General features: G+C 38.4%; 1 protein-coding gene across 2 annotated transcripts; it reads left to right on the forward strand.

The window, feature by feature from the left end:
• The first annotated feature begins 6,117 nt into the window (after nt 1–6,117).
• On the forward strand, nt 6,118–60,005 carry LOC117305042 (serine-rich adhesin for platelets-like). 2 transcript variants are annotated; one of them, XM_033789747.1, is made up of 17 exons: nt 6,118–6,174; nt 14,500–14,570; nt 15,846–16,020; nt 18,199–22,838; nt 23,918–24,061; nt 25,400–25,897; nt 26,819–26,962; nt 29,232–29,408; nt 29,908–30,080; nt 32,460–32,568; nt 34,039–34,230; nt 35,086–35,250; nt 35,649–35,704; nt 37,432–37,501; nt 52,565–52,666; nt 55,077–55,217; nt 57,488–60,005. In XM_033789747.1, exons 1-17 carry the CDS (start codon nt 6,126–6,128, stop codon nt 58,238–58,240), a joined length of 7,659 nt encoding a protein of 2,552 aa, XP_033645638.1. In that variant the 5' UTR covers nt 6,118–6,125; the 3' UTR covers nt 58,241–60,005. The 2 variants fall into 2 exon arrangements, with proteins under 2 accessions (XP_033645638.1, XP_033645637.1); XM_033789746.1 differs by having other exon boundaries at nt 15,846–22,838.
• The last annotated feature ends 943 nt before the right edge of the window (nt 60,006–60,948 follow it).

A 60,948-nucleotide genomic window follows, 5' to 3' on the forward strand; every position in this document is an offset into this window, starting at 1 on the left:
AGGGAAAGCAAGTTGTCTTGTCTGATCTGGAAGATACAAATAATCTTGCTTGGTGATAAAAGTTTCTTCATTAAATGTTTCGCTTTGGCTGTATCTCTTTGCTTATACAACAAGGGTGGAAGGGTAACGTTTTATGAGACGAGTTGAGGTTTTGCACTTTCGAGAAGCCGTGAGTGCCGTATGAGGCATAGGGGTCCAGGCCCCTTTACCCATGTGGCACTGTCCCTGTTTCGCAATGACATTGGTGAACCAATCCCGTGGCACTGCCCCTGTTTCACAATGACATTGGTGAACCAATCCCGTGGTCTACACTAAACAGCCGGAACTCATTGACATTTTCCGTGTTGTGTTACCGAGGAGGAGGTCCCGATGTACACTTTTAAAATTTGACTGGAGCATTGCTACTATTGGTTCCAGCATTTGGGGCACAGGTGTCCCGTTGGCTAAAATAGAAGGACACGGTTTTTCGCGCAAGCAGTGTAAGCCTCATGGAAGGCTTTTGGCCGTCACTCTCAAAACATCAAAGCCTCATCGTGAACAACCTATCCTTGACATTGATTTTGTTTAAGGGGAAGCTGTGTTGAACTTCGGGGACTAAACCTTCCAACGAGTTTAAAGTTACTACGTTGCTTAAAAGGTAGTCGATTAATATTTAGATAACCCTTTGAGATGATGAAATGACTCATTACCTCAACTACCTGTGGCAGATCAAAGGTTTGTTTCAAACAACAGGCCAGTTTGCAGGACGATACGCCCTAAACATACAAACAAAAAAGTACAGCAGCCGGTAACGGTTGTACCGCGCTCAGAGCAAGGGTTATATTCGAGGTTATATTGGTCACGTTGCTTAGCAACCAGTCCCACACAGAAAGCTAAACTGTTGGCCCTCGTGCTAATTTAGAGTTATCAATGTACAACTGATAGGGGTTCCAACACGGGTACCAGCGATTATTGGACCTTGAGCCCTTATGGTAGCAACGGACAACAAAATATTCAACAGCTTGTTTGAGCTATAATGATAACCCAGCACCCAGTGCGTAGTATAGTAGGCCTTTAGTTGCTTCGTTCCGTACACTAAAAGCTGCTATCTTTGGGACTTAGTAAAGCGTTATTCTTAAATCAGAACGGAACATCGTCAGGCTAAAAAGTTATTTTGTTCTTTTATTATAATTATGCCAAACCAAAGATGTGATAAATTGCAAGTCAACACGGAGTGAAGGTGTTCTTGGAGGTATGTTCCCGTTTTGCTTATAAACTCATTACAATCTTTTTCCATCAGAGGTGTTCGGATGGATGGGGGTCAGGGATTATCTATCCTTCACCTTTTTACTGACTGGTGGGCCAAAAAATGTTTAGGCGTAAGTCTTATAAATTTGTTTGCCTGTATCAACCATCAGTAAGGGGGGGCAGATACAAAAATAGGTATCTTAAAAGATGACTTGTCGTTATTATACTCAGTCATTCGAACGATTTTTTACGGCATTTCTCAGTTGATTTTCTGCTACCTATTTCAATAGTGAAATTAAATGGTTTAACCGGCCTCGTGCTCGCTACGGAAATCGAATGACCTTTGAGGCTTTATGAATTCGAATGATGACGTTTGAAGAGCGAACCCTAAGAATGTTTCAAAAGAGAACGCATATAGCATTAAGTTAAGTTTACACTCAGTTCCCCCGCATGGGGGAACAACATCTCCGGGGGTATAGGAGGGAGTATCATACCGGCGCGTCATATGGGCTACTGCACGTCACATCGGTTTAAAGTGAGTTTAACTGTTCGATAAGGCTATGAACACATTCGGTTGGTTGTCATGTGACCAGTATTCTGACAAATCCAAACAGGTGCATTAAATAACAAATCTGTGATTTTTTTAGGGCCTATACTCTTTAGGTCATTGGTTACAGGTAAAGAATAATAACAGCAAAAAACACCCTTTTTGAATAATTAATGTGTGTGCTTCATAATAATAAGCTTTAGGCCTGAAGTATGTTAATTAATTGAGTGAAACATACAGAGCTCAAGCACGTCGGAACTTCAGATAAGTTTTACAGAGTTTTACAGAGTTTTACAGAGCCTGTTTAAAGGCAGTGGACACTATTGGTAAATGTCAAGGACTAGCCTTAACAGTTGTTGTATCTCAACATATGCATAACATAACAAACCTGTGGAAATTTGAGCTCAATCGGTCATCTAAGTTGTGGGATAATAATGGAAGAAGAATACAACCTTGTCACACGAAGTTGTGTGTGTTTAGATGGTTGATTTCGAGACCTCAAGTTCTAAATCTGAGGTCTCGAAATCAAATTCGTGGAAAATTACTTCTTTCTCGAAAACTATGGCACTTCAGATGGAGCCGTTTCTCACAATGTGTTATACCATTCCTCTCCCCTTTACTCGTCACCAAGAAAGGTTTTATGCTAATAAACATTTTGAGTAATCACCAATAGTGTCCACTGCCTTTAAAACGGCCGTGAAAGAACTAGTCGCCACCCTTTTATCTCCTTATTTAAACATGGTATAACAGTTGTGTGTGTCCAAGGATTATCCGGGTACCCGGTCCGGTGGAAAAGAATCTTTTGGAGATTTTGTCTCCGGCAAGGTTTGTTTGTCTCCCTGTCATTTTAGACAAGATGATTAAATGTAGTATTATATTTATATCATTTTGTTTTCCTCTGTGTGACTCTTTCCATCCTTCTAGACAGACATTTCTAAATCCTTTTCATTCAGCATTTGGGGAACAATGTGCAGTGTAGGCTGCCTGCAATGTGCGCAGTATAGTATTATTCCGTGCGTCCGCCCCTGACGTTCTTGAGCTATGCCTTTTAGGCATATGTCTTTCAGTCTTGGCATCAAGTTTATATTAGTTTGTCGACCGGAACTAAAGTTGTGTAAAGGCGTCCGCAACTTTTCGTGCGTCACGAAAATATCGTCATAATACCGAAAATAGTTATTTTTAAGGTAGGCGTAAAGCTGCAACGCTAAATAATTTTTAAAGGCCCACGTTTGTCTTCGACCCAAAGCGAAATGTTCCACTAAAGTCGCGTCGGCGGACGCTCATGCCTCGGACACAATCTCCGTTGGGGACAAAATCTCCGTTAAGCACGGCGGACAGAATAACCCGCCAAAAAGAGACAGGTTCGTGGAGACGCTCCCTATTTTTTATAGACGAACCAAAAGTTGTCTTACGGGGGACACAGGGGACATAAGTAAAATTCACCGGCGGCGGGACAGAATCTCCATCCACTGCGGCAGCAGTGTAGAGCGATACGTCTTTTCCCATTATATAAGAGTGTGCTACGCAGCCCCTGTTTGAATTTATGGCCTATAGCATGAGCGTCAATCGGGGGGGGGGGGAGGGCACGGGGGGACATGTTCCCCCAACTTTTGGAGGGTTGAGAACACATCAATTTTGACCACCTTTATCATGAACCACTTTAAAGGCAGTGGACATTATAACTGGTAATTACTCAAAATAACCATTACTTGGTAACGAGTAATGGGGAGAGGTTAATAGTATAAAACATTGTGAGAAACGGCTCCCTCTGAATTAACGTAGTTTTCGAGATAAAAGTAATTTTTCACGAATTTGATTTCGAAACCTCGGCATTAGATTTTGGGGTCTCGAAATGTTCCCCCAGGGTTTTTGTTAACTCGTGCGTCTTGTATATACGATTGGTTTGCAATCAATAGTGTTCCGGTAATCAAGTGAACCGTTGATATTAAAATAATGATTGAAACATTTAGTGACTCGTGACTCGGACTCAGACGACTCGATCCTATTGACTCGTGGCTCCGCCTCCGCCTCGGACAAGTGACCCCGGGTCTCCCTGTCGTACTCGATCCAAGTGACTTGAGACTCGGACTCGGACTCGACACAGATGACTCGACTAACACTGTCACTAATTGGCCTAAGATTGCACAACAAAGCATATAAAATGCACAGTATTTTTCCGGCCCATAAAAGGGGCATACCAGCTGATTTTGGCTACTTGGGCTACAAAATAGACTAAGATATGGCTTCAAAGGTCTTTAACGGAGAAGAACAGTTGTAAAGAAAATCATAAAATTTAGCCGTGAAAGGCTTCAAGTTCCGAACTATATAGCATGCTCAATCTTTGATAGATTTGATCCCCCACCCACCCTTCAATTTCTTGTCTTGATCACCCCTCCTCAGATCACCCCATCACCCCTCAGACTCCCTAGCCGTAAATGTCATGACTATGCCCCCCCCCCCCATCTTCCAAGACAGATTGACGCCCCTGCCTTGACCCAGAGGCAGGTGAACCACCTCGAGAAGACTCAGAAGCATGGACGTCACTATACATCCTCTCAAGGACTGTGCAACATACGCTGCTTTGTCTATTCTTCAACTGGATTCCCTCCAGTCTCGAAGAAACAAACTATGCCACCAATTTGCAGAGAAGGCAGGCGCTTCTGTCAGATTTTCGAGGTGGTCCCAATATTGCGTCTGAAAACAACTCATCCCATGCAACTGCGTCAAAGAGCCAAGTTTGTTTTGTTTCACTGAAAACTTACAGATTCCAAAAATAGCCCCTTACCCTCTTCACCAAGCAAGCTCTGAACACTTTTAATGTCTTACTATTTTTTCTGGTCGTATTGGTATGTAAATCAAGCTGTATGTACATTTCAGCCAGGCCTTTGTCTTGCTGGGATGTTTTTCATAATTTTCAATATGTATTCTCCAAGCTTTTAATAATTATTGTAATACATTATTTTTAACGATTGTGAATTATGTCACAATATTCAGCGGTATGCTGCGACATTTTTAAGTAAACAAACCATTAGGCCATTAAAACCGGGAAAAACAATTGACAAAAGTACGAAAACAACCTAAAGTCGGTTCCTTGGTTATTTTAACACAAACGGGTTTGAAACTGTGTATACCCTAATAGATTCCAGGGGAGTATTATACAAAATAAATATTCGGCAATGCGATACAACCAAAATTGTTACATTATTTTTATGTCGACCAGAGGCCTGGTTATACACACTGTACAATCGGGCGTCAGTGCATGATTTTGCTGTCTTTTTATATGCACAAACTTGATCCAGAATTTTAGTTTTCCGTTCATGGAGTTTAAAAATGAGAAAAAAAGTAGGGGTACTTTATAGTCCAGCCTGTGTGCAAAGTTTGATGATTCGTTAAAAACAGCCGTGACAATAATAATTAATGAAACAATTATTTTTGTTGGAAGGGGTCATTGCCCATCCGAACATCAAAACACAAGTTTTCCCGAGTCTTGGCATTGACACATGACAGTGATAATAATATTGTTCTAATCGTGGCACTTGGTGGCGGTCTATACGCAACTATGTGGACTTGATTTCAAGTCCACGATCACGGTTATTATTTTCTCTGCATCAGCCATTCAAAACGCCCCACATAGCTATCATCACGCGCCACAAACGGTAGGTAAATCTACAAGAGGGCGCTATTTCCGGTAGACTACTAAAAGAAACGATCACAGACTTGGAACCAAGTCTAGAGCCCATGCTGCATTTCTCTGCGGCGCGTCCGGCCGTACACTAATTTTCCAACCGTGATTTATAAAAGCATAAAGGACAGAGAGCGAACGTGGGCTGGGTGGTGGTTGTCGTCTGGACAGCTGTTGTTGTTCGCGATGGACAATTATTTTCATTTACACACGTGAGCGTAAGTAGAATTGTTTACTTAATTTTTTTGCAGTAGCAAACATCCCATTGGTTATTTTGATCATCGAATAATGAGGTGCAAGGCTGGCTTGATTTTAATGCTGAGCTCGCTGAGAATTCGGTTTTACGCCATGATGCTTGATCATGACACTCTCAGTGTGACACACGCGCAGGTAAACAAACAACAAAGCATGCAGTTACTGTACGGTTCGACATTTGACTCCTGACCAGTAGACTAGTGACAATGCAACAGTGATTGATTGATCCATTATGATCCATTGTTGGGCACTTTGTCAGAAGCTTACAACTTATTTAGGTTAATCCCTTTAGCTCTTTGCAGGTTCATTGAAGCTTATTATGTGAAGAGTACACTGCTTGAGTGGATTCTTCAAGGGGACAACACAATGGGGAAAGTCAACAGTGAACAGTTATTAAAGGCTTTAGTACTCATCATGCTGGTCCATCTAGCAGTCATCTGGCATCAAGCTATGGCCCAAACTGGTAAGTGATTTTCTCTAAATTTGAGTTTCCAGACCAGACCATTATTTTAATAATAAATCTTAGACTGTGACTCGTGAGAGTGTGTCAGTGGAAGATAGGCCTACAGAGAGGGAGTGGAAACAGCCTTGAACAGTACATAAAAAAAAGACAAGATCTAAAAATTAGTAGCTATTTAAAACTGGCAGAGTGGGGGTTGTGCGATAAAGGACCGAGCTGAAGGCATAAAACGGCCGCAAACCTGCAAGGTTTTAAATAGCCGATTGTGACCCATCAACGCACTTCAATATTATCATGGATTAGTTGCACTTTTTGTTAAAAAATAAATAATGTTTGAAAGTCTGTAATTGTACATTGAGTACTTTACTGGTATGTAAACTGTGTCCCACGACCTTGCCAGTTTTAAACGTCCATTTAAGACCTTGTCACAACCCTTTTGTTCCCTTATTAACAAATGTAACAGTTTCAATTCGGAGTCAAACGTAGTGTCGAATACAGAGAACTTCTACTTAAAGTGCTAAGTCACAATTCCTGCTTCATTTTTGTTTAATGTAACCTTGCCTTAGCTGAGGAGTACAAAAACAACTACTGCAAAGTAGATTAAACCAAAATTTGGAAACAACTCTTTAAACTTTGTTTAATTTTGGCTGGTAACCTGTTTCTGCTTAGCAATACTATTATGTGCTTAGCAAGTTTGTGTTTTAACAGGCTAGATACAATCGGGCCTAGATGTGTGCAATCCAGATCTTCTAATAATTATACATTATTTGAAAACGCCTTCCATCATAGACATCACAAAGCGCTGTACAAGTTATTAACACAACATTACATTTACATGCAACATCTATAAAAATCATTCAGCCTTTTGTGTGTTGACAGGGAACAATTTTGTTCAGCAATTTTGTATAACAAAATATATTAACTGGAAAATTTTGCGCACAATGAATGCAGCCATTGAATAGCAAATGATGATTTTTGAGTAGCAACTCAGATATTTGTGGAGCATTGTGGAGCATCTTGCTCTGCTATATAATGGAGTTTGTTCACAGGTTCATCTTGTCCCTGTTCTTGACTGTGCTAGCTAGGGCCACCGTGTGTTCAAATTATTTTATTGTTATGAAAATTTAAAATGATATTTTAAATGTTTTTTTATAAAATAAAAATTGAAAGTAATGCGCAAATTCATATGGAAAACTAGCGCAACGATCTTTTCCCTGTTCTTGACTGTGCTAGCTAGGGCCACCGTGTGTTCAAATTTCTGTTTTTTTTTTTCAATGATAATTTTAAGTTATATTTTAAATGTTTTTTTTAAATAAAAATTGAAAGTAGTGCGCAAATTCATATGGAAAATTAGCGCAACGACATCCTCATTGTAGCCTTCAACACGTGAAACTTCATCGAGCAAACAGAGCTCTTTTGCCAAACTGTTTGCTGTTTAATCTACATGGTTATGCCATGGGCCTCAAATTCAGGGGACATAACTACAGCAGGGCTTGTAGCTCAAATTGTTTACAAAACCAGAATTAAGCTAACAAGACAAAAAACAGTTGGCACACTGGATACTATTTGAACAAGCACTAAAACATCTGCTACATAAGAGACCTCATTTGTCTTTATGGGTATACACTCCAGACTCAATCATGCATTGAGAGTTATAAACCATACTCAAATTCAACATTTTAACACCATGTATTATAATTGGCTCAACACCAAAATCACTGGCCTCTGGCCTGTGGTCCAGTGTCTCGACCCCTTTCAGTTTAAACTTTCAACTTTTCAGCCAGTTAATAAAAAGTAAAACTGAGTTGGATGAATCTCAGATCCCATGGGCAGATTCCTGAGTCTAAAAGTAAAACCCTAGCCCTCTGGATACTATTACAACTACACAGGGTTACTATTACATTTTACAACTACACATCTTGATACATTGTAGATGTTAGTTTTGCATCACATCGATATATTATTAACTCAGTACTTTCCTGAGTTCTGTGAAGAAACAAATAAATCACAGGCATATATCACTTGATTTGGATTCCAATTTTGAACCCAAGCCATTTGCATTGCTTGAGCGGTGACTGCTTTATATTCTGACATCCCTATGTTCCGACACCCCTATGTTCTGACACCCCTATGTTCCGACACCCCTATGTTCCGACAACTCAACCTATAATAACACCCCTATGTTCCGACACCCATTTATTCCGACAACCAAAACACCCCTATGTTCCGACACCCCTATGTTCCGACAACCTGCACCAATATTTTGTGTTAGCAATTTTCCAAGAAAAACGGTGCGAGTATAATATTTATATGAAAAGTGTTATTCTGCAACTTTGGTTTAGTAAGAAGGGCTGAGTAAATGGGGGGGGGGGGGAAGCTAAATGAACGCACCCATAAAGGCAATTAAGCAATCATTCACAAAATAAAATGAATGACTGTCACACAATGTAATAGTTACCCCTTCTAAAGGGTACTTTTAATTTTCAAAAATCTTCACGATATATCGTCATATCGGCGAGGTTTACCTGACGATATATCGCCAGTCAAAATGTTCAATATCGTCCAGGGTTAATGTAATTTAAGACTAGTCAGGGCTTTGAATGTTTATGAACAAATCCATTTAGACTGAAGGGTTTGTTGCTCAGCCAGTTCACTGGACCTGCATTCTAATATAAGACAGAATCAAAATGAGATTAAATAGTAGATAAACTGATTTTATTTGAGCAACACTAAAGATAAGTTTTATCTCTCTTTATGTGTATACTAAACACAATAATGCTCAACATAATTGACAGGCTATGCTTATCAGATTCAAAGTCAACATTTGAACATTATTTGTTTGTTATAAAGCTGTAAACTACACAGTGAAGTATTTTTCAATTATATAACCCGGAATGTGTGGGCTTTATATAGCCTGCATCCATTTTGGATCAGTTCCTGGTCACCTTTTTTGAAAAAAGTTTATTCAGATTTTTTTGGGGATTGAACTTCCTGGTGGCACTACTTTTCAATGTTTTCCTCCTCAGTCCAGCCCACTTAAACCCACCCTTGTTTCTGCACGTTTCGCCATGTCAATGGCTTTAAAGGGTATTTTTATGTACTTTTTCCTAACACAAAACACAATGTCCACGGATTTACATTAAACTTGCATAGGTTGAAGATTATGATAGTAAAAAGCTTCCCTTGAAATTCTACTTTACTTACTGAGGTTCGGCAGTTTTTGAGAAATGAGTAAAACAAATAATTTTCGTCTCAGTTTTAGCATGTAAAAATGTATTAACCAGTTATGCTATGGTTATGGTATAATCATAACTGGTTAAAGCCATTATACACTTTCGGTAAACAGTGTTGTCCAAGTCCCACACTTCGTGCACAACTTATATAAAATAACAAAGTAAACAAACCAGTGGAAATTTAGGCTCAGTCAGTCATGGAGTCGGGAGAAAATAACGGGAAAACCCACTCTTGTTTCCGCGCGTTTCGCCGTGTCATGACATGTGTTTAAAATAAATCCGTAATTCTCGAATTGATATTGTTTTAATGTTTTCTCAAAAAGTAAAGCATTTCATGGAATAATATTTCAAGAGAAGTCTTTCACCATTACCTTTTGTAATCCCTGTAAGTTATTTGTAAATCTGTGAACTTTTTTTTTTCTTGTACCAAAAGTGTAAGGACACTTTCGGTACAGAAACTTACAGGGTTTACAGAAGCTAATAGTGAAAGAATTCTCTTGAAATATTGATATATGAAATGCTTTACTTTTTGAGAAAAACATTAAAAAAGTATCAATTCTCGATTTTGAGAATTTTTGATTTATTTTAAATACATGTCATGGCACGGCGAAACGTGCAGAATCAAGGGTTGGTTTTCCCTGTAATTTTTTCCCGACTCCGATGACCGATTGAGCCTAAATTTTCACAGGTTTGTCATTTTTTTTTTTTTTTTAATATAAGTTGTGATACACAAAGTGTGGGCCCTGGACAATACTCTTAATTGAAAGTGTCCAATGGCTTCAAGAGCCTTTAGTCAGAATTAAATTTTCAGTGTGATCATCGACTGTTGGGCCATCGTGGTTGGTTTAGCAAAGTATTCCTTGCCTTCACCTATAGGACCCTGGTTGGAATCAGGCAGGGGACACAATATGGATCTGAGATTTCAGTTAGACCTGACTGCATGGGTTTCCCATTGAATAGACCTAAATTGGTTAGGGTTTGCCTTCCACATCTTAAACAGAAACTTCACTCCTTAGTGATGAAGTTTGCTTTTTTGAGAGTCTTATTCTTTCACAAAATTCACAACCAGAACAAATGAAATAGTTTACATTTGCTTTTTGTATAGAAAAAGGAATAAAATAGCCCCCACTGGTGGTTATGCATTTGTTTGCGACCATGACAACTGTGTCTTTGAACCTAGACAAGAAAGGGCATTGTCCATGTAGGTTCAGGGAAATAACTCACTATTCAATGCAATGTGTGCATTTATACCAGTATATGTTCATGTGCATATTAAGCATGATGATGAAAAGGAAGTAAATTTAACTGATAACTAGAGGGTAAACATTTTTAGAATATTTCTCTTTGAAAATAGTTTGTAAGGAATTTACCAAACTGCCAACCTGCATTATAACTTGATGGTTCGCTGAGAGGATTATAATATTTGAGTGTTTTCACTTGTTTTGTTGTGATGGTAGGCCTACTATACGTCATCATACCATAGAGCAATCATACCAAACAAACAAATCAAAAATTTTAGTTTGCTGGCCTCGCAAAAATGTGCACCAAGCTCGGTGTTTATGAGGGTCTTTTGGCTGAAACTTTGATTTGTGATTACGCCCAAAACCAAGAGTGTCAGCAAACTGAAATTTTGGGTTTAATCGTTTGATTTGAAGATGTATCACTCTAACATTCTATAAGAATATCTGACAACCCATGCATAACACCTCCCCCCAATTTGGTATAAAACGCTTACAAAGAATCTTTAAAAAAGGAGACACAAAAACAAACCCCAGTATACTCAACTTAGCTAAGCTGTGTGAAAAAAAAAATACACCAGTCAAGGGTTAGAATCCCTCTTGAGTGATTTGCCCATGGATTTTGTTTCACAGAACTCGGGAAAGTAGCATCCACTCTTAGGGTTATATAATAATACAGTGCTTAGAACACATTGATGTAAGGGTAAAAGTAAGTTATGTATTCCTTTATTCTGGATGCAATGTCTTTTAAACCGTTTACAGAAAGTTCCAAATTCTACTCCAATCGTTGATTGTTTGTTTGAGAATTTGAATTGTCCAGCTTATTGAGTGCCATATGTTTAATTGGCCTTGATGAGAGACAGAATGAGGCAGATGATTCTGGGTTGGATGCATGGATGTAAGCTTTTATCAAGTGTTCGTTATCATCAGGTATTTTTTAAGTGTAATAGTAAATAAATAGTAATAATAGTGGGTTTTTATATAGCGCTATATACACCATGTCTCAAAGCGCTTCCACATTTTTACCCCTGGTCACTGGGCCCTAAATCATTCCTTAAACCATCTCAGGTCCCTGGGGAGAACAGCCTATGCCGCTAAATATGTAGCGCACTAAGTTAATCAATCACAAGAACCAACTCTGCCCTCACAGGTACCCATTTACCCCTGGGTGGAGAGAAGCAATTAAGTGTCTTGCTCAAGGACACAAGTGTCACGACCGGGGTTCGAACCCACACTCTGCTGAACAGAAGCACCAGAGCTTGAGTTTGGTGCTCTTATCCGCTCGGCCACGACGTCCCCACTGCATGTATTTGACCCAAGCCTGATACATTTCACAGATTTTAATATGAGATTGAATTCAAATGTCTTGAATAAGATAAGTGGAAGTAGTTGTCTTGTCTGATTTTGTCAGATAGATATATCAATGGTTTAGAGGTTAAAGAATCCATGTTTTGTAATATAATTAGCAACAAATCAAGCCATTAGACGTGCATGCCATACTTGTGCTTTTACATTTTATTTTTTTAAGTAGCCCACAGGGCAGGTAAGCTGCCTTTTACTTGCCCACAGGAAGTTATGATAGGCCTACGTACCTCTTGTGTTTTTGGAAATTGAAGTGAAACAGATAACCTCAACATGTGTGCAAAACTGGAGTGTTTCTAAATAAACCGAAATTTAAGACAGTTTTGATGGCAGCTACTATATGTAAATTTCATACAATATAGAATGTATTTCAAATCTAATAAATTTGTGTTAACACATAAATAGCACTTTGCATTAGCACATAATGGTTTAATTCGTGTACAACATATAAAAAGCAGACACAATTAACATAACATCAATGTCAGCTTATATTTAATGAAAATGAGTCATGCTGTATCAACAAAGCAATTGAAGTAACATATGGAAATGTATGGAATAATCATGGACAAGCTGTAAAGGATACAGATTGTTTTCTTTGGATGAACTACGTCTGAGGAAGGTAATATCGTCGTGTGCCCGGCAAAAGGGCGTAAGGCCTTACGCCCTTTTGCCGGGAACATAAAGTAGTTCGTCCCAGTAACAAAAGGACGTAAGCAACAAAATGGCTCCTGACATGAAAAATATGTCATTTTTGTTTGTTCTTTTGCTAGAATTACCCTGAAGACATGTTTCCCCATGCAGAATTTAACCTTTCTAGAATGACTTTTGCATGGCAACAAATTTACCAAACTTTCCCGCTCATAATTCTTGAAACACAAATTTTAACATAAATTGCTTACGTCCTTCTGCCGGGAACTTTCCCTTACGTCCTTTTGCCGGGCACACGACGATATCATGTGGGATGTCCAGCTGTGACATGCTAGGATGCTAGTTAATCGATGGGGAGCTTCCTGGGCCCAATTTCATAGCGCTGCTTAGCGGCCGATTTTGTGGTGACAGTGCAACTTTTATTTCATAGCGCTGCTAACCGTAAGCAAAGGAAAAGGCATGCTAACCTTCCGGTGCTTACCGCATGAAAATAAATGATGTCACAATGCAAGTCCACGGTAAACACGTAATATGGCCGACCAATTTTTCTGCTAACCTGTGAAAAACGCTAAGGCTTAAGCAAATTTGTCTGCTACAGTAAGCATGCAAATTTGCTTACTGTTAAGCAGCGCTATGAAATTGGGCCCAGATTGAAACTACACAGCCCATGAATCTGTTGGGAAAGTCGATGGACAATTTATTGTTGATCTGGGCCCAATGTCATAGAGGTGCTTAGTAACCTTAGTGCTTAGAGGGTCTGTATACATTCGGTAATGACTCTGAAAAATAATGGTAAAAAAAAAATATGGTGAGAAGTACAAAAAAACTATGGATAGTAAAATGCATTATAAGAAACATTTTACTTTGAAGTAGGCTTAGTACACTACAGTCATGGAAATAGAATATGAGCGTTACTGCGGGTACATATTCCCTCTGGAGTTTATTAATTTATTTATGATTTATTTCTTTTTTAGCCTGGGGAGACCTCTCAGTGAAATACTTTTTTTCAGAGGTGCCCATCAACTACAAACACATTAAAAAGTTAAAATTGTATTAATATAAAAATATAGTTATAAAAACATATTGATTAAGAGCAATATTAAAAATAGAAGAAAAGCTAAATTTAAATAAAGACTACGGATATACGAAACAGCACAAACACTTTACAACAAGCAAAATATACAATTCGGCATTACCTCGGAAATACCTCCTTAATATTTCAATTTGTGGAACTGTGCATCTGACTATTGTGTTCAGCCAAGTTTCATTTGATTTGAATTCGGACACAAGAGCACAATATGATGACGTACTGCGCTTCCATACACACTGATGAATGCATGCTGCGTACGCAGTGAAAACGCTGGCGTATAAACCAGCCTGAATGGTGGGAGGGGTTTCAGGGTGGGGGGGGGGGAGGGCTCACCACTGTATGCATGGTATGTAACAACTCAAATTCTGTATAGTGCACTTGTAACACAAAGGTATTGGTTTCTATTTAGTTGTTTACTGTGTTTTATTTTGGTCTGAAATTTGGGGTAATTTTCCAATATTTTGTCAATGCCTACAATAATTAAACCCTAACCATCTCACATCTGTCTAGGATGTATCTGATTGCAGAGTTAAGAATTGACGGTCTTTAGAAAGAACATTTGGTGATAACTGTGCCACGCATACCAATTTTGTTCCAGTTACTGTGGTGTTGGGTTACATTAGAGTGGAAGAAAGACAATCAGTTAGGATGCTCGCACTCTAGACAAATCAATGACTCAAACACATGTTGGATCTGCTTTTTGTTATTGTAATTTTTAATGTCATGTCAAATTCAACATTTGGTTCTATCCCACCAGATGGCTTCGCTACCATGAAGACCCAACCAGCTGTCACAAGTCATCAAAATTCAACAGCTTCAACAACAAAGGTATCAGATTATAGGTGGATTAATCAACAATGCTGTTTAGCACAGTCTCCCTCTTCCTCAGCCTGCCTGTTTTTGTTTTTTGAAAGATACATTTTTAACGACCCTTACTCATACTAAACAAATTAGACCACATTTGTTTTTACTGTCATGACTGTAGCACACCCCCCAAAAAAACACCTGCAAAAAAGTGGCAACCGTCTTGAAAAATATACTAGGCGGTTTTTTTGGTAATAAAGTGTGGATGACCAGTTTTTAAACAAAAACAAGTAGATGTCTCTTGTGGCCTTTATGGTGGATGTGTGTGTGTGAGTGTATCAAATATCCAAAATGATTAAGTATGTTGTTTCGATGCAACTAGTGCTTTGGAAACCCCAACCCCCATGTGTGTAATTGTAATAGGAGACTTTTGGACAGTCCTTTTTTCACATTTCTCGCCAGTAATGCGCGTGCTCAGCCTTAGAAGAGCAATGCATGTGCGCGCATGCTCAGAGCCACAAAGGGACCTTTTATGTCTGCTGCTACCAGCTTTACAAAAGTCTCCAATTAATGCCAAAATCCTATGGTTTTTGTATTTTCTTTTAATTATTAAAATAAAATGTAAACTATATCCATCTTTTTGTGTGGGGAAAAAAATGAATGGACTATTTGGCATATTTGTTCAATATCAGAGCCTGATTTCATAAAGCTGCCTTAGCAGAAATATTGTTTAGCAGTTTTCTGCTAATCAGGAATGTGCAGGATAACAGTTACAAAATTTACTGATACGATTGGATAGTAAACTTATTATTATACTTTGGATAGTAAACTTATTCTGGTAAGGGTAATTTTGGTATGCTTAGCTACTTTTTGTGCTCAGCAGCTCTATATAATTTGGCCCAGGTGCTCAATAAATCACATCATTCCCAGCTAATACACTATGTTGCAAGAATAATTTGGATTGAAGTTTTTAAACTTTAAAAAGTGTGGTCATTAATTTTGATCATTTCACTCTTATAACTTTGTCATAAGGGCTCATTAAGGAGTCTTTATGTGAAGTTGATCACAACAATTCATACAAAACCAAACCTTTCAAACACATTGATTTTGTAGAAATTTAAAATCTTAACTTAGTTATCAAGTTTTCATTGATGAGAAATTGCTCAACAAAAAATAAAGTTGGTCAAAGTTTACTGACTTGACAGTTACACTTAATTTACCGACTCCACTTATACTTCCTCGATCTATATATCATTGTCTTTGTTTCATTCATAACAAGGTTGTCTGTCTTTGTTCCAGACAAAAAATGCAACAAGCACAGAACCATCAACTGCTACATTCTTGCCTGCAACAGAGTCAATGACTTCATTGTCTTCAAGTTCAAAAGAAACAATTGTTTTAACTTCTGACAGTTCTGAAATACTGCCTTCAACTAATTCGCCAACAGAAGAAGTAACAGAAGGAATGAAAACAGGTACTGAGAGTTTAGCAACAGGCATAACCCTAACATCAGACAATTTAGCAACCGATGATACCTCTTTTCAAGTTACTAGTGAGCTAACACAAACTGTACAAATGTCACCTCTAACTACTAATAAAAGTAAGCTATTAACAAGCACAGGAACCGCGACAGAGGAACAAACGGTAGTTGAGCTTACAACATTTGCCGATGTAACATTCCTAACAACAACTGGTGAGACTGCTACACAGGTTACTAATGAACTTACCCAAACCAGCACAATAACAAGTCTAACCTCTGATGTTACAAAACTAACAAACACAGAAGGCACAACATTGGAACCATCAACAGGAGAGCTAACTACAGTTGCAGATGTAACATTCCTAACAACAACTGATGAGACTGCTACACAGGTTACTAATGAGCTTACCCAAACCAGCACAATAACAAGTCTAACCTCTGATGTAACAAAACTAACAAACACAGAAGGCACAACATTGGAACCATCAACAGGAGAGCCAACTACAGTCGCAGATGTAACATTCCTAACAACTGTTGAGACTGCTACACAGGTTACTAATGAACTTACTCAAACCAGTACAATAACAAGTCTAACCTCTGATGTTACAAAACTAACAAACACAGAAGGCACAACATTGGAACCATCAACAGGAGAGCTAACTACAGTTGCAGATGTAACATTCCTAACAACAACTGGTGAGACTGCTACACAGGTTACTAATGAGCTTACCCAAACCAGTACAGTAACAAGTCTCATCTCTGATGTTACAAAACTAACAAACACAGAAGGCACAACATTGGAACCTGCGACAGGAGAGCCAACTACAGTTGCAGATGTAACATTCCTAACAACAACTGGTGAGACTGCTACACAGGTTACTAATGAGCTTACCCAAACCAGTACAATGTCAAGTCTAACCTCTGATGTTACAAAACTAACAAACACAGAAGGCACAACATTGGAACCTGCGACAGGAGAGCCAACTACAGTTGCAGATGTAACATTCCTAACAACAACTGGTGAGACTGCTACACAGGTTACTAATGAGCTTACCCAAACCAGTACAGTAACAAGTCTCATCTCTGATGTTACAAAACTAACAAACACAGAAGGCACAACATTGGAACCTGCGACAGGAGAGCCAACTACAGTTGCAGATGTAACATTCCTAATAACAACTGGTGAGACTGCTACACAGGTTACTAATGAACTTACTCAAACCAGTACAGTAACAAGTCTCATCTCTGATGTTACAAAACTAACAAACACAGAAGGCACAACATTGGAACCTGCGACAGGAGAGCCAACTACAGTTGCAGATGTAACATTCCTAACAACAACTGGTGAGACTGCTACACAGGTTACTAATGAGCTTACCCAAACCAGTACAATAACAAGTCTAACCTCTGATGTTACAAAACTAACAAACACAGAAGGCACAACATTGGAACCATCAACAGGAGAGCCAACTACAGTTGCAGATGTAACCTTCCTAACAACTGGTGAGACTGCTACACAGGTTACTAATGAGCTTACCCAAACCAGTACAATGACAAGTCTAACCTCTGATGTTACAAAACTAACAAACACAGAAGGCACAACATTGGAACCTTTGACAGGAGAGCTAACTACAGTTGCAGATGTAACATTCCTAGCAACTGATAAGACTGCTACACAGGTTACTAATGAGCTTACCCAAACCAGTACAATGACAAGTCTAATCTCTGATGTTACAAAACTAACAAACACAGAAGGCACAACATTGGAACCTGCGACAGGAGAGCTAACTACAGTTGCAGATGTAACATTCCTAACAACAACTGGTGAGACTGCTACACAGGTTACTAATGAGCTTACCCAAACCAGTACAATAACAAGTCTAACCTCTGATGTTACAAAACTAACAAACACAGAAGGCACAACATTGGAACCATCAACAGGAGAGCTAACTACAGTCGCAGATGTAACATTCCTAACAACAACTGATGAGACTGCTACACAGGTTACTAATGAGCTTACCCAAACCAGTACAATGTCAAGTCTAACCTCTGATGTTACAAAACTAACAAGCACAGAAGGCACAACCCCAGGCACTTCTACTGATGAGAATTCTTCCAATAAAACATCAGGTGCAACTGTTAATACAATGTCAACTTCAATTGAACACACAGTAACTACTGCGCCCAACACAACATCTGATGCTGCAACTTCTACTAGTACAGCTTTCTCCACTCCTGTGGAAGGCACTGTAACTGAAGCAGCAGCACCCAACACAACATCTGATGCTGTAACTTCTACTAGTACAGCTTTCTCCACTCCTGTGGAAGGCACTGTAACTAAAGCGACAACACTCAACACCACATCTGATGCTGTAACTTCTACTAGTACAGCCTTCACTCCTGTGGAAGGCACTTCAACTGAAGCAACAACACTCAACACAACATCTGATACTGCAACTTCTACTAGTGCAGCTTTCTCCACTCCTGTTGAAGCGAATGCAACTGAAGCAATAACACTCAACACAACATCTGGTATTGTAACTTCTACTAGTACAGCTTTCTCCACTCCTGTTGAAGCAAATGCAACTGAAGCAACAACACCCAACACAACATCTGATGTTGTAACTTCTACTAGTACAGCTTTCTCAACTCCAGTGGAAGGCACTGCAACTGAAGCAACAACACTCAACACAACATCTGATGCTGTGACTTCTACTAGTACAGCTTTCTCCACTCCTGTTGAAGCGAATGCAACTGAAGCAATAACACTCAACACAACATCTGGTATTGTAACTTCTACTAGTACAGCCTTCTCCACTCCTGTGGAAGGCACTGCAACTGAAGCAACAACACTCAACACAACATCTGATACTGCAACTTCTACTAGTGCAGCTTTCTCCACTCCTGTTGAAGCGAATGCAACTGAAGCAATAACACTCAACACAACATCTGGTATTGTAACTTCTACTAGTACAGCTTTCTCAACTCCTGTGGAAGGCACTGCAACTGAAGCAACAACACTCAACACAACATCTGATGCTGTGACTTCTACTAGTACAGCTTTCTCCACTCCTGTTGAAGCAGGTGCAACTGAAGCAACAACACCCAACACAACATCTGATGTTGTAACTTCTACTAGTACAGCTTTCTCAACTCCAGTGGAAGGCACTGCAACTGAAGCAACAACACTCAACACAACATCTGATGCTGCAACTTCTACTGGTACAGCTTTCTCCACTCCTGTTGAAGCAAATGCAACTGAAGCAACAACACTCAACACAACATCTGGTATTGTAACTTCTACTAGTACAGCCTTCTCCACTCCTGTGGAAGGCACTGCAACTGAAGCAACAACACTCAACACAACATCTGGTATTGTAACTTCTACTAGTACAGCTTTCTCCACTCCTGTGGAAGGCACTGCAACTGAAGCAACAACACTCAACACAACATTTGGTATTGTAACTTCTTCTGGTACAGCTTTCTCCACTCCTGTGGAAGGCACTGCAACTGAAGCAACAACACTCAACACAACATCTGATGCTGTGACTTCTACTAGTACAGCTTTCTCCACTCCTGTTGAAGCGAATGCAACTGAAGCAACAACACTCAACACAACATCTGGTATTGTAACTTCTACTAGTACAGCCTTCTCCACTCCTGTGGAAGACACTGCAACTGAAGCAACAACACTCAACACAACATCTGATGCTGCAACTTCTACTAGTACAGCTTTCTCCACTCCTGTTGAAGCGAATGCAACTGAAGCAATAACACTCAACACAACATCTGGTATTGTAACTTCTACTAGTACAGCTTTCTCCACTCCCGTGGAAGGCACTGCAACTGAAGCAACAACACTCAACACAATATCTGATGCTGTGACTTCTACTAGTACAGCTTTCTCCACTCCTGTGGAAGGCACTGCAACTGAAGCAACAACACTCAACACAACATCTGATGCTGTGACTTCTACTAGTACAGCTTTCTCCACTCCTGTGGAAGGCACTGCAACTGAAGCAACAACACTCAACACAACATCTGGTATTGTAACTTCTACTAGTACAGCTTTCTCCACTCCTGTGGAAGGCACTGTAACTGAAGTAACAACACTCAACACAACATCTGATGCTGTGACTTCTACTAGTACAGCTTTCTCCACTCCTGTGGAAGGCACTGCAACTGAAGCAACAACACCCAACACAACATCTGATGTTGTAACTTCTACTAATACAGCTTTCTCAACTCCAGTGGAAGGCACTGCAACTGAAGCAACAACACTCAACACAACTTCTGATGTTGTAACTTCTACTAGTACAGCTTTCTCCACTCCTGTGGAAGGCACTGTAACTGAAGTAACAACACCCAACACAACATCTGATGTTGTAACTTCTACTAATACAGCTTTCTCAACTCCAGTGGAAGGCACTGCAACTGAAGCAACAACACTCAACACAACATCTGATGCTGCAACTTCTACTGGTACAGCTTTCTCCACTCCTGTTGAAGCGAATGCAACTGAAGCAACAACACCCAACACAACATTTGATGCTTTAACTTCTACTAGTACAGCTTTCTCCACTCCTGTGGAAGGCACTGCAACTGAAGCAACAACACTCAACACAACATCTGGCATTGTAACTTCTACTAGTACAGCTTTCTCCACTCCTGTGGAAGGCACTGCAACTGAAGCAACAACACTCAACACAACATCTGGCATTGTAACTTCTACTAGTACAGCTTTCTCCACTCCTATGGAAGGCACTGCAACTGAAGCAACAACACTCAACACAACAGCTGATGCTGCAACTTCTACTAGTACAGCTTTTTCCACTCCTGTTGAAGCGAATGCAACTGAAGCAACAACACTCAACACAACATCTGGTATTGTAACTTCTACTAGTACAGCCTTCTCCACTCCTGTGGAAGGCACTGCAACTGAAGCAACAACACTCAACACAACATCTGGCATTGTAACTTCCAATAGTACAGCTTTCTCCACTCCTGTGGAAGGCACTGCAACTGAAGCAACAACACTCAACACAACAGCTGATGCTGCAACTTCTACTAGTACAGCTTTTTCCACTCCTGTTGAAGCGAATGCAACTGAAGCAATAACACTCAACACAACATCTGGTATTGTAACTTCTACTAGTACAGCTTTCTCCACTCCTGTGGAAGGCACTGCAACTGAAGCAACAACACTCAACACAACATCTGATGCTGTGACTTCTACTAGTACAGCTTTCTCCACTCCTGTTGAAGCGAATGCAACTGAAGCAACAACACTCAACACAACATCTGGTATTGTAACTTCTACTAGTACAGCCTTCTCCACTCCTGTGGAAGGCACTGCAACTGAAGCAACAACACTCAACACAACATCTGGCATTGTAACTTCCAATAGTACAGCTTTCTCCACTCCTGTGGAAGGCACTGCAACTGAAGCAACAACACTCGACACAACATCTGGTATTGTAACTTCTACTAGTACAGCTTTCTCCACTCCTGTGGAAGGCACTGCAACTGAAGCAACAACACTCAACACAACATCTGGCATTGTAACTTCTACTAGTACAGCTTTCTCCACTCCTGTGGAAGGCACTGTAACTGAAGCAACAACACTCAACACAACATCTGGTATTTTAACTTCTACTAGTACAGCTTTCTCCACTCCTGTGGAAGGCACTGCAACTGAAGCAACAACACTCAACACAACATCTGGCATTGTAACTTCTACTAGTACAGCTTTCTCCACTCCAGTGGAAGGCACTGCAACTGAAGCAACAACACTCAACACAACATCTGGTATTTTAACTTCTACTAGTACAGCTTTCTCCACTCCTGTGGAAGGCACTGCAACTGAAGCAACAACACCCAACACAACATCTGATGCTGTTACTTCTACTAGTACAGCTTTCTCCACTCCTGTTGAAGCTACTGCAACTAAAGTAACAACACCAAACACAACAGACAATGTCCTAACTTCTTCTAGTACAGTAATGCATTCTGTAGTTTCTTCAGCCGTACCAACTTCAGTTGACACAACTACAGCTGTTACAAGCATTCCTGAGACATCACATGCCACGCTCCCAACTTTAATATCAACTGATCCTTCTATACAAACTACTGAACAAATTGAAGAGACAACTTCAATACAAACATCACATTTAATAACAGTCACAACACCGGATATCACATCTAGTGCTGTAACTGTGACTGAAGTCGGAGTTACATCAGCTACAGTAAAACCAGAGATCACATCAGGATTTTCAACTCCAACGGCGGTGTCAACTACCGCTGAAATGACTTCTCCTGAATTAACACCAGCTTTGGCAACAACTGATATGTCTAGCGCCTTTACAACTACTGAAATATTATTAACAACGCCTGTTAAACGGACTAATGTAGTCTTAACAACTACTTCAGCCACATCCCAATCAGTAACAACAACAAAAGCAACCAGCCCCTCTGCATCAAGTGAGATTGTTAAAACCACCTCACAAATGGTCACAAGAGAACCTACCCAGACAGTCAAATTAACATCAGCTTCTGGACCCAAAACATCAAGTACATCAGTCTCTGCTGATAAAATACTTCGTTTAGAAGTTCTGGTGGATCTATCGCACGAGGTAAAGAGCCAGACTTTCATTGAGAAAATAGAAGGTGATCTTGAGCAACTGTACCTAATGGGGAAGGAAATATCCAATAGGAAACGGAGGTCATTGCTGGAAGACATTGTTGGTGCTGTCCACAGACTTGTGCAGAAAAGTAAAAGAGCCGTAGATCCTGATCCGTCAGTCACTATTAAAGTAAGTATCTATTTTTGGAGGATAAATTTGTGTGATTTACAGTGTTGTTAAAACTAGATTTTCTACTTGGTTAAAAAAAAACTTTGTGTTTAATTACTTCAATTACTTCCAAACACGCACATTTTTGTGCTTCAAGCTTCTTCCCGACAACACCTAGCCAAATAGCATGCCAGTTGTGTTGTGACACGCGGGTTTTATTTGCAAAAGAAAATCCATTATTGACCAGCTCTCTGGAATTCTCGTTGGAATTAAACAGCAACTACTTTGCCTTGGGGGTAATAGCTCTTACTGGGTTTTATAAACCAGCTGGGACATCTGTATACTTGTACAATTGCTTTTAGTAGTGCCCTGGTTCTTTATTTGGATGATTTGAGTAGGGTGGTTTTGCAAGGGTAATCCAGACCATGGATCTCAATGCAAACATTTCAAAGAGTGTAATTGTGTGAGTTTTTATATACTAGGCAAATGTGGAGTCGTCTACGTCTTTAAATTGATTTTATTTTGCTGGGAATTTTTTTTATTCTCTCCAAATGGTCTAAATCTAGTTTTGACTGGGCATTTAAAAGTGGCTCTGTCTTCACAAGGACATACCATGCTGATATCAGAATGGACAACTTTTAAAGTGTCTGAGGGTGTAAATGTGTGATTTTTTTTATGCTTTCTCACTCGCATGGTTTAAAGGGAGACGTTGCCTTGGATCGGGCGACTTGGTCTTTGAAAAGCTTTTGAAACCGTTTATTTTAAATGCATATGGGTAGAAAGATAATTCAAAAGTAGAATATAATGATCCACACAAACATGCCATGAAATTGCTCGGTTTTCCTTTTACGTCGCCAGTTAACATGGTCGACCATTTTATGGCCGACTGTGCAGTGCAATATGAGGCAAGTTGGTCTTGATCGTTGTATTCTACTTTTAAATTACCAATCAAACCATGTGCATTTCATGACAGTTTCAACTGATTTTTAAAGACCAACTCGACCAATCCAAGATAACTTGTTCCTTTAGAATACCAGCTATGGGGGGCAAATTTTGTTATTGATCCTTGGATTACTCATGATATGTTGTTTTGTTTGTAGGTAACCCATACCGATAGAGTAGAAAGGAATGTACAGATTGAATTTTATGTGGTTGAGAATGGGACTGTATTGGAGCCTAGTGTTGTGAGTCAGGTATACTCCACACTGAGTCTAGCAGCAATGAGTGCACAGTTGGGGTTCGAGGTAAGCCTATCCAGCATGCCATATTTTTGTATAATCAATAGCATAGCAGTTAAAGAAACACATTGCCTTGGATCGGTCGAGTTGGTCTTTAAAAAGCGTTCCTTAACCGTTTGTTATAAAATCGATATGGTTAGAAAGATGTTGTAAAAGTAGAATACAATGATCCACACAAATATCCCTTGAAATTGTACGATTTTCTTTTTACCTCGTCGACTAACACGCTCGGTCATTTATGGGAGTCAAATTTTGGACTCCCATAAATGGCCGACCGTGTTAGTTTGCGACGTAAAATGAAAACCGTGCAATTTTGAGTGATACTTGTGTGGATCATTATATTCTACTTTTAAAACATCTTGCTAACCATATGCATTTCATAACAAATGGTTTCAAAAGCTTTGTTTAGACCAACTCGACCGATCCAAGGCAATGTGTTCCTGTAAGGAAAATACCAAAACCTTATAATAAATGGGTAAGGAAAGATGATCTTTTTAGAGCTAACATTTAGCTTTTGTTTATATTAATTCTGTTTTTAGATTCAATCCAGTTATTCTGGTTTTGAATCCAAGGATTCTCAATCACGTTAAATTAATCACGTAACTATCCGAGAACCCCACTATACTAGCTAAGAGCCCCACTATCCAATATCCAAGAACCAAACTATACTGGCCAAAAACTCTAACATAATATCCAAGAACCTAACTATACTGGCCAAGAACCCCACTATACTAGCCAAGAACCCTACTATACTATCAAAGAACCGAACACTACTGGCTAAGAACCCCACTATACTATCAAAGAACCATGTTACCCTAGCCAAGAATGTCATAGCCAAGAACCTGATGGAGAGAAAAACAAAAAAAAGGAAGTTTCAGTTGTAGATTTGTCTTTACCTCTCCAACGGCTTCCAGCCAGTTGACCCAAAACTCGCTTTAGTTAATTACTTTTTCAATTTTATTGGTAAAACCCTCAAGGTTCTATCTTCAGACAGGTCCGATCAACATGGCCTATGACACTTTAGGCAGTATGAATTATGGGCTCAGAATCTCTAGTTAGAAAACACTGTCGACATATTGCTTGTGCACAAAAATACTGCAGTGTCAGTGTAGACACATACAATTTAACAGTAAAAAAAAAAAAAAAAAATTACACTCTGGAAAGATTACAAATGAGTAATCCAGGTTTCCTGATGGTCTACTGGCTGCATACCGGTATAGAGCATTTGGGTAAATCTGACAGGGCTGGGGCATCGCAGGGTTTCTGCATTAACTGGTAGAGCCATGGAACTATGTTGTATGTATTCTGTATTTAGTATTACACTACTTTGATTGATTTCAACAGGTGATAACTTCACCCCAACCCGTGGTCCCACCATCTTCTACAACCGTACAACCAACTGCCGATCACCCATATCCAATCCCTCCTACTGGTAGTGAAAACATCCTCCAGATGACACTCATTGTTCCCCAAGACGATGAAGTGTCTCAATCTGTTTTAAAGAACAATATCAAAAATGGTTTGGAGGTAGCTTATCTTGAGGGATTAAGCACAGTAGGAGGCAAGAGAAGAAAGAGAAGCATCTTAGATCATGCGGATTCCTTTGGCCTCAAGAAACCTCCAGTGGCACAAGACAAAGGCTTATATGATGATACTAAAGATTTAGTAGCTTCCAGTGATCTACGTTCTTCTCTTGGATATCTCAAAAATGATAACTGGAAATCATTTCAATCTGGACTGTGGAATCTACTCATTACGTCGGACAGAAACTTCAATAATATGAGAGTGCATAGTCGTCAAAGGCGGCAAACAGTGGATCCAAGTAATACAACGGAAGTGGTGGTGAGTTGTTAAAGGCAGTGGACACTATTTGTAATTTCTTAAAATAATTATTAGCATAAAAGCTTACTTGGTGCTTACTTGGCAGTGTCATACCCAAGCCTACATTCGTATGGACTGTGAAAGGGGTCACCCTGTTTCAGCCTTAGGAGTAGTTGGCAATGGCCTCTGGAAAAAATAATTGACGTTTCTCATCCTAACTCGAGATAGGATTAATCCTGGCGTTTCGTGAAATCGGTTGCAGGACTTAAACCAAACCCAGCTAATCAAAAGCACAAGACACTTCTACCTCAATAACATTTTTGTTTGCTCTTGCTAAATTTACACACAAACTAAGTTTTTGGTCAATCGCATTCGTGTACAGCATTTTCAGATTTTGCCTGCAAGACAAAAATCAGGAGAACCTCCAGATAAAGTAATAAGTGGTGGGTTGGAATCCCAACTGAGTAATTTGCCTGTGGGTTTAAGAGCATTTAGAGTGGTAAAGAGCATCAAATTGTAGTTTTGATGGTTAAGTCATTTGAGAGTGGGCTCGAATCCAGGCCACGGCACTTGTGTCCTTGAGCAAGATACTTTAATATGTAAGTGTTTCTCTTCACCCAGGGGTATACATATATCCTGTGAGGGTAGATGTTGATATTTTGTATGAAAAAGCATTTGGAGCACTGCGTTTGCCAATTACTTGTTGTATACTCCCCAACAGGGAAGCTCAGAAAGATTAAAGGGATGATTTTATGATTTTTTTTTTTTTTGCAAGTCGCCAAACACACACGGCCTGAAGGTTACTTCAAGTTGTGGGCTACAATGCTATTGGCCCAATGACCATGGCACTAATGAAAAGCGCATTGAGGAGGTTGTTTTAAAATGCCTTTGATAAGAATTTGTTTTTATTGTTATAATTGTTTTTATTTTTGGTTGTTTCAGGCGTTCCAAGTTGTGCGAGATGGTTCTGAAGTGTTATGTCAGTTCTATGTGGTGAATAACGCTTCTGTCGTGAAGGGTTCTCAAGCTCTAACTGTATTTGATGTAATTTCAATACAGCGTCTGTCAGTGATTCTTAGTTATGAGGTATTTATAGCTAAATAATACTAATAACTAGAGCTGTGTGTTCGTTTACAATCGAACCACAGCGTCTGTCAGTGATTCTTAGTTATGAGGTATTTATAGCTAAATAAAACTAATAACTAGAGCTGTGTGTTCGTTTACAATCAAACCACAGCGTCTGTCAGTGATTCTTAGTTATGAGGTATTTAAAGCTAAATAAAACTAATAACTAGAGCTGTGTGTTCGTTTACAATCGAACCACAGCGTCTGTCAGTGATTCTTAGTTATGAGGTATTTATATCTAAATAATACTAATAACTAGAGCTGTGTGTTCGTTTACAATCGAACCACAGAGTCTGTCAGTGATTCTTAGTTATGAGGTATTTATAGCTAAATAAAACTAATAACTAGAGCTGTGTGTTCGTTTACAATCAAACCACAGCGTCTGTCAGTGATTCTTAGTTATGAGGTATTTATAGCTAAATAAAACTAATAACTAGAGCTGTGTGTTCGTTTACAATCGAACCACAGCGTCTGTCAGTGATTCTTAGTTATGAGGTATTTATAGCTAAATAATACTAATAACTAGAGCTGTGTGTTCGTTTACAATCGAACCACAGCGTCTGTCAGTGATTCTTAGTTATGAGGTATTTATAGCTAAATAAAACTAATAACTAGAGCTGTGTGTTCGTTTACAATCGAACCACAGCGTCTGTCAGTGATTCTTAGTTATGAGGTATTTATAGCTAAATAAAACTAATAACTAGAGCTGTGTGTTCGTTTACAATCAAACCACAGCGTCTGTCAGTGATTCTTAGTTATGAGGTATTTATAGCTAAATAAAACTAATAACTAGAGCTGTGTGTTCGTTTACAATCGAACCACAGCGTCTGTCAGTGATTCTTAGTTATGAGGTATTTATAGCAAAATAATACTAATAACTAGAGCTGTGTGTTCGTTTACAATCGAACCACAGCGTCTGTCAGTGATTCTTAGTTATGAGGTATTTATAGCTAAATAATACTTATAACTAGAGCTGTGTGTTTGTTTACAATCGAACCACAGAGTCTGTCAGTGATTCTTAGTTATGAGGTATTTATAGCTAAATAATACTAATAACTAGAGCTGTGTGTTCGTTTACAATCGAACCACAGCGTCTGTCAGTGATTCTTAGTTATGAGGTATTTATAGCTAAATAATACTTATAACTAGAGCTGTGTGTTTGTTTACAATCGAACCACAGAGTCTGTCAGTGATTCTTAGTTATGAGGTATTTATAGCTAAATAATACTAATAACTAGAGCTGTGTGTTCGTTTACAATCGAACCACAGAGTCTGTCAGTGATTCTTAGTTATGAGGTATACAGCTAAATAATACTAATAACTAGAGCTGTGTGTTCGTTTACAATCGAACCACAGAGTTTTCTAATTCACCTTTAAGGTGACGTCAAGTTATATTTGATGATGTTATTATAAAAGTCATGTGCAATGTTCCATGAGCTTAGTGAGCGAGGCTAAATATTATTCTTACATGTACAGTACATGTATACATGAATCACATGTAAACTAAGCTACACATGCAATGTGTTCATCAGGGTGTAAACTGAACTGAACTACACCTGCAATCGACACTTCCCATGAAATAGGTGCGCATTAACATTTTGATGGGCAAAATGAGGGAAAATTGTGCTGTTTTGTACACATCTTATGGCTGTGCGACGCAGACGCTGTTGCGCATCTGCCTAGTGCACAACTCTTTGGCCTTTCCCAACCAATAGGGTCTGTACGCATGCGTGAATGTAACTACCAACGGAAGGGTCCATACAGGTGCAGTGTATATGTAGGGCTTACATCACGTACAGTGATTTCCAAACGACTATTATGAAAATTGTAAAAGATCATACATTCATCTTAAAAATACATGTGCATGTAGTAGTAAACTAGACTAGAAACACTTCACGTTTACAAGCCTTCATTTGAGATCTAAAGAGCTTTGAAGCATCAATGGTGGGAAAGCAAACATGAGATCATACATTGTAAGTATAGTGATACCACAATCCAAGCCTTATGTATATCATTGGGCCCAATGCCCTTCATTGATTGTTGGCTTCATTGCCTGTCTGCGCTCCAACATTGAACGGGGGAACAGCGAAAGGTTTGTTCAGTGTCACATGGCTCAAGCGTTTTTGCCAGGATTGTAGAACAACCACCATAACCACGATAACTTTAAAACCGGATTCTTATTTATTATTGTAGCAATACAAGTAATACTTACTGATTGTCTTGACTGCAGGTGAAATCTCCAGGTATAACACTGTTTGCATCACCTAGTCCTGCCGAGGACTACAGTATATGGATTATTGTAGTCAGTGTTGTATGTGCTGTACTCCTGATCATTGTCATTATCTTCCTCATCTACTGGATCTGTCTTTGTCATCGTAAAGCTCACCAATCTAAAGTCATAGAAATGGTAAGACAACAGTTAACATTCTTAGAAGCATGTAGACAGTCAGATCCCAAAAAGGGTTTCGTTCATGATAAATACATCATTTGGTTTTACCCTTGCACCGATGTGTATTAAGCACTATATACTTACTACCTTCCCAAGTCTTTTGAATTACTACGCAATACTAGAGCACATATTATTTTATCACCGACCACCGAGCTACACGTAGCCCCATACATTGTATGAAGCTCCACTGTAAGAAAACTACTCTCAATTGCCCGGAAATTCTTAAGCTTGATTTAAAATTTGTTTCAATTTTAAGCGCTGTTTTTCCAGATAACTGGTATCTATGCTAAGTCTGTGCTAGTGCTTGGCATTGGAGATGATTCAGATAAACACACAAGACTATATCATTCCCAACTTGTATCATATTTACATAAGTTAAGTTGCACCGGAAAATTACACAAACTAAAAAATCTATACAGTCAACTGTTACAGTGAAACTTGTCATTTGTTTTTTTAGAAAACTATGGAAAGAGCCACTTGTACATCTACTGAATTTGGTCGCTTACGTATTGATATAGAGAAAGGAGAAGTGTTTGTTGAAGAGACGTCATTGGATAAACGCCTACCAGTCAAGAAGACTGCCAATGGGAAACTCCATCAGGAAAGAAGTGGACAAAGACAAGCTTTTAAGTAAGTAGAACAAACGATTGTTTTCATTGTTAACTGATTTTTTAGGGGGGAGGGTGGTGAATTGGTCTAACAACCTTTCTTGTTGTGGCGTGTCTAAGTCAAGCAGATAAAAGCGATTCAAACTCAAGCTCTGGTGGTTCTCTTCAGTTCAGCAGAGTATGGGTTCCATCCACGGTCATGAGACTTGTTTCCTTAAAGACACTGGACACTACTTGGTGTATCTCAACATATGCATGAAATAGCAAACCTGTGAAAATTTGAGCTCCATTGGTTGTCCAAGTTGTGAGATAATAATATAAATGAAAAAACGCCCTTGTCACACAAATTGTGTGCTTTCAGATGCTTGATTCTCACGAGCCATTTCTCACAATGTTTTATACTATCAACAGCTATTCATTGATCGTGATCAAATAAGTTTTTTAAGATAACAATTATTTTGAGTGATTACCAATAGTGTCCAGTGCCTTTAAGCAAGATACTTAACCAGTATTGCTCCGACTTCGGATTGAACTTGCCGTTAGTCCCGTGTGCTGTGTAACGCACCTAAAATAACCCAGTGCACTTATTATTCAAAAGAGAAGGGTTTTGGTCCAGTGGTCCTGGTTTGACTGTAAAAAAGGTAGCTCAGTTCAGTACAACCTCTCTGATGGCCGCTCAGATGGCTAGGGATGGCACTACATGTACATTGGGAAGACCATGATATGTCAAACTTCAAGCTCTACAATGCCCTACCATGAGTATCTTTTAAGATCAGGAAACAAAGGGATGAGGCAGGCTGACCACTGTGTCCGCCATCCAGAGCTAGCTGTGAGCCCCTTATAGTTCTTTGGGAACCCATCGATGGGAACAGAAGTTAGGGCAGGAGAAGACTTGCATGTACATTTGTAGCAGCTGACACATGGTGCAACACAGCAAGAAACAACTGAGCTGAGGCTGCTGATGCTGAACCGGGATGCGTGGAAGACATGATGAGAAGACAACCTCTTACTCACCTCCCTGAAGGCCATTTTAGGCAGTCAGTTTATAGCCAACAGTTTAAGGCAATCTCCAGCCTGAAAACTCATTCATTTTTTAATTTTACTACGGCTATCTTTTCCTGGTAGTAGAAAGATATAGCTAAAAATGGTGCTTCTGTGCTGCCAAAGTGTTCCTTGTGTATGCAATGCAGTTGGTTGCCTCCAAGTTTACTAATTCCATGTGAAACATAGCCATACAGCTGTATAGACGATGTGACCTGTGACGTCACATGAAAACCATAACATGATTCGCGCGCATACCGCCGGGCAAAACCTTTGTGTTTTGGCAGCCAGCTATAGTGTATGCAATCTTACGCAACTCAGTGCCCGGCGAAACATGACGTATATAGTGTTTTGTCAACAGAGGGCGGTTTGAATGTAAACATAGGTCACGTTGTCTATACAGGCATGCAACTTTTCCTCTTTTCTGTCCTCATTTTTTCTCTTTTCCTGATTTCCTCTTGTTTGAATCTCAGTTTTACCATTTGAAATTGAAAAATACTATACAAAATCATTGAAATTTTCTCCTTTTTTTTTTTGAAGTTACAGTTGCATGCCTGTGTACAGATAAGTTTTGACTCTTGCTTTAATTTGACACAAGATTTCTAACTTCTAATCAATTATTTCAAAGTTCATTGTTGTTTTGTTTTACCCCTGGACATGTAGCCTACCACCTCACATCTGTATTTTGAAATACATGTATTTTCCATGGCCACTCGCAATGTTTGTTTTTTGAGGCCTTTTTTTTTCTTTGACTAAAAGCAACAAAAATACTCTTACATCGAGTTCAGGGGATTTGATGTTGTGGGTGAAAACATTTGAAAAGACACTGACAGTGGTTCACATAACTCTGGTGGGATTCGAACCCACGACCCCTTGCGATACTGCAATTGCAATGCTATCGGGCAACCTCAGTAGTCTAGTTGGTAAGACACTGCTCTTAGAATTGCAAGGGTCGTGGGTTCGAATCCCACCCGAGTAACATGCCTGTGATATTTTTTCACAGAACTCGGGAAAGTACTGAGAATACAGTGCTAACACACATCGGTGTATGGGTAAAAACCCCCCAAAAATAATAATAACATTTTCTAAAACCTGTTTGCGCTTTTTGTAAAGGTACAACAAAGCTTTAGTGCCTACCTCAACACGCTACACAAAAGTCCAGTTGAATCAAAACATCAGCCCTCCACATGGCAGCAAAAAATTGAGGAGAAAAAAAACAGAATTGTTCTGGCCACTAAAAACTTCTGTCAAAATGATAGATGTGTGTCTACTGTACAGACACAAAGTGGGTTCGTTGGTATAAAATTATATTTTATGATAATAACAAAAGAGTGATGGCTCATGATTTTGCTTTGCACAGGATCGAGGATCAAGTAGGAAGTCGTGCACCATTACCAAAGAGAAAGACAAGAAAGAAACATGATAGTGATAATGACAAGACTGCATCAGATGGATCCATGTCACAGGAGGTGAGACATTCCATTGCATTTAGTAATTCTGGTTGTGAAGCGGGGGACTTTCGTATCAGAAAGATACTATTATCACTCTACTAGATGAGAATAGACCGATCCATTAGGCTCCGTCCACGGCCCACGTGTGAGCAAGAACATGTGAGCCTCTCCAATGCCATTCTGCACGACTTTGTCGTGCTGGCCCTCCATACGTGCACACATGTCAGACTTTTTTTTCCAGACTTTTGGTTGCGCAATGGGTTGAGCTCTGGTTTCTTTTCAGCAGAGTATGGTTCGAGTGATGGTCGTCATACTTGTGTTCTAACCATTATTGATGCGCCCTCAGATGGGACGTAAAGCCATTGGTCATGTGTGTTATTGTACGACCGTAACTGAGTGATATTAGTGCTATATAAGAAGCCACTATTATTATGAATATTTTCCTGAAGTACGCGCTAATCCTCTAATCAGATTCGCAGAATGGAGTGGTGATAAAAACCTTTATCTTCCAGTACGCGCTAATCGTCCAATCAGATTGGCAGAATGGAGTGGTGATAAAAACCTATATTGCACGGCTAATATCACTACCATGCGTCTTGTGTGTTCTGTGTCACGCGCCAAGTGTGCTTGAAGATAAATACGTTATCACACGCGCGCTCATGGAAATACGGAAAATATAGCGCGTCTGCGTCCCATATCCAACTCGGCCTTCAGCCTTGTTGGATATGGGACGCAGAAGCGCTATATTTTTCCGTATTCCACTCGCGCTTGTGTGATAACTTATATTATATAACACCCAAGCAGATCCTTGCCATTTGATTGGAGGATTGTCCGTCACGTGATAGCAAATAAAAGTACCATTGCACGCTGAGTCACTCGCCGTGCTTTTTCGTTCCATCCGAAAAGTACCATTGCACGCTGGCACGCTGCCAGCGTGCAATGGTACTTTTCGGATGGAACGAAAAAGCTGAGTAAAAACATCACTGCGTGCGCGTGTCTTTGGTAACGCAGCAGGTGTTACTGCAAGAAGGCATAGTAAAATTACTAGCATTCGGCTTCTACAGTTGAAATTGTTTGTTTTGAAAGTTGTTTCTTTCAATCAAAATGACAAAGTTCTACTTGGATGTTATATAAAACAAATAATGAATGTTTTTCATTCGTGCAATGGTGCGAATATGTTCATTCGTTGAAAGCTGGAATGTTCCATTCAACTCGGCTCCGCCTCGTTGAATAGAACATTCCATCTTTCAACTCATGAACATATTCGCACCATTGCACTCATAAACATTCATTATGTGTATAATATTGCACGGCTAGTACCACTACCTGCGTCTTGTGTGTTCTATGGTCACGGGCCAAGTTTGCTTGAAGATAAATACGTTCACACGCCGTCTGGATATCGTTGGATATGGGACGCAAAAGCGCTATATTTTTCCATACTCCACTCGTGCTTGTTTGATAACTTGTTATTACTATATTGTGTTGCAGGAAGGGCCACTGTTTAGTCATGTAACATCAACACCTCAGGCAGCAAGGACTCTACCTAAGCCACCTCCAGTCAGATTCCGTAATTCAGTCTATCCAGATAGCAAGTTGCCTCCATTAAAACCTCATGCTTTGGTGGGGGAGTGTATTAGTGATACTGACAAAGACAGCTTATCACTATTGGGCAATCAGCAGGTATTGTTATTCAGTCACAATAAACGGTGTAATCTAGATTTAAGTTTTTGTCAAAACAAAAACAAGTTATTCGGAATGTCTTTCAATTTTTGGTTGTAACACATCCATAAAAAGCGTATGAAGCTTAAAGGCAGTGGACACTATTGGTAATTACTCAAAATTATTAATAGCATTTAACCTTGATATATAAAACATTGTGAGGAACAGCTTCCTCTGAAATCACGTAGTTTTCGAGAAAGAAGTGATTTTCAACAAATTTGATTTTGAGACCTCAGATTTAGAATTTGAGGTCTTGAAATCAAGCATCTGAAAGCACACAACTTCGTGTGACTAGGGTGTTTTTTACTTTCATAGTTATCTCGCAATTACAGGACGACCAAACAAGCTCAAATTTTCACAGGTTTGTTATATTATGCATATGTTGAGATACACCAAGTAAGAAGACTGGTATTCAACAGTTACCAATAATGCTCATTGTCTTTCAAAAGCCTTATAACACCCCGTATTCCCAAGTGGTCACCAATTAAGTACTGACAGCGGCTGATGTTGCTTAAGTTCGGATATCGGAAGTGAACCAGTGTATTTTATCATAGTATGGTCGTAGCTTAAAAATGTATTTTGGAAGAAAATATACAAATGGAAGGAGGGGTCATACTTTTTTGGCATTTTTTTTTCAAATTTAGCACCATTCATGATCTATTAAATGCCCAAATATAAATATAAAAGCTGTAAAATTCAAAGACTTACAGTAAATAGCATATGGTCACTTTTAAAACTAAATATCCATTGCAATTTGACACCTGATGATGTCATCAATACCATCATTAAACATTTCTTACATGTTATTGTGGTCAGAAATGGTACAGTCGTTCGGAGACTCATGAAGCATATCCAAGTAGTGGAGATTTTGAACAAGCAAAGACCCCCAGTGATAGAAAGGTACGGAAATCAACAAAGAAAGAGAAGCGGATACAAGAACAATTAACCAAAGAGTTGAATCGGCGAGAAGAACAAGTCAAAGTAAGTTTGATTTCATCCAATCCTAACAGTGGTTTTGGTTAAAGGCACTGAACACGTTTGGTTATTATCAAAGACTTGGTATTCTCACTTGGTGTATCCCAACATATATGCATAAAATCACAAGCCTGTGAAAAGGAGGTTGTTCATTTGGCCAATCCTGTGTGCTGCACGTACAAATCTGTGCGTTTCGATTGTTCGTCACCGTTTGACCGCTGAGATGGCGACTGGATGACGTCAATGCATATTGTTGTTCAATTATTCCGCTTTTCTTAGAATCTAGGAGGCATAACCAGAAGAAATGAAATGAAATATCATACTTTGAATGTGAATGTTTGATGCATGATGATGACAGAGTTCTTAAATCCGTTGTTCTCGTGTAATGTAATCTTTTTCTGCAGGTAAACCAAGCACCTGATGCCACTCATGGGCCTGATGATCAAAATCCAACAGCCAGGTAAGTCTTATTTATATTAACAATAATAGACTGTTTTTTATATAGCACTTTTCACGCGCGGGGGGTGTCTCAAAGCGCTTCCGACATTATTACCCCTGGTCACTGGGCCTTTAAAATCATTCCTTAAACCATCTCAGCTCCCTGGGGAGTATAAAGCCTGTGCGCAATTTATGCGCTACTCGGCTATTACCAATTACAAGAACCATCTCTGCCCTCACATTTACCCCTGGGTGGAGAGGAGCAATTATAGTTGAGTGTCTTGCTCAGGGACACAAGTGTCATGACCGGGATTCAAACCCACACTCTGCTGAACAGAAGCAACTAGAGCTTGAGTTTGGTACTCTTATCCACTCGGCCACGACACCCCAGTCAAATTCTGCACATCTATTATGTCTATCAAATATTCCAAAGTGAAAAATATCAAAGTCTTATGTAGCGCACGCATCTACCTAACAAGGTACTTAAGGCGCTTAGAATATACAAACTTTCAGGTTATTGAAGTGATGAGTTCTGATCCCCAATTATGTAGCACCTTATAAGGGTTCACAAGGTGCCACGGTGGATGGTAGGGCACCCCTTAGATGACCATTCTCAGATATATCCAAACTATTTAGCCCTTACTTCAATCAACCAGCTGATGCATTCCACCTGTCAAATCACATGGAGTCTAGCCTTGTTTTGGTTTCTTGTTTACTTTTCACGCACAGCGCAGCGGACCCACTCATTCAACTCATCATTAGGGCAAAAAAAACGCCCCCCGTCAGGTTAGTGTATATGGGCGGTTTGTCATGGCGGGCACTATTGGTGAGTTGAATGAGCGGGTCGTCTGCGCTGTGCGTGAAAGGTAAACAAGGAATGTCTTGCCTTGCACCAAGACTAGGTCTAGCCGTGCTTGACTTGGGCTACATCACAGTGCTTCAGAGGGCCTGTCATTAAAACTGAAAGGCACTGGACACCTTTGGTAATTTTCAAAGACCGGTTTTCTCACTTGATGTGTCTCAACAGATGCATAAAATTACAAACGAGTGAAAATTTAAACTCTATTGGTCGTGGAAGTTGCGAGAGAATAATGGAAGAAAAAACACCCTTGTTGCACAAGTTGTGTGCTTTCAGATGACTCGAATTCGAGACCTCAGCTATTAAAATATTTTATTGAGAAATTACTTCTTTTTGAAAGACTGTGTTACTTCAGAGGGAGCTATGTTTTATACTGTTTACAACTCTCCGTTGCTCGAAACTAAGTAAGTTTTTGTGCTAACAATTATATAGAGTAATTACCAATAGTATCCGGTGGTGGTGAGTTCAATTCCACAGGTCAAACGTGAAATTCACATTGCTCAGGTTTAGGAACATGGTCCTTGAAAACCTGTAACAAGATAAGTTTTGAGAGGAGATTTAAATTTTGTGGTTCAAAGACAAGATGTAAGACTAAGTGGTAGAGAGTTCCAGATGCGTGGTGAAGCTGGCTAAAAAGACCTGTCACCCCAGGAGTCTTGAGACTTTGGTTCAATGAGGAGAAGCATGGAAGTTGATCGACATCCATGATAAAAAATTCCTTGACCGAGTGAAAACTTTAAGTTGTTCGAAAATATATTGGGTGAAGTCTTGCCATTAAGTGCTTTGTGGACAATGAGTGTCAGCTTGAAGATGATTCATCGTGAATTAATTAAACTCTAGATTATAAAAATGTAAGGTTAAACGAATTGTCTTTCAATGCCTTTTTGAAGGAAAATGAAAAAATCTCGGAATGAGCGATGGAAAACAGAGAACTTGCCGTCTACAGAGATAACGAACAAGGTAAACCCAATCTCTTTTTATCTGTAAATGGGGACATTTTGTCTGAAAGTAAATCTGCTATGGTAGAACATTTCTTTCAATCAAGTTACTGGGAGAAACTTTTCACTTTTGTTGGGTTACGTTAATTATATCAGTTTTTATACACCCAAGTTTGAAAATTACTTTCAGTAACGCTTGTTAAATTGTGTATAAAAACTACGAACTGAAAAAAGACTGGATTGTTTTCACGCAGAAAGAACAATTAACCCATAACAGGAGTACACAGTATGAGAAACATTACTGAAAGCAATGCTTCTCAGATTCAAATTTTAGGCAATGAAAACAGATACTTATTTCCAACCACATTACTTTCAAGTGAACTGTTTCTTAAATGATGTACGCTTACCAAATCTCCTGTCTGTTACCTTCCTTTTAAAAGTACAAGCCTAATTTTTGGGCCCAATTTCATAGAACTGCTTAAAGACACTGGACACTATTGGTGAATGTCAAAGACCAGTCTTCTCACTTGCTGTATCTAAACATATGCATCAAAAAACAAACCTGTGAAAATTTGAGCTCAATCAGTCGTCGAAGTTGCAAGATAATAATAAAAGAAAAAACACCTATGTCACAGATGCTTGAGTTCAGGACCTCAAATTCTAAATCTGTGGTTTTTAAATCAAATTCGTGGAAATAACTTCTTTCTCGAAAACTACTCCACTTCAGAGGGAGCTGTTTCTCACAACAATGTTTTATACTACCAACCTCTCCCCTTTACTCGTTACCAAGTAAGGTTTTATGCTAATAAATATTTTGAGTAATTACCAACAGTGTCCACTGCCTTTAAGCAGAACATTTTGCTTAACAATTTCCTGCTTAGCAGAAATGAGCAGGATGCCAGTCACAAATTGACATGTGACATGGTATTTTGATTGGTAACTTTATTCTGGTAAGTACATCTTTTTTCAAACAAAATTCACAGAAACATAAGAGGGTTTCATTGAAGTAAAAAAAATAAAAATAATCAGCGGATGGAGTTGACCCATAGATAATGTAGAAATTTACATACATGTAATTACGAAACCTGTCCTTCCAACCACTTACCTCGGTTTTCCTTGAGTTAAGGATTAGAGGGCCCTTTCGTAACACAAAACACATTGTCCACAGATTTAAATTAAACTTGTTGTTAGAAAAATGAGGTAAACAATGCCATGAAAGTACGTTTTAAATGCTAAAATAATTTTTGTCTCACTGAGACGGAAATAGTTTTTGAGACTTGTTCGACTCATCTCTCAAAAACTACAGCGCCTCAGTATAGTACGTGTAGTAAATTGGAACCTTTCTACCATTATTATCATTGAACCATGTAAGTTTAATATCAATCTGTGGACATTGTGTTTTGTGTCCTACACAAAGTACCCAGATCCTTTAATAGATGTTTAGACAAAGTATAAATTTCACCTTAGAGACAGTTGAGTGTCTTCAGAAAAGGGCAATGACCAGTTGATTACCTATCATTGCCGCTCCCTCGGGCATTCATTGTGTATTCAAGATGTCTATAGTGAGGAGACACTCATTAAGTATTAAATATGCAGTCTTGGCTATTTAAAAGATTCAAGTACTTCAAAATGTCCACAGATTTACATTAGACTTACGCAGTTTGAAGATAACTATATTAGAAAGCTTATCTTTGAATATTACTTACTGAGGTGATGTTTTTTTTTATAGAAAAGAGTAAACAAGTCACAAAGTAGTTTTATCTAGCAGGTAAAAACATATTAATCATTTATGGTATTATACCATAACACGGTAAATACGTTTTAAAGAAGATGATCAGAGCATACTGATCGAAACGTCGAGTTAATCCAACGGTTCTTTTCCGAACCACCCCCAACTCATTTACAGATTGTTATTATATACTCTTCTATATAATACGTTTTTTACATGCTTAAACTCGGACGCAAAATATTTTTTTACTAATTTCTCAAATTCTGCAGTATTTCGCAAGGGAAGCTTTCTTCTATCATTATCTTGAAACTGTAAATTTCATGTAAATCTGTAGACATTGTGTTGTACACCCTTTAATGGCTACACTTTCTTTTTGACTTCCTGTGACATATATTTTTCCAACAGGTAAAAATAGAAAATGTCATCAGCTTTGTCTGTTTTTCAATTACACAGCCCTGATTGCGTTACACTATAATGTCAAAAGTCAGAATTGTTTTTTCAATTTAAATTGGATCTGTTTTTGGCAAATGTTTAATGTTTTTTTGTGATTTTGAAGCTGAGGTGTAAGTCATGTGGGTTTAATCCATATTCCCTGTGGCCTACTCTTGTCAGCTTGTGGCAGTTCTCCTGTTTTTTGTTTGCATTTTAGGTTAAGTATACTTGGTGTCAATTGATTGAATGCTATATATAGTAGGCAATCAAGCTAAACTGTGATAATTTCATTTCAAAAGGTGGTCATGCTTTTGAGATGTCACCAACAAATCTGGACAGATTATGTCCAGGCAAGAAGAATATTCTGTAATAAGTATACTTAATCAGAGAGTCATAAGTGACACTTTGACAGTAATGTTCTCGGATTTAATTTTTATGTCATAAAATTGAGAAATCTTTCTAAAAGTGCTATTTATCTAGGCTTCTTACCAAAATTGTTGATTGACACTAATATTAAGAGTGCTTACCAAACGTATAGCCTACCTTTAAAGCCAGTGGACACTTTCGGTAAACAGTGTTGTCCAAGGCCCACACTTCGTGTATCACACCTTATAAAACAACAAACCTGTGAAAATTTAGGCTCAATCGGTCATCGGAGTCGGGAGAAAATAACGGGAAAACCCACCCTTGTTTCTGCAGCGTTTCACCATGTCACGACATGTGTTAACTATAAATGATAATTGTTTTAATGTTTTCTCAAAAAGTAAAGCATTTCATGGAATATTATTTCAAAAGAAGTCTTTTACCATTACCTTCTGTAAACCCTGTAAAATATTTGTAAATCTGTGAACTTTTTTTTTTCTGTTCCGAAAGTGTATAATAATATAATAATAATATTTATTCGGGCAATCACATTTACAAGCACATGTACATACATTAAAAATATTTAAGAAAACAAAGTAAAACAACAGTGGGGTGCCCAGGAGAGCATAAAAGTTAAAAAAATAACTGTCGCCAAAAGGCGTATGTCTCCTAAAACCCTAAAAACACATTAAGGCAAGAGGGAGCATATAAAAAAGCACAGAAGATAATACAAAACACTAAACAATTTAAAAAGGCAAACAAGCATAGACATACACAGATAAACACACATAAAATGATATACGTAAAAAAAGCAAGTCTATACATCAAAATGGTTAAAGAGCAATACAACAAAATTCCGATAAGGGGACACATATGAAATGACATTGTAAACAGGCAAGTAACTCTATCTAAGAGCAAAACTGCAGGGGGTAGAAAAATTTGAACAATTATAAAAATAATTAAAAAGCATAGAACATGATACAAATCAAGGAACAAAAAAGGCAAACGAGCAAAACATGAACTTTAAAAAGCCAGTCTATACATCAAAATGGTTTTTGAGCTTAGATAAAAATTCCTGTAAGGGGGCACATATGAAATCGTTAACAAGGTCAGTAGGCAAGTTGCTCCAGCCACGAGCAAAACGGCAGGGGATGGAAAAATTTAACAAATCGGTACGGGCTGATAAATGATGAAAAACAAGTTTATCTTTGTGTCTAGCATTAACCAAGATTTTGCATAAAAAGGATGACAAGGCACCTGTATGATTGTGAGCAACTAATTGTTTACATACAAAAGCAAAGAACAGATATTCTCTTCTATTACTTAGGGTGGAAAGCACTGTTTCTATAAGCCTGCTATTGTAGCGTTGTTCCTGTCTCCTTTGATGAAGCATTAGCCTTGTGGCATACCTCTGAGCCTTTTCTAGTTGCATTTACCTAAATTTCTATTGGACCAGGCACTTATTTTGTCAAGATCTCTCTGGAGGGACAAAGAATCATTTTCTCCCTGAATTTGTCTATACAAAAAAGTGTCATCAGCATAGTGGCGAGGGGAGTTAGACAGCTGCATATATGTAAGTCATTAATATAAATGTTAAAAAGCAAAGGCCCAAGACAGACCCCTGTGGTACTCCAGATGTGACATTAGATCAGCCTGATTCAGATCCGTGAAAAACTACCCTTTGTTTTCTCCCTGTGAGGAATGAATTAATCCAGCAAAGTAAGGAATCGTGGTTCCCATAGGAATATCTGAGTTTGTTTACAAGAATATTATGAGAAATACAATCAAACGCTTTACTATAATCAAGAGATATAACATGCACACATGACTTGACTTGATCCAGTGTTTCAGACCACTCCTGAAACCATGCTGAAAATCATACATCAGACCATTCAATTCCAGATGGGAACAAAGATTATCAGAAACAATACTCTCAAGTAGCTTAGAAAAAAACAGAGGTGAGGGCAATGGGACGATAGTTGCCAATGTCGCTCCTGTCAGCCTGTTTGTGAATAGGGACAACATTGGCAACTTTCCAAGCACTCGGCACAATACCCTGATCAAGAGAAAAATTGAAAAACTTTGACAGATAGGGAGCGATCTCCATCACACACAATTTCAACATTTTAACAGTGACCCCATCCGGGCCGGCAGCGTTGCCAGCAGGCATTTTCTTTATTTTTGTAACCACATCAGGAGTTGAGATTAACACAGAACCCATGTTAGGAATGTCCAATGTAGGTGAAGTAATATCGTTACCTGTGCTGGGTTTGGTAAAGTGGGATGTGAACCTTTCATTGAAAGCATTGGCTATTACAATAGGGTCAGTTGACATGAGACCATTGATTTTAAATGCCCTTACCTCAGCAACAGAACGTTTGTTTCGGATGTAAGACCAGAAACGCTTACCATTGTCCTTAAGATTCAATAAGTCATTAATATGCTTAGCTTTAGCAGATTTAACCTTATTTTTCAATCTGTTCCGTACAGAGCAATATTGACCCCACAAGTTCTCACGAAGTTCATCATTTGTACATGTTCTTACTCTGTGAAAGCACTTCCGTTTCAGTGAGACAAGTTTAAGAATGTCACTTGTGACCCAAAATTTCCTGCGTTTACGTTGACTTTTGCATGGTATGCTCGCATTGACACAAGAAAAGAAAAGGTCCAGGAACTGGTTCCATGTGGCATCAACACCTCCAGAGTAAGCTGTGTCCCAGGGGCAACGTCTTACCAGCTCACGTAGATACGCAGTGTTGCACTTGGCATAAAGATAATGCCGATTCATTGTTCTAGACATGACCCGTGGAGACCCGCGAATGCAGAAACTGATCATGGAATGATCAGATGTGGAAAAAGGATCATGAACAGAAATGTTAGTCACTTTTGATGGATTCGTCGTAAAAACCAAGTCCAATAAGGTAGCACGATTGTTAGGCGTGGTGTGAGTAGGATCATTGATGAGTTGATGGAGTCCATGGGCAGAGGTGAAATTTTTCAACAGAAACAAAAGAGCGTGGTCTTCCATCCAGTTTATATTAAAATCGCCCGTTATGGCGATATTAGCATACTGACTTAAGTTCATGGCGAGCAAGGCATTTTCGAGACGATCCAGTGATGTTGCATCATGAGGGGGGGCGATAATAAGAACCACATAACCATCTTTCGCCTTTGACGATACATGTAGCAAAAACACACTCCACCATATCGAGGCTGGGATGAGTGATGGGACTAGGTTGAAGGTCGGGAGATATGCCAAGAAGAACCCCACCACCTCTTGAGTGACAATCTTTACGGAAGATGGTGTGATTTCCACTGATGGTTCCATCAGGGACTGATTAGTCAAGCCATGTCTCAGAAATAGCAATGATATGGATGTGGTTTGTCTCAAGCAGGACTTCCAACTCGGAAAGTTTGTTCTTGATACTCCTAGCATTCATGGATACACAATTAATACTTGTCTTAGACGTGACGGTTGAAGACATTGGTGCAGGTGGCAACGTCTCAATTGATGTATCCCCCGTATAATCAACAAATGAGAGGTTTAGAGGGTTCTCAAGTTCAAAAAAAGAGTTGGAGAAATGAGGCAACTCAATCGAGACACATGAGCGGCACATCCAGGTTTGCAGGTTGGACACATTCAGGATGAATTCACAACTGGCGTGGCACCAAAGATTACAAGTGTTACACTGGAGCCTCTGCTGATTTCTGAATTATTTGAACATGCCGTGCAGGGGTGCTTTGCAGGGCCTGGGTTTCAGTGAATATCACCACTCAGTAACACGCAACTGGATAAGTGAAAGGTGCCAGATGAATTCGCATAATAGGGAAACGGTGAATATCACCACTCAGTAACACGCAACTGGATAAGTGAAAGGTGCCAGATGAATTCGCATAATAGGGAAACGGTGAATATCACCACTCAGTAACACGCAACTGGATAAGTGAAAGGTGCCAGATGAATTCGCATAATAGGGAATCGGTGAATATCACCACTCAGTAACACGCAACTGGATAAGTGAAAGGTGCCAGATGAATTCGCATAATAGGGAAACGGTGAATATCACCACTCAGTAACACGCAACTGGATAAGTGAAAGGTGCCAGATGAATTCGCATAATAGGGAAACGGTGAATATCACCACTCAGTAACACGCAACTGGATAAGTGAAAGGTGCCAGATGAATTCGCATAATAGGGAATCGGTGAATATCACCACTCAGTAACACGCAACTGGATAAGTGAAAGGTGCCAGATGAATTCGCATAATAGGGAATCGGTGAATATCACCACTCAGTAACACGCAACTGGATAAGTGAAAGGTGCCAGATGAATTCGCATAATAGGGAATCGGTGAATATCACCACTCAGTAACACGCAACTGGATAAGTGAAAGGTGCCAGATGAATTCGCATAATAGGGAAACGGTGAATATCACCACTCAGTAACACGCAACTGGATAAGTGAAAGGTGCCAGATGAATTCGCATAATAGGGAAACGGTGAATATCACCACTCAGTAACACGCAACTGGATAAGTGAAAGGTGCCAGATGAATTCGCATAATAGGGAATCGGTGAATATCACCACTCAGTAACACGCAACTGGATAAGTGAAAGGTGCCAGATGAATTCGCATAATAGGGAAACGGTGAATATCACCACTCAGTAACACGCAACTGGATAAGTGAAAGGTGCCAGATGAATTCGCATAATAGGGAAACGGTGAATATCACCACTCAGTAACACGCAACTGGATAAGTGAAAGGTGCCAGATGAATTCGCATAATAGGGAATCGGTGAATATCACCACTCAGTAACACGCAACTGGATAAGTGAAAGGTGCCAGATGAATTCGCATAATAGGGAAACGGTGAATATCACCACTCAGTAACACGCAACTGGATAAGTGAAAGGTGCCAGATGAATTCGCATAATAGGGAATCGGTGAATATCACCACTCAGTAACACGCAAATGGAAGTGAAAGGTGCCAGATGAATAACAGGGAATCGGCCTACCATGGAACTGTCTTTTAAGTTAGATGCACATTCCACAGTCCTCATAGTGTTTGAAACACAGGATTGTTTGATGGCAAGATGCATAGGGAACATGGAGATCAGTATGCAGACAAATAAATACATACCAATACGAGTGTGTGGAACAGCCATCTTACCGTAGAAAAAGGTGTTTACTCAGTTCCAGAAATTGTCCATAAAATGTCTCCTTCTTGAGTAATTTCATAAAAACACCAACAATAGAATCCAGTGCTAGCCCCGGGCATAGCACTATCCAGAGTGATAGATGTAAATGGCAATAGGGTTGATATTTCGGTCGAGTTGGTTACTGTGGATCACAAGTCACAATTAGTTCCATATATCCAGCACATGAACAAAATGGCTGCCAGTAGACTGCATGAAGTTAACAACAAATGGTCTTGATGCCATTGTTATCATAGGTTCAGGTTGCCCAACCGCTCTACACATAAGAGTGGTTGGTTCCCCTCTTTGCACAACCGCTCTACACATAAGAGTGGTTGGTTCCCCTCTTTGCCCAAGGACACTCTGCGGATGTTCAGTTATCCGTGGTTTGAAATCTTCTTTTCTGTTGCCCCCTGTTCCTCCAATCACTTGTCCAGATACATGTACAGCAGTGGCACCAGTAGCTTTAAAGGCATTTTAGCTACTGCTCTCAGTTCCTTGACCATGAGACCAAAATTCAACAGTGTTCGCATTGTAATGATTACTTCACATTCATAGCAAATAAATGGCCCCTAAACCTGCATATATTGCATACAATTAGTTGGCGCTTTGCGCTGTAATTGCATGCTTATTCATCTTAGTTTCATTGGCAATTGTTTCTTTGTTTAACCCAAATTAAGGGGTTTCTGTTCTGCCAAGTCATTCATAACTAGTAGAATTATATTTTTCAACAAATCCTGTGGAGTAGAGTACATGTCGTTTCCTGTAAGTTTTAAAGAAATGTTTGTAGTTTTGAAGTAATGTTAGCACCACTGGGTTATTACAGAGGAAAAGCAAGGCTACAGATACAGATCTGCAACAGATCGGTGTTTTTCCTTTGCTTTTGAAGATGTCATTCATGATACAGATCAAAATTAGTTCCTAATTTGTCAGAAAAATATGGGGAAAATGCAGTACAAACACAGGCGTCTCTTTTTTGCCATGCTTGCTGCAAAATTTTCTTAACATGCCAGTGCTAACGCGTGAAAAAAAATTTGATAAATAAAAACACTATTCAATGACATTCTCAAATGTAAGAAACACACAAGATGTTTGGGGATTTGTTTTGCTTACAAAGACTTTTGCCAACAAATTGTCTGTACTTTGGCTTATAGGCCGGACATATAATAACGATGATTGCGAAACAAAATCTGCCACGGATCTAACGTGAAGGGGTAGGGTTACCCGATTGGTAATCACACATGTATCTTTTCTTGACATGTGCAACCTGAACCCTGTGGAAAGGGGACCTAGCTACTTGAGCGGAATGTTTTGAACGGAAATGCTATTTTCATTTGTTTATAATGCGTTTGTTCACCATTAAATGTAATTTTGATATGTGTACACTTCTGATTATCGATTTAACAATCAGGCTCCAACCTCAAGGTTTTGAAAAAACTAAAAACACTTCTGCATTTGACGCCGCGTTTTAATGACAATGCTTTGACGTCATGTATGGGAGTTTGCTTTGTTATACCTCAAAGCTGCAACTGAGCAGCTGAAAAACTTAGAGCTCCCAACTACATGTATGACGTAACATGAGTGGTTACTTAACAGAGCTTTTGGCAAATCTTTAATAAAAGCTGGATGGGTATTCAAATGACTGTTTTTTTTTACACAATAAAAATCTATTTATAGGCATATGACTCGATTTTCTTACTGATTTAAAACATTTGAAATGAAATTCAGCAAATTTCACAACTTGACATTTTCGTTCAAGCAGGTCTTTAAGCAAGGACAATGAATGTACATCAGGGTATGGTGTTAAAAGCTCCTGGGGCCTCCCTCGGCTGTATTCCTGAGGAACAATTCAGAGATACATGTACCAGTGTGAGAGGGCTCTTAGCGTATCTTTAAGATAGTTTAGACTGACATTTTTTAATTGACACAAATTTAGGTTGTGCCTATTTGGTTGCCAATGTCACTTTGGTTCGTGGAAGTGTTGTGGCCAAGCGGTTAAGAGCACTGAATTCAAACTTTGGTGTTTCTCATCAGCAGAGTGTGGGTTTAAATCCCCAGCCTCGACACTTATGTCCTTTAAAGCCATTATGACTGGGTTGCTGTAAAAATGGTGGCAGACTTTCAAAAATGGATTTCGTTTAAACTTTGCACAAGTGTACAAATTTTTTCATGAGCAAAAATTACCGAAAGTTGAGGGCTTGGACCTACCTCTCAGCTGGATATAGTAGTTATAGATCCTTAATCTTTCCAAAAATGCATTTGACAAAAGTGAAGTTAATTGTGAATGGAAGATTCCATTATTTCGAAAAGGGGTGATTTGAGGAAAAGTCAATTTGGGAAATACAGGGGGTTGCTAAAATTGTCATAAGTCTCAAAGTAACATATTTAGGAAAGTTTTGCTTCTAGGCATGAAAGATAAGATACTGGTCTGTAAGAATTTAAAAAGAAAAGTTTTGGTTTTTGTTGTACTGAAGAGCAGTGCTGCCACAAACTTCGTGCTTTTTTGAAGAAAAAATGTGTTTTTTTTTTCAAAATGTATAAAAAAAAAAAAAATTGTTTTTCTTTTCAGGATCTTGTTTACTCTTTGCACATGTTAATTCCTTCAACCAAAGTGTAAAAAGAAGGCATAGTTTTTGCATCCGCACTTTGGTTGCCATGGCAACGGTGTAAAAATAAGAAAATTGCCATATTTCACCTAATTTAGCTCTTTTTATAAGTAAAAACTACCCAAAATTGAGAGCTTCACTGTGTGAAAACCAAATTATATGACCTGCTTCTCAGCTGAATTTGACAAATATACACCCTTGGTATTTCCAAAAATGCACCTGACACAGGTACAGTTAATTGTGAATGGAACCATCCATTATTTCAAAAAGGGGTGTTTTGAACAAAGGTCAATTTGGAAAATAGAGGGGCTTGCTAAGTTTGTCAGAAGTCCGAAAGTAGCATATTTAGGAAAGTTTTGCTACCAGGTTTGAAAGATAAGATACTGTAGGAGTTTCGAAAAAAAAATTTGGTATTTGTTGAACTGGGGAGCAGTGTTGCCAGAAGCTTCATGCTTTTTGGCAATTGTATAGATTTAAAATTATAAAATAATGAACAATGATGAAGACTGACAAAATATTATGACAAAATATAATAAAGCATCTTATGACAACATAACTCTCAATTGTTTAAACATGCATCATAGAATTAAAAAAGAAAGTTCTTGTATATTTTTAACTGTGGAGCAGTGTTGCCAGAAACTTCATGCTTTTTTGAAGAAGAAAACAAATATTTTGCAAATTTCATAATCATATGAAAAAAATGCTCTTTAATTACTTTTTACAAGCTGAACAATGATGTTGATTGAAAATACAGGCACACAATAGAGCAAAGCAACTTACAAGTATAAAAATATAACACTCAACTGTATAAACATGCAAAAAAAAAAAAAATATTCTTGATCAATGTTGGGTAGTCCACAAGGCTACAGGGTGCTCATGAAAGGTGCCGGATTGATGGAAGACTTAAAAGTATTACTTTATTAATGTTATTAATTCAATCTGAAGAAAACAACTTCACAATGCATTTTTTTTAAGGCAGTACTGTTACAACAGGATACAATTGCCCAAGTTTATCTCAGACGTTTTTCTCAAAATGGAAGGACCAATGTTGGCCCAAAATACAACCGAACATTTTGAGACTCCTGGCAAATTGTTATTTTGAGGGCCAAAAATAGGTTAAAAATGTTGATTTTGCAATTTTCCAAAAAAAATGCGCTAATGATGTTCTAAAAATAGCATAAGGGTAAAAGTTAAAGCAATAATTTTTTGTCTCACGTAGAGCAATGGACGACTCGTTTTATTGATATGAAAGGTTTTATGAAGAAAAAAAAACGCATTGGCTGGGTGGAGTTGCAAATATATGCTAAAATACAGTTTTTCAGACCCCAAAATTGGCCAAAAATTGCCAAAACACAAAATGAGCAGTTACCATGGCAACGGACTATGTAGTGATTTCAAAAGTTTATTTTGTTTGAATGCACCTCAAAGCCCCTCCACCCATAAGGTATTAAACAAAAAAAACAAAAAATGATATTTACCTAATAATAATGTATAATTTTTTGCCATTTATTGCGCAATAAATGGCAACAAGTGCTAACTTTCCGGCAAAACTGTGTTCGCGCACTTAAAATACCAAAACATTTTATTGCATTTTCATCACAACTTACATATAAAATAACAAACCTGTGAAAGTTTAGGCTCAATCGTTCATCAGAGTCGGGAGAAAATAATGGGAAAACCCACTCTTGTTTCCCCGCGTTTCGCCGTGTCATGACATGTGTTAAAATAAATCCATAATTCTCGCTATCAAGAATTTTGTTTTAATGTTTTTTTAAAAAAGTAAAGCATTTCCTGGAACAATATTTCAAGAGAAGTCTTTCACCTTTACCTTCTGTAAACCCTGTAAATTATTTTTAAATCTGTGAACTTTTTTTTCCCCTGTACCAAAAGTGTATAATGCCTTTAAGCAGAACACTTGACCATTGCTTCGTCCTTCGGATGGGACGTGTAAGCCTTTGGTCCCATGTATGTGTAACACTGTAAAAGAACCAAGTGCACTTATCGAAAAGAGAGGGGTTCGCCCCGGTGTTCCTGACAGTGGCTGCTAAATGCACCACTGTAGCACCTTAAAAACCCTTAAGTGTTAAATAATTGGGTCTCATAATTCATCAATTCAATAGAATATCTTTCCGAAAGTTTGTATATATACTAAGCGCCTTGATTACCTTGTTTGGTAGATACATGCGCTATATAAAACTTTTATATTATTTTGTGTGATATAATGCGCATTTCAAGTGACGCAAATGACCTAACCTGTCTCCCATAATTATCAACGCAGTCAATGTTTGACGTGTATTGGGGTCACTACAGTGCATTTCCTTAGAAAACTTGTTGTTCTGATAGTTATTATTGTGCTTGAATTGTGAACCAGTTGATATTAGTACAAAATTAGATCACACAGCTGCAGGCTCAAGGGTGGCACAATATGTTAAGATCTATATATGCTAGAGTGCTTATAATTGCCCTGTAATTTGGAGCAGCTCTGCATAACAGCTTGTGAACAAATCGTTGTAGCAGGCTGGCTTTGATTTGCCCACGGCTGTTGTGTGGCCATTTTTATAGCAAGATCAGTGTTTTTTTTATATAAACTTATTTCATAGAATTTATAACGCATAAAATGAAAGTATACTTATAATTTTGCGAACCTACGTTGTGTATTATGCCAACCCTCCTACATGTATATTATGCGGTTCAGACAATTGGACCAGAGTTGTATCAAACTAAATAGATTAGAAACGACTTTATGTCGACCCAACCCGAATAAATGTGACCAGTTCTGGAGGACAGGTGAACTTAAATTGTATGTATCTGTTTGGATTAAAGACAATGGACACCTTTGGTAATTGTCAAAGACCAGTCTTCTCACTTTGTGTATCTCAACATGCATAAAATAACATAACATAAAAACAAAAATTTGAGCTCAATAGGAGACTTTCCAACGCTAGGCGGCAGCAGACATACCGGGTAAATTCCCATTGTTTACGTAGTTCTGAACATGCGCATAATTCTGAGAACAATGGATTTACCCGGTAAGTCTGCTGCCCTCTATCGTCCCAGAAAGTCTCCCATTGGTCTTCTAAGTTGCGAGATAATAATATAAATGGAAGAAAAAACACCCTTGTCACACTAAGTTGCGGCTTTCAGATGCTTGATTCCGAGACCTCAAAATGTAAATATGAGGTCTCGAAATCAAATTCAAGGAAAATTACTTCTTTCTCGAAAACTTCAGAGAAAGCCGTTTCTCTCAATGTTTTATACTATCAACAGCTACCCATTACTCATTATCAAGTAAGGTTTTATGCTAAGAGTAGCGGCTTCTGCCTTTAAAGAATGGTTACAATATCATGATTATCAGAGTTTGATACTGCTTCTGATCCGCTGCTGAAGAGTCCTTCTGAAAGACTGCATTAGTCGCAGGATCTTCCATTTTACAACAAGTCCATTTGCTCTTAACTGTTTCAGACATTAAACTGTTCAATATACTTAATTCAATTGTTTGGTTTGGTGCAACTCTAGATTGCCTGTCTGTAATGTCAACGCTATGAGCTCTGAAAAATAGCGTGGTTCCCTGGACGCAATATAGTCCCCCACAAACGTGATAAATGATTTTATCCGTAGAGGTTTCAAAGTATTTGTGCCAGTAGAATAAAGAGTTCGCTCTCCAGTGACATGCCGGTCAATAAAAACAGCCCTGTGTTGTATCCGTTTGTCTCAAGTGACTTGGGTTTAATGGTTAGCATCTATTATACATATTGATGCTTCTGCCTCGATGCATAATTTACACCCTTGTCTATAATTTGAATCTTGAATGAGGTTCAGTGAACCACTGTCTATTGTAGGACAGGATTGACTCCTGTTTGTCATCAATCTGATGGATTTTATCTCCATTATACATACATGCAGGATTTGTTGAATGTTTTGACTGTATAGGCTTGATGATATTGGTTTCTTACTTTTTCCTTGTATATCAATAATAACCATGAGCACAAACATGACAAATGACTTAATCAATTTAGAACAAAATTGGGTTGAACATAGAAAAAATGACTAGAGCAGGAATTGAACATTTGACCTTTGCAGTATATATTGTTATTTTGTAAATTATGTTTTTCAGGGAAAGCCATGCAGAAGTCATACATGTACAACATGTAAAGTTATCTATGGATCTACCCTGTCAGTTTGATTTTTGTTTATTACTTGATACTTCAAAAAGAATTGTGCATCCCTTAAAGGAACATGTTGCCTTAGATCGCCCAATCAGAATAAAGAATTCAAGCCTACTTGCAGATAATACACATTATTATACTTCATTTCTTTACATGATGTAACAAATTAAATCACAAAAATGTCGTAAGCTTTGGTATTCCCATGGTCCTTGTACTCTGCAGAGGCCGTGCTAAAAATAACGGAAAGAGTCACAAAATCACAGTCTTAAAGGAAGATCTTTATTTGGGAATCACTCTGAAAATTAATTGCAATGACAACTTTTGGTTGAGAAGCCTGCGACAGCTTTCAGTAGTACACTTATACAGCATTTTGAGAGCTTTTTACTCATTATGAAAGATTTATTATATAAAAAAAACCTCTCATCTTCTCATTTTATTGAACTTTAAAGAAAAATCATCAATTAAAATTGAGAAACTTCTAATTATTCAATAACCACTATTCCTAATTGCCAATTAACAGTTTCCCTCAGTGGATGGACTGTTTGTTTGATCTCACCTACTGTACATGTAACAGATGTTTGCTTCTTTTACAGAAGAAGAAATCAAAGAAGACAAAGGTTTCTAAACACAGAGTGGGTGTGGCTCCTGTCAATGAAGCCATCACAGCATCACAAGCTCCACCTCTACAGTCAATGGTGAGTTTGTTGTACCTCTCGAAGGTTGTATTATTCCGTGCAGTTTACATAAATGCAAAAGAAAAACATGTTTACTTGGATTTGTTGTTGGTTCACGTAAAAGCTAATTACCAAAAAATAAGTCTATTTGTGATGGGCGCTGTGAAAATGAGTCACAATTAATAAGGGGGACAATTAGCTATTGGGTTTTATACATGGCTGAAAAGAGCATAGCTTCAAGCATAGCAACAAGCTTCAATTTTATATTACTTGGTTCAAAAGTTTTGACCGTATAAAAAATAGATTATGTCATTATCTGAAGAAAAAAAACATACCGGGGAAACAGCCCGTTTAATAAAAACATCAACTATTGATGTCGAAGGGATGAACAAAAAGAACATGACCGTTATCGATCAAAAACAAAGTTTCTATTATAGAAAATGTGAAAGACCCTAAAGAAGCATAAAACCATATACACAAACTTTTCACCCTCCGATCACTCAACAGCCATGTACTGGAAAGTGGGTTGTGCGACAAGCAACTCATTTCTGTATAGCCTGTCACATTTTTTCACGCATATCTTGCTTTTTTTGTGACTACTTTTAATAATTTCTCATAAACTGCAGCACCTCAGCAAGTAATATTTAGCTTAGTTTGTTTCTTTATTAGTCGTCCTTTTAATAGTTTGCTTTAGCCCATTCACTTAATGCAATATTTTAAGTCGTTGTAAGTTTACTTTTTATTTATTTATTTATTTCCTTTTATTGTTTATCTTTGCCTTATAATTTTTTAATTTTTTTAATTTATTTTACTTTTTACTTATTTTTTAAAAATTCTTCTTAGATATTTATCATTTACCATTGGTTGTATAATTATCTGCTTTTATTCTTGCTTTGTGCACTATATTATGTTAAATCCATGTTAATTTCATAGTGTACCCAAGATGTGGGGCAACAGATCTATGGATCATAGTATGTATTTGCTTTTGTTGTCTCTTGTCCATCTCAGTGTATATTGTCTTGTATTTTGTTTTATACTGTCATGGCAAATACAATAATAATAATAATAATCATAATTAATAAACTGTGTGAGGTGGATATAAATCTTTGGACGTTGTTTTTTTTTCCGCCTACAAAAAATACCCAGACTCAAAACTGAATGATGAACTCTACCATGACACTGAAAAAATAACTTACAAGGAAAACAATAATACCTACAGACTTAATGTCTACTGTTTGTTGAAGAAGCAGTAATATTATCGGACCAGTCAAGATGTGAAGTATGTACAATCCTCTGGTTACACCGTAATGGTTGGAAAAATACATTCTTACACACAAATGATTGATGATTTGCTATATGGATTACTACTGACTCAAATTGCAAATATGTGTGATTTATAGCAGCTCTTTTCGCCATGAACTTTGTTTACAGTTTCAAGATGGTAAGGTAGGCTAGCTGTATTATTTCAAACTTGTTTGATAATTTGGCCTCGTTGGATATGGTTTGTCCAGTTTTCCGTGACTGAGCGTGTGATTAGGGATTTATCTTCAAGCAACCTTCAAGCAATGTACATGTGACAATCAGCATTTGATGCAAATGTGCCACAATTGAATTGACATTAACTTCTTATTATAAGCTTTAAGCCTGCATTTTGTGTTAAGCTAAGGAGCACAAATGTGATGGGCTCTGCAAAAATTAGTCACAAGGGGACAATTGACTTATTGAGTTTATACATGGCAGAAAAGAGCAAACAACAAGCTTCATTTTGACATATCTTACACACTTGATGTTTGGTTCAAAATTTACAACCTTTTTGAAAAATAGAATATGTCACAATCTGAAAATAACCCATACTGGGGAACCAGACGATTTAATAAAAACATCAACTTCTGTTGCATAGGGGATGAACAAAAAGTACATGTTTTATTCACCTTTAGCGATAACAAACAAATGGGTTTTTTTCTTCAGAAAATGTGAAAATATAGACCTTAAAGAAGCATAAAACCACATGAAAAAAAAAAAAACTCCCATCACTCAACAGCCCTTTACTGGAAAGTGGTTTGTGTGAGAAGCAAACAAATTTGAGCTCAATTGCTCGTCGAAGTTACGAGATAATAATGAAAGAAAAAACACCCTTGTCACACAAAATTGTGTGCTTAAATATGCTTGATTTCAGTACCTCAAAATCTTATTCTGAGGTCTCAAAATCAAGTTCGTGGAAAATTACTTCTTTCTCGAAAACTATGTTATTTCAGAGGGTGCCATTTCTCAAAATGTTTTATACTATCAACAGTTCTCCATTGCTCGTTACCAAGTAAGTTTTTATGCTAATAATTATTTTGAGTAATTACCAACAGATGTCCAGTGCCTTTAAAGGTTCCTTTGAATGTCTTATTTTCATCTGATTCTTCTGGTACTGGTATTTTCTCAGGCTGGGCCATCCTTTGATGTTGCAAGTGGGGATATGGGTCGAACTGCCGATGATATGAGAACTGAGATGGCTATGTTACTTGGCAACCAGCCTGCAAGCATGTATGGATATCGATCAAATAATTCTACTCAATATTATGAGGTGAGACAATCGATATGTTCATTGGTCATGTGTGGGGCAGCATGCTGCCAAGCAACAGAAATTCAGTTTACTTTTGTTACCCCTGACCTGCATGATTTGTCCTTGTTTTGATTCGTTCAGGTTGTCCTACCCACAGTCGCCCTCATTAATTTTTTATATATTTTTTTTAATTCATTATCTGATTATATTTGCCTTAATACTTGCTTTAATTTGACCTGTTTTTTATCAATTTTGTTCTCTCTTCTACTATTGTAACTTCGGTTTGGTTTGTAATGATCAAATAAAGATTCATTTAGTAATAAAACTGAATTATCTGCGATGAGAATCATGACTATCAAGGGTAGCATTGAAGAGAAACAATTGTTTTTTAGAGATTGCCTATTATCACTTTACAAAACAATATTTAAAGGCAGTGTACACTATTGGTAATTGTCAAAGACTAGCCTTCACAGTTGGTGTATCTCAACATAGGCATAAAATAACAAACCTGTGAAAATTTGAGCACAATCGGTCATCGAACTTGCGAGATAATAATGACAGAAAAAACGCCCTTGTCACATGGAGTTGTGTGCATTTAGATGGTTGATTTCGAGACCTCAAGTTCTAAACCTGAGGTCTTGAAATCAAATTCCTGGAAAATTATTTCTTCCTCAAATACTATGGCACTTCACAGGGAGCCGTTTCTCACAATGTTTTATACCAACAACCTCTCCCCATTACTCGTCACCAAGAAAGGTTGTATGCTAATAAATATTTTGAGTAATTACCAATAGTGTCCACTGCCTTTAATGGCAAAATGGTAGGAGGGTTAACATTTTTCTATGGAAATTATTTTAGAGTGAGGGCTACACCGATTTGGGCTGTTGACTCAAATCAACTGCCACCAGGGGCATGTTGCTTTCTACTCCTGGGGCTAAACAGGGTTAATGTAAGAATGTGTATCAAACAATCGGAGCCTGGTCGGTAGACAATAATGCACCACCTTCCCAACCTTTTATGAAGCTTTAATGGTTTGGAAAACAAATAATGAGTGGGCTATTGTTTTTTTATGGACTAATCAATGAGTAACAGCTGTTTCTGACAGGCGTTCCAGAGTCGCACCAAACAAATTCTGAAATAAATACATGAAAAATTTGACATCTGAAACAGTCGAAGCGACTGGATGCGCTAGAAGTCGAAAGATCGACTGTTGCAGGTTTGGTTTCCGAGCCAATGTTCATGTTGTGTTGAGTAGGATTTGAAACTTTGCATGGTGGAAGTAAGATATAGAAAAGTTTGCGGTAACACCATGTAATAACAATCTCTCAATGAGTTGGGGTGGTTCTGAAAAGAACCGTTGGCCAACGGTTCTTTTCAGAACCACCCCAACTCATTGAGAGATTGTTATTACATGGTGTTACCGCAAACTTTTCTATATATGTTGTGTTGAGTTCGCCTTTCTGAAACAAAAAGCTAATTTGGATCGACACAAAGTTGCTCTTAAAGGAACACGTTGCCTTGGATCGGTCGAGTGCGGGTCTTTGAAAAGCGTTTGTAACCGTTTGTTATAAAATGCATATGGTTAGAAAGATATTGGTAAAGTAGAATACAATGATCCACACAAGTTTGCCTCGAAATTGCATGGTTTCCTTTTACTTTGCAAACTATCATGGTCGGCCATTTATGGGAGTCAAAAATACTGTGTTAGTCGATGAAGTAAAAGGAAAACCATACAATTTCGAATGATACTTGCATTTTATAACAAATGGTTACAAACGCTTTTCAAAGACCAACTGGACCGATCCAAGGCAACGTGTACATTCTGTTTGGTTGAGTGCACCTGTCTGAAACAGTCACAAGTTGCACTTAGTCTGTATTGATTGATTTTGTACCATTGCATACGCTATAACAGCTTTAATACTCAACCCTGTCAGCAGTAATTTGGTTACCATTATTGTCAAGATCTGACCTTTCTCTTACCAAGAATGGTAGACTGAGGTAGATGGAGGGTGATCATGGATAAAACTACAGCTTTATTACAAATGACCTTTATGTTTAAGGTTTGAGTGCTTGTGAGGAAGTTTGTTGAACTAAGCTTGCCAATGGTAAGGAAGAGGGGGCTATGTGACCAGTTAACAATGTTGTCAATTGGTCTAAGGTACACGTAAGCAAAGGATTAATCACCATTTTTTTTTGCTTTAAATTTGTTTTCCCCCTCAAAGGTAACTTCTTCAGATTAATTAATTAATTGTTTTCTTGGTGTTTCTTTTTCCCCGCATCTACATGTACAGCAAACTCCAGAAGAAAAGTTACGTGAGCAACAAGAGAAAGAGCAGAGGGATCTTGAGATCAAGAGACGATGGGCTGTAGAGCGCAATCATCTTTCGCAGATGCTTGATGAAGCTTTTAAGCTAAAGATGGGCTCTCTACCTTCTGCACCACCCCCTGGACATGCAATGTATGATCCAAGATCAGATAGGTCCCATGATGATTCATACATGCAACCACAATATACCGGGGGCTTGGGTGCAAGACCATCATCTTATCCTGGTTATGAGTATCAAAAGGGGATACCTGGAGAGTTACCGGGGACCAGTTATGCTGACAGGGTAACCCCATTCAGTACAGGTTATAATGATAGGGGGACTCTAAGGAACCCATCCACCAATCCTGCATATAATCATCCTGCGTATAATACTACACCTGCTAGTCTATATACACACCTCTCACCAAGAAATGTTGAGCCCAGGGGCCCTTATGGTTTGTATGGTGAGAGATCCGCTGACTATGATGACCTGTCCGATAGGAGACGACATCGCTCAAGACGTCATGGAAGTATACATGATGATGATTTAAGAAATAGTGTAAGGAGAACTGACCGAATTGCAAGAAGTGCCTCTTCATCACACAGTAGGGGCAAGACAGAGGACCTTGCTGTTCTCAGACAGCAGAATGATTCTATGCACAAGCAACTACTGGAGCAAAAGAGAGAACTAGAACAAGCTCTAGCAGCTGTTGGACAACCACAAACACAGATTGTGTAGATCAATGCACAACACTTTTATAATCAGTGCAGATGGGCCTCAATACACCTTTATCATGCTGCCTCCATCTTCGTCATGTTCCTTGTATCGAATAACAATATTGAATGATAATAATCATTATGCAAATTGGAACCAGACTATTTTGTTCTTCCAGCCTCAGTTTGGTTACATTGTTATTATCAATGTGGAACAATGAAGATGGCTGCACCATGATAAAGGTCTTTAGAGAGGTATCGCAAGCATACAGGGATACAGATACGATAGCTATATACAATCATGTTGGATGCGCGTCAGATTTTGTTTCCAATCATGAGTTATGTGTCAGGCTAAATCCAAAGTATACACACATCTTGGCGTAGGTTTTGCAAGCATAACAAATCCAAAAGTCTGTTGTGTGTTTTCTTGTTAAATTGGAGAATATGATTGAAAATATATGTTTGTTTAACTGCTTGTTTCTCACTCACTCACTCCCTCAGTCGACCCAAGTTGTAGCGTTGCCGTATGTTTGAGTCAGGCTTGATGTCTGACACGCCACACCACTCTATCCTGCATACAGCTGATAAGCTCCTCCTTGTGTTGCATCCCCCGAAGTTAAACTATTGTAAAGTAAGTTTCCTGCAAGCACCCCAAAATCGAAATGCCTGTTTGTTTTACTGCATTTTCCCATTTTGTTTGTTTACAACAGACTTAGACATTTGTATCAATGTCATGAATGACGTCAATATGATCATTAAAAGCAATAGTAGTAAAATTGTTTTTAATCTAGGTCAAAACTACTAAAATCAGCAAAATGGTAACAATCTTTTAACGTATGGGGGACGTGTTTGAGCTCCCATATCCATTCTCAATGTTCGCGCAAAACATGGAAGCCTTGGTTAAGCGTCATCTTAATACATAACTAAAGTGTTGATGTATCCAAATTTGTATCGGTAGCCTTGGGAAACCTCTCTCTAACCATCTTATCTAGAAGAATTATGGCAGTAATACTTTGTAACATAAAGTATCTTGTAATTTGCACAGATTGATAAGGCTTTGGTCTGATTCGATTTACTTAACATTGTAACTTAGTTTTATTTAAGCCCAAGTCTATATTGTTTGTATTAACTCCAAACAAATGTGAAAGGATCAAAATTTAAAAAAGAGAAGTATATTTTCCAGTAATGTTTTTTAGACAAAACAAAGGTAACTGTTTTTTAAAACTAATCAGGCTGAAATCGAATGTTCAGTACTTAAAGTAGAAGTATGTTTTCTATTTTAAATTGTGAGTTTGTCACAAACATTTTAATTTTAATCATTTGTCTGTGTTTTTTTATTTTAGTACTAAGAGAATGTGATGATTTACTCGTGTACCTATATTCCGTATGGATACATTATATTTATGAAAACTTGTAACTTTTGCAAAGTTTTATAATAATGCCACTTAATTCTGCCATTTGATTTAATAACACTTCAACTCCTCCATTGTTCTTGCCATTTGTAATTAACTGATTTAACTTATATCAAGTCCGAGCCACTTTATCAAATACATTATTCACCGATGTGCACTTAATGTAACTCTGATCGCTAGTTTGGTAATCTCGATCAATTTAATATGTATGGTGTGTATTACGTGTGTGTTTAATACATATGTTTCCTTAATAAGTGTGTTTATTTATGTTTCTTACTTGTCATACCCAATGAGAGTGAACTAAGTGTTATTTATTTACAGTCTGTGATATTAAAGGGTTCTGCAGCCGATTTCACGAAACGCTAGGATTAATCCTATCTCGAGTTAGGACGAGTAACCCCTCCTAACTTAGGATGGGTTCAATGCTTCCTACGTATTTGGATACGGAACTGAACCCGTCCTAAGTCCTAAGATTAATCCTAAGTTAGGAATAGTTTAGTGAAATCGACGGCTGGTACTTTTTGTAGTATACAAGGTACAATGTGTACATATTTACAGTAAACTTACTTGGTTTGAAGAATGACAGTAGAAAGCTTCCCTTCAAATGTTACTTGCTGAATGCTGAGATACTGTCTGTCCTTGTCTAGTCCTAGTCTTGTCTGTCCCAGGGTAAGTTTTAATAAGCCCTATGCTTCAAATGTTCTCTGCTTATTGGTGAGTAACTTAACGGGGTATCTTTAACCATGTCAGTTATGTTTCAATGATGTAGCATGTACATTGCTTAAGTTACATTTTGATACTTGTTTTTGTTCCCAATGTTGGAATAAATGTCCAAACCACCTATAAAAAAAAAACATGAGCCGAGAACACACGAAATGAGTGAAACAATGTCACAATTTTATGTTAGCATGTACAACGTATTTACCAGTTTTGGTCTTAAAATAGTACTGACAATTATTTTTGTGACATTGTTTTGGATTTTTTCCTAAAAGTTACAGCAAGCAAGTGATATTTTAAAGCAATCGCACAACATCGGTAAACAGTATTGTCCAAAGGCCCACACTTCGTGTATCACAACTTACATATAAAACAACAAACCTGTGAAAATTTAGGCTCAATCGGTCATCGGAGTCGGGAGAAAATAACGGGATAACCCACTTATGTTTCCGCACGTTTCGCCGTGTCATGACATGTGTTTAAAATAAACCCGTTATTCTCGATATCGAGAATTGATAATTGTTTTAAAGTTTTCTCAAAAAGTAAAGTATTTCATGGAATAATATTTCAAGGGAAGTCTTTCACCATTACCTACTGTAAACCC

This window comes from Asterias rubens, chromosome 22 (genome assembly GCF_902459465.1).
Source record: "Asterias rubens chromosome 22, eAstRub1.3, whole genome shotgun sequence".
Lineage (NCBI taxonomy): Eukaryota > Metazoa > Echinodermata > Asteroidea > Forcipulatida > Asteriidae > Asterias > Asterias rubens.

Excerpts from the sequence above, each read along its gene's own strand:
- LOC117305042 (XM_033789746.1), top strand. The coding sequence starts at position 6,126 with ATGCTGGTCCATCTAGCAGTCATCTGGCATCAAGCTATGGCCCAAACT. Across the intron at positions 34,231-35,085 it reads CACTATTGGGCAATCAGCAG|AAATGGTACAGTCGTTCGGA; the intron begins GTATTGTTATTC and ends TATTGTGGTCAG. Across the intron at positions 35,705-37,431 it reads GATCAAAATCCAACAGCCAG|GAAAATGAAAAAATCTCGGA; the intron begins GTAAGTCTTATT and ends GCCTTTTTGAAG.